The sequence below is a fragment of the Pinus tabuliformis genome, chromosome 6 (genome assembly GCF_031772625.1).
Source record: "Pinus tabuliformis cultivar Carrire ecotype Pingquan chromosome 6, CPIR1, whole genome shotgun sequence".
Lineage (NCBI taxonomy): Eukaryota > Viridiplantae > Streptophyta > Pinopsida > Pinales > Pinaceae > Pinus > Pinus tabuliformis.
Genome location: NC_142292.1, coordinates 1615637310 through 1615709398, shown reverse-complemented (window position 1 = coordinate 1615709398; position 72089 = coordinate 1615637310). Strand labels below are relative to the sequence as shown.

General features: G+C 37.7%; 2 protein-coding genes across 2 annotated transcripts; one reads left to right on the top strand and one right to left on the bottom strand.

The window, feature by feature from the left end:
* The first annotated feature begins 4069 nt into the window (after positions 1–4069).
* On the top strand, positions 4070–6712 carry LOC149265083 (uncharacterized). Its single transcript, XM_089391449.1, has 2 exons — positions 4070–4645; positions 5071–6712. Exons 1-2 carry the CDS (start codon positions 4552–4554, stop codon positions 6441–6443), a joined length of 1467 nt encoding a protein of 488 aa, XP_089247575.1. The 5' UTR covers positions 4070–4551; the 3' UTR covers positions 6444–6712.
* A 9741-nt stretch (positions 6713–16453) lies between these two features.
* Positions 16454–39653, bottom strand: LOC149265082 (uncharacterized). Its single transcript, XM_089401727.1, has 2 exons — positions 39324–39653; positions 16454–19363 (listed from the first exon to the last, which is right to left on the bottom strand). The coding sequence occupies exons 1-2, from the start codon at positions 39651–39653 to the stop codon at positions 16454–16456; spliced, it is 3240 nt and encodes a 1079-aa protein (XP_089257853.1).
* Between the last annotated feature and the right edge of the window lie 32436 nt (positions 39654–72089).

Genomic DNA, 72089 nt, shown 5'->3' with positions numbered 1-72089 from the left:
GCAATGAAATAGATATATCAATAAGCTAGTCACTGACATAACAACTTTACAATGCTTGATAGTAGAGTAGTGGATCTTTTTTTGCACAATGATTAAATAATTCTTTCAGCTGATATAACAACTTTAATTCACCTTTCAGAGGTACCATGGTGAACTCTTATGGTACAAGTCACAAGCTTTCCTTTATTCAGGATGATATTTTGCAAGACTTGGCTATGTATTTGACCAAGTAAGGGCCCATAAATAAAAGCAAAAGGCTTGAGATATTGAATTGTCTCACTTGATCAAAAGCTTACATACTTTTACCACTTGCTCTTAAGGTGATTAGATTTGTCTTTGCTTGTCCTTGCTCAACTTCTTTAGAGCATTTTGAGTAGTTGGTGACATGGGAGGTTTATTCATTTTTTTTTTTCCAAAATGACAAATTCAAAATTTACCATTGGATGAAGTAGTTTAAAGTAGAGCAATGAAATAGATATATCAATAAGATAGTTATTGACATAACAACTTTACAAAGTTTGATAGGAGAGAAGTGGATCTTTTGTTGCACATTGATTAAATAATTCTTTTAGCTGATATAACAACTTTAATTCACCATTCAAGGTACCATGGTGAACTCTTATAGTAGAAGCTACACACTTTCCTTTATTCCCGATGATATTTTGCGAGACCTGGCTATGTATTTGACCAAGTAAAGGCCCATCAATAAAAGCAAAAGGCCTTTTATGCCTCAAAACAGAGACTCTATTCCCAAAAGGTGGACGAAGGGTATGAAGTGAGCATTTGATGCTAAGATTGTTTCCTTCCACACAGGGTTCATGCATATTTATTTATCCTCTCCTTGCATATTTATTTCTCCTCTCCTTGTTGTTTCTCACCATTTTTCAATATCGAAATGTCTCACTTGATCAAAAACTTGCAATCTTTGACATTCTACTTGCACATAATCTGATTCCAAATGTGTTAATTTCTACGTTATTGTATGTTAAGATCCAATGGAAAAAAAATATTTGTGTAATACATAAATCTCATAACTACCGTTAAGTTATTTGAACAGAATATCTGATACATAAACAAATAAAATAAAAAACAAAACTCTACATGTGTATTTTTGTACCTTCTCCACTAAATCAGTTGTTGAATGGAGATTTTTTTTTAATAGGAGACTCGAGCCATGACTAGTAATCGAGTTGGGCACTAATAAACCTAGAAAGACCATAAAATTGCCCAAGGCAGATGAGCGCTCAATGTTAAGAACAGTGAAACATTTGTGAACCAATATGCACCAAAGTGTTGGGTTGACCACCGAGTGAATTGCAATTGTGATAACCAGCTGCATGGAAATCAGACATGAGTGTAGGTGATGGAAATTGATGAATGGTAGAGCTGCTAACCAGTAGCCATGACACAATGAGCATATTTTAATATGTACGCCCAAAAGTTAGTGTTCTCAACTTTATAAACCATATGTCAACTTGGGCTCAAAATCTAGTTTCCAGCCACCGAAACACGGACAAGCCGCAGAAAATGGGTCACGCTAATCCGTGCAAAATCCTGAAAGGAAAGGTAACCATAATTAAAAGCCCGATTTTCAAGAAAGAAACTCTGGCTTTCGTGTCTAGCTTGTGGAAATCACACTGAAATTAAGGTCGGAAACATTAGTGTCATAAATGATACGAGAAGTTGCAATAGAATTAGAAAAATAATAACTAAGGGAAGAAATCGTGTTACCGTATCGCCAAAGCATTGAACCTAGCACCATTCTGGCCATAAGCCACACCAGGTCTGCCATAACATCGATTCAAAACGCTGGACAAGAAACCAGAATGGCGCGGTCAGAAATGGGAAACCTTGAGGACAAAGCTGAAGCTATGCAAATAACAAAGAAACGTCCACACCATTCCAGCCTTGTAGACTTGTAAGGAGTGTGCAAAATCAAGGTATTTAACAAGGAAATAAATAAGGATCGAGCACAGCGGCCCCCTCGGATAATAATCCCATAAGTAATAGACAAAGGCTAGCCTTGGGCGTACTTCGATGGCTCGGCCCAACCAGAGTGCTGCGGAGGAGTTGTCCCACACCTAAACGAGTCTGTGAGCTTCAAAATGAAAGTGGGACTAGGGAGAGGCACTAACAACTTCGTGAAACTAAACAGTTCCAGACACCTCCTTCTCTTTGCCAAGTAAAAACACTGCCACAACATTCAAATTTTTGGAGACTCTCAACTCATCATAAACTGGATAAATGGGATCTATAATTGTCACTTGCACACAATCAAAGGCTTGGTGAAAAAAGCCATTGATTTGAAATCATAGTTTGAGTCTTTTGTCTGCTCTCTCATATCTACAGAAAAAAGAATGAAGTCGTTGATCTTCTTTCCAAAGAGGCCGCGCAGCTGACCAGAGGACAGTGGATAATTCAGGAGTATAGGGATGGAGACTTTTTCCAAATCTACCACAGGGCTTTCATCTAAGAGGCAGTTCACCACATGACTGATCAATATGATCATCCTAGTTTTTGCTTCTGTTTATTTTTGCTCTAGAGTCTTTAACATTGCAAATACAGTCATGGTTTTTTTAACCTTTCAAATTTAATGAAAAAATATGTAAATATAATGTTCATAACATCTGGACTAACTTACCTACTGATAGTAGTGAAAGCATTGCTCTAATGTTGACATACAATTTGTAATTTTCTTAAAAATATTAATGAAAATTAGGCCATTTTCCTTGGAAAAAAAGAAATAGGTCTCACACAAAACATAAATCTTATTATTTTCATGCAAAAAAAAGGTGGCTTACCCTCGAATTAATGGTAAAGCGGAGCAACCCTCTGAATGTACCCATATTTGCAATCCTATAAGTCTTACCACTGAAACTGAAAGCGAGCAGGACGACTAAGAGGAGCCACTCTCTGCAGTTAGCTATTCACGCCTGAGAAAGGAAGGGCGGTATAGGCGGTTGTATACAGTTTATCGTCCTAAGTATTACTATTTCTACGTGCCAGTTTAATTTTTGTTTTAACTACTAACTAACTACTAACTAATAATCCTAGGGCTTTAAAAACTCTCTATCTTTTAACATTAGATGTAGTGGTGCACAGTACCAGCTTAATTAGAAAAAAATTATTTTAAATTTGTTAAATTTATATAATTCAATTTTTAAAAAAAATTGCAAACATATTTTTAATTAAATTTTAAATAAAAAATTGTCCAAAAAAACCCTGGAAAAAAATATAATTTCAATCATTTTCATCCAATATAAAATCATTAAATTTCAACCTTGGAAAATTAAAAAGTTGCTTAATTAAACTGCCTCGTAAATTGATTTCCAATAAACAAATAAAATTCGGAAAGAATTTTTCTAAATCTAAATTATAGCGGTCAAATCTCAATTATAGCGGTCAAATCTCAATATTTTGAGTGTGTTACACATTTTTAATAGTAATGAGTACATTTCCACGATCAAAAATATGATTAAAAATTGTCACTATAATATTTTTTTTTTAAAAACTTCATTAACCGGAATCAACGAGAAACCAATGGAACTTTTCCTATCTTCAACGTACGGGCGCCACGTGTATTAAGCAGCTTTTGACTAGCCCGTAATTTCATGGATCATCAGAAATCAGATGTATGCGAATCAAAAATCGGGTATGGTTGTGGAAATTCCGTTCACGATTTTGGCTACTTCCTCAAGGGCGGCGAAAAGCGGTTGAAATTTCATGTGTGGTGGGTATGCTCATAGCTATGACAGGGTTCTGTAATGGATGTGTATGTGGGGCATGTAAGCTCATAGCAATGAGGCGGTGGGTGGATCCGTCGTTTCATGGTTCTGAAAAGGACGTCTGGTGGGGCATGTATGTTCATAGCAATGAGGGGAGTCCAATTTCCATCTGTAATGGATGTGTGGGCCCGGGGGCATGCATGCATGGCTCAGTCAATTCATCTGTCAGGGTGTGTGAGGGTGGCATGGATGTACATAGCAATGAGGAGATGCGTTAATCAATTCATCTGTAACAAATGTGTGTGTGAGGCACATACGCTGATAGCAATGAGGGGATGGATAAGTGAATTCTTGGGAGATGGTGTTACATTATCAGAGCCCAGGAGGAAATGTATGAGAATGGGTATATATGAGATTTTATAATGGATGTACGTGTGCCGTCTATGCTTATAGCAAAATGACAGGGTTCTGTAATGGATCCATGAATTCATTTGAACACCTAACAAAAGTGCTGGGCAATTTCCAAACACTAGTGTGCCCATTCCATCATGTATCCGCGTTTTGGAAATTTCTCAGTGATAGCATACCGCGTAGTCCAAGAAAAGGCAAGCAAGCGTGACCTTCGCGGAACCTGGTGGTGGGTCGTCCCACTACGCTTTAGCACCACCATCAAATGACATACATGTATAAATGATGCTTAGGCCTAAATTTCCCACATCGTCTTGCAAATCTGAAAACGTTTCGCTTGCTATTTCGACAACGGGAGGGTTTTCTGCATTGCGCCATCAACCGACTCTGCTGATCCAGCTCACTTCACATAATCTAAATGGGCATTGTCTTCAACAAGGTGGACAGGAGGGATCTTAGAGCTGGCGACCATGTTTACTCATGGAGAACAGGTTACACATATGCTCACCACGGTACATTTCCTCGCATTAATATGACCTTTATAATATTCAATATAGTTACAGAGAACTCATTATATTCCTCTGTATTTTAATGCATTTGTTTTTAATTGGATACCCCAATCGGTTCGCTGGCTTTAGTTCACTTCAACATTATCCTATATCTATAAAATTAGGTTGGAGACACTACCAGGTGTTTCCTCCAAATGTTTGATTTATGGTTTGCTGCCAATTATCGTTATGCTTTTTATCTGCAATATTTGTCATTTCTGTTTCGGCATCTAACTGATCTGGATGCAGAGTTTGATTCCGTGTAGTTTATTGTTCTCGTCTACCATAATGACTTTGCTTAGCTGTCCTGCAATAAAATGTAATTGGTTTTTGCATGATTTCCCATTTAAGTTCATCTCACGTCTTATGCTCCCTGGGATCCTACACAGGGATTTTTGTTGGGGATGATGACGTTGTCCATTTTACAAGAGGGTCGGGTCAAGCAATTGGAGCAGGGGTCAGTTTAATTAATTTGTTTGCCTCTACTTCAATACCAAAACAACATCTGAGTTGCCCAAGATCTCCTGACAGCTGCGGCCTCCAATATGGAAATAGTGGAGTGATCCGGTCTTGTCTAGATTGTTTTCTTGACGGAGGAGCTGTGCATCGATTTGAGTATGGTGTTAGTAAAGCTGTATTTTTGGCACAAGTCCGTGGAGGAACATGTACACTTGCACAGTCGGATCCCCCAGACGAAGTCATTGACCGTGCAATGTATTTGCATAAACATGGTTTTGGAAACTACGATCTATTTTGTAACAACTGTGAGGATTTTGCAATATACTGCAGGACTGGATACATTGTTAAAAGAAAGGCCTCAGGAAAAAGTGAGCTAGTAGCAGCTATGGATGGCATTCGTTCTGCTTTTATGCCGGTTGAAACTTACTTTTTAAAGGGATATGCAGCAGATATTCGTGTTCGTGCTGATAAAACTAAGGTGCCAGTGGAAAATTTGGCTACATTTCTTGATTTTTCAACTCGTATTGGCCTTGATAAAACTAAGGTACCAGTGCAAGATTCGTCTGTATATCGTGCTTCCTCAACAGACAGTAGCGTAGATAAAGCTAAGTCAAGAGGGGAAGACGTGGCTGTATTTCTTGATTCTTTTACTGTTAAGAAGCTTCAAGAGTTGGGAGATTTGGCTGTATCTCCCAACTCTTCAATTGGTATTAGCGTTGATAAAAGTAAGGTACAAATAGAAAATTCGGCTGTAAACCTTGAATCAGCTGGTATTAGTGTTGATAAAATGAAGGCACCAGTGGCTTCTTCAACTGGTAAGAAGCCTCCAGCGGAAGATTTGGCTGCATATTTTGATTCTTCAACTGCTATTTTTGTTGATAAAAGTAAGGTACCAGTGGAAGGTGAGGCTTTATTTCTTGATTCGTCAACCGTCAAGAAACCTTCAGCGGATGAAAGCTCCACATCGCAGGCAATAAACAGAAAGAGAAGCTCCAAGAAGCAGAAAAAGAAGCTCCGTCAACAACAGAGAAGAAACTGTGAATTAATGCAAGAAGTTGAAGATGTGCCTCAATTTCCTGATTCCTCAACTGGTAAGAAGCCTCCAGCGGAAGATGTGGCCATTTCTCTTGTTTCTTCTACTGCTGAGAAGCCTCCAGTGGCTGAAAATTCCTCATCTCCGGCAATAAGCAGAAACAGAAGCTCCAGAAAGCAGAAAAAGAAACTCCGTCAACAGCAAAGAAGGAACTGTCAACCAGTGGAATGCCCGAATGGGAGTGGACCCTGCATTCGCCAAGGGAATTGATTTTCTTTCGTGCGAGACGAGGATTAAGTGTGTCCGTCATAATGACGATTATGACATGGCAATGGTGAAAGAAATTAAAATGTTGTATGTGCCATGAGTTTGTGTGCGATGATCTATGTATGTGCCATGAGTTTGTGTCTTATCTTGCGAGATATAGCGATGGTGTCAGGCGATAGATTCTCCGAAGCGTATAGGACTGAATTTGTATATTTGGAAGAGTTGTAATTTCCTGTTTAAAAAAATAAAATTAAATATATGTATTTGTAAATTCAATGAATACCTATGATTTTTAAGCGTTAATCTTGTATATATGAAAAAGTTTTAGATGGCTAAGTGTATGTATGGAAAAGTTTTAGACGAGTAAATTAATTTATAAAGAAAAGGGAAGAGTATGCGAAGAATAAGAATTAAAGGAGAATTGGCATTGATATAAAAAGAAATCGACATTGATTAAAATAGATTATATTGGAATTGTCATGATAAAAGAAATAATATTATAATATAAAAATTGGTAAAGGTCTATATTGCATTATTCACTTCAGGAGAATGGAAACGCCAATATGGAGGCCCCTGTTGTAGACGACGTGGATCCTCTGGAGATATGGGAGCCACTGTCGACATACACTGTAGGTTTATAAGGGAAAACATTGGATGTCTTCCTTCCCCAAAGTCCATTTTCATAACTGATATAGAAATATGATTACGGTTTGATCGCTAAAGCTTTTTCTAATATTTGTTTAATTCACTGTCAGCTAAAACTCCAGATTGTCAAAACTGTGACTCGTTCTGAGCTTTTTGTAATCTTTGTTTGATTCACTGTCAGCGAAAATTTCAGATTGTGAAAACTGTGACTCGATGTTGTTGAAATATTAATTTCAACCGCATTTACTGCAGCGTGGTTTGGCAAAACCACCCAGACTTCCCCACACCACCATTCACAAAAGGTTGTTTTCGTCAGAGGGCCTCCGACACAATCCGTTGCTGCCACGCGTCCAGTGTACAACTCCGAAACCACCAACTCCCCGGACGTTAAAAGTCGTTTGGCTTCTGCGAGTGTTGACTTTGCAACTTGAAAAGCACACGGGATGAAGGAGAGTTTCAGCTTCAACAAATAAAAAACCAGGAGAGCACAGCATTGCGAACAAAAATTGTAAAGCATATGCATTGAAATGATATGTATGGTGCGCGCAAATGTAATTTTTTTAATTGAATATGTAATGTGAATGATCAGCCGGTTGAATGTAATAAAAATTTCACACAGGGGTGAATGTGAAGGATTTCTTTTACAGCAGTAAATCCATGTAAATTTATTCTACAGCAGTAAATGTAAAAGCTCCTTTTACAGCAGTAAATGTGTATGAAGATTTTACACAGCAGTGTAAAAATCATTTGTAAAGGAGAGACAGAGTATTTTGTTTTGGTGAAAGTTCTTGTGTAAATCCCTCTGAGAAAGAGGAAGAAAATTGTATCAGGCCTTTTTATGAATTAATACAAGTTTATTATGAGTGTGAAAAATCTCTGTTCTCAGAAATTTTAATTGAAGCTTCTTTGTGTTAAAGATCCTGTGGCACACAAATAGAGTATTTCCTCTGTTCAATATTTGTTTGAAATTACCAGAAATTTCCAACATGGTATCAGAGCAGGCTTAGGCTCTTTGAAGGTGTTCAAGAAGCTGAAGGGAGGAGTCTTTTGTTGCAGCAGCAAATCTTCTCCAGCAAAGTGAAGTCTCAGGCAAAAGATTCAGGTATTCCTCAAAGTTTTTTTTGAGTTATTGTTGAAGAAACAGTGAGTGTTTTAAAATACACAGTCAAGAAATTGAAGCATAGTTGAGGATGCAAGGAATGGCTAGCACAAGCACTAGCATGGGTATGTTTAACACCCAGTTCCCACAGTTTAATGGGAAGAACTATGACTACTGGTCAATAACCATGAGAGCTTTATTTGTCTCACAAGATCTATGGGAGCTTGTTGAATCTGGGTTTGAAGAACCAGCAGATGAAAATCAATTTAACAACTTAACTCAGGTAGAGAGAGATCTGCTGAAGAGCAATAGGAAGAAAGATGCAAAAGCCATTGTATTGTTATATCAAGCAGTGGACCAGAGTGTGTTTCCAAAGATAGCAGCAGCTAAGACATCCAATGAAGCATGGCAAACCCTCAAAACAGCCTATCAAGGCATGGAGAAAGTGAAGACAGCAAAACTACAATTGCTGATGAAAGATTTTGAAAATCTGAGCATGAAGGAGTCAGACACCATTGACTCATTTTTCACACATGTAATTGGTTTGGTCACACAGATGAGGACTCATGGAGAAACCCTTGAAGAAAGGAGGATTGTGGAGAAACTGTTGAGGGTCCTACCCTCAAAGTTTGATGTGATTGTCACCACCATAGAAGAGACAAAGGATCTCTCAAACTTTTCAGTTGATGAGCTTCATGCATCACTGATAACACATGAGCAGAGGTTGAGTAGAAATGAAAACTCATCTCTAGAGCAAGCCTTTAAGACCCAGATGTCTTTTGGAAGAGGAAGAGGTCAAGGCAGAGGAAACAAGAGAGGAAGAGGCAGAAGCCAGAACAGAGGTGGAAGGAACAGTCCATCAAATGCTCAAGGAAGAGGCAGCAATCCAAATCAAAACCAAGGCCAAGGCAGCAGCCAACAAAGAGGACAACATCATGCTCAAGGACAAAGGTATGAAAAATCCAATGTCCAATGCTATTATTGTAAAAAATATGGGCATTATGCCAGTGAATGTAGGAAGAAGCAACATGATATGAGTAATAGACAAAATGCAAATGTCACTAGAGAAAACATCAGCCAAGATAATGTGTTGTTAGCTTGTAACATGGCTGAAACAAACAGTGAGGACATATGGTTTTTAGACTCAGGTTGCAGCAACCATATGACAGGAAACATATCCCTCTTTTCTGCCCTAGATAAAAATATGAAATCAGAAGTCACACTAGGAACTGATAGCAAAATTTCTGTTATGGGAAAAGGAGAGGTAAAAATATTTACAAAGCAAGGAGAAAGGAAAACCATAGCAGATGTCTACTATGTCCCTGGAATGAGATGTAACCTCTTGAGTATTGGACAACTTGTTCAAAAGGGTTATAATGTTTTCTTTGTGAATGATGTGTGCACCATCATGGATATAGCACCCAGCAAACGATGCATTGCTGAAGTGAAGATGACAAGGAACAGGATGTTCCCTCTTAGAATAAGGGCAGATTTGAAAAACAAAGGAGAAATTGCAGCAGTCACCCAAGAGGCTTTCCAAAGCGTGCCAAAGGATGAAAATTGGTTGTGGCACTTGAGATTTGGACATCTCAACTTTGGAGGTCTAAACTTGTTAAGAAGAAAAGGAATGGTAAGAGGATTACCATTGATAGAGAAACCGGACAGCCTTTGTGAAGGTTGCATTTTGGGGAAACAACACAGAGAAAGTTTTCCATCAGGAAAAAGCATAAGGGCAAAGGCACCCTTAGAGATTGTCCACTCAGACTTATGTGGACCAATGCAAAATCCATCATTAGCAGGTAGCCAATATTTTCTAACATTCATTGATGATTTTACAAGAAAAACTTGGGTATATTTTCTTAAAAACAAAAGTGAAGTGTTTGAAAAATTCTGAAATTTCAAAGCACTTGTGTATAACCAAAGCGGGCTGCATATAAAAGTTTTGAGAACTGACAGAGGAGGTGAGTATATCTCCAAGAAGTTCCTACGGTTTTGTAGAGAAAATGGAATTCATAAACAGTTTACAGCTAGGTACACCCCACAGCAAAATAGAGTTGCTGAAAGGAAGAATAGGACCATCATGGATATGGCGAGGAGCATGCTGAAGGCAAAGCATTTGCCAAATGATTATTGGGCTGAAGCTGTAAATTGTGCAGTGTATATTTTGAACAGGTATCCTACAAAAGCAGTGTTGAACAAAGTGCCGGAAGAAGCATGGAGTGGGAGAAAGCAAGGTGTCACCCACTTGAAAGTTTTTGGATATGTGGCCTATGCACACATTCCGGATCAGCTTAGGAGGAAATTGGACAGCAAAGGGGAGAAATGTATTTTCATTGGATACAGTGAGGAAGCCAAAGCCTACAGGTTGTATATCCCATCCACCAAGAAGTTTTTTGTCAGCAGAGATGTTCAGTTCATTGAGGAGGAAGCTTGGGATGGAAGCATAGAGAAAACAGTGAATGTTAAAAGCTGTTTGTCTCATGATGAAGATGAGGAGGAGGTGGCTGAAATACATCCCCAAACAACAGCGCCAATACAAGGACAGCAAGGAACACCATTGAGGATAAATGAAAGTACTTCTCCAAGCACACCAGAAGGTGGAAATTCAAGTGCATCTTCAAGCACTTGCACACCAAGTGAAAGAGGTAAGAAATTTAGAAATCTACGTGACATTTATGATGAAGGAATGAATTCCTTATTTGCCTTTTATTGTCATGTTGATGATCCTATTCATTTCGAAGATGCAATTAAAGATAAGAAATGGATAGAAGCTATGGATGAGGAGATGAATGCCATAGAGAGAAACAAAACATGGGATTTGGTAGAGCTACCAAAAGGTAAAGAGGTCATAGAAGTTAAATGGGTTTACAAGACCAAGAGCAATGCTGAAGGTAAAATAGAAAGACATAAGGCAAGGCTGGTTGTCAAAGGGTACAAGCAGCAATATGGGAGAGACTATGAGGACACTTTCGCACCGGTTGCAAGAATGGAAACCGTGAGAGCAGTGCTGTCCATAACAGCACAAAACAAATGGAAAGTCTACCAAATGGACGTGAAGTCAGCGTTCCTAAATGGAGTGTTAAAGGAAGAGGTTTATGTTGAACAACCTCTAGGCTATGAGAAGAAAGGTGAAGAGCACAAAGTGTGCAAATTGAAGAAAGCTCTTTATGGGCTGAAACAAGCGCCAAGAGCATGGTACAGCAGGATAGATTCCTATCTATTGGATAATGAATTTGACAAGTGTGAAGGAGAACCCATCGTCTACATCAAAGGAAAAGATGGTAAAATTTTAATTGTTGTCTTATATGTTGATGATGTTATTTTCACAAGTAATGATGATCAGCTCATTGAGAATTTTAAATCAGTCATGAAAAAGGAATTTGAAATGACTGACATGGGTTTCTTGAGATACTTCTTAGGCATAGAAGTAGATCAAAATGAAAAAGGAATTTTTATCTCACAAGCTAGATATGTAAATCAAGTGTTGGGCAGATTTAACATGCAAGAATGCAAAGCAGCGATCACTCCCACAGTAATGTGATTAAAACTCAGCAGAGAGGACAGCAGTAAGGATTTTGATCATAGTTTGTACAAGAGTATTGTTGGCAGTCTTATGTATTTAACAGCTACTAGGCCTGACATTATGTTTGCTGTTAGTTTAATTTCCAGATTCATGGAAAGGCCAAAGGAAGCACATTGGCAGGCAGCAAAAGGAATTTTAAGGTATGTCAAAGGTACCAAAATGTTTGGCATATTATATAGTGTCTCAGAAAGTTCAGATTTAATTGGATACACTGATAGTGATTGGGCTGGAAGTGTAGATGATCGGAAAAGCACTTCCTGTTATGTTTTTCATATGGGTTCAGGAGCCATTTCATGGGCTTCTAAGAAGCAGTCCATTGTAGCATTGTCTACAGCAGAGGCTGAATATGTGGCAGCTACAGCAGCAGCATGTCAAGCAGTTTGGATGAGAAGAATGTTGAGGAGTTTAGGCCAAGAGCAGGGAAAAGCAACAGTGATTTTTTGTGACAATAGCCAAGCTATTGCATTGTTAAAGAATTCAGTGTTTCATAAGAGAACGAAACACATTGATACAAGGTTTCACTACATCAGAGAATTGGTGAACAATGGAGAAATTATCTTAGAACATTGCAGGACTCAAGAACAGGTAGCAGACATTTTGACAAAGCCATTGGATCAGAAAAGCTTTGAATTTTTGAGGAAATGTTTGGGTATGACTGATAACCCAGCAGTTGAAATTAAAGGGGAGTGTTGAAATATTAATTTCAACCGCATTTACTGCAGCGTGGTTTGGCAAAACCACCCAGACTTCCCCGCACCACCATTCGCAAAAGGTTGTTTTCGTCAGAGGGCCTCCGACACAATCCGTTGCTGCCACGCGTCCAGTGTACAACTCCGAAACCACCAACTCCCCGGACGTTAAAAGTCGTTTGGCTTGTGTGAGTGTTGAATTTGCAACTTGAAAAGCACACGGGGATGAAGGAGAGTTTCAGCTTCAACAAATAAAAAACCAGGAGAGCACAACAGTGCGAACAAAAATTGTAAAGCATATGCATTGAAATGATATGTATGGTGCTAACGCAAATGTAATTTTTTTTAATTGAATACGTAATGTGAATGATCAGCCGCTTGAATATAATGAAAATTTCACACAGGGGTGAATGTGGAGGATTTCTTTTACAGCAGTAAATCCATGTAAATTTATTCTACAACAGTAAATGTAAAAGCTCCTTTTACAACAGTAAATGTGTATGAAAATTTTATACAGCAGTGTAAAAATCATTTGTAAAGGAGAGACAGAGTATTTTGTTTTAGTGAAAGTTCTTGTGTAAATCTCTCTGAAAAAGAGGAAGAAAATTGTATCAGGCCTTTTTATGAATTAATACAAGTTTATTATGAGTGTGAAAAATCTCTGTTCTCAGAAATTTTAATTGAAGCTTCCCTGTGTTAAAGATCCTGTGGCACAGAAACAGAGTATTTCCTCTGTTCAATATTTGTTTGAAATTACCAGAAATTTCCAACAGATGTGAGCTGTTATCTCAGGAAGTTTTTTTTTTCAACAGGAAAATCTCTCAGAAGTTATAGAGCCGGAATTTCTTCAATCGTTTATAAAAATATCAACTTTAAGTATTTGTTTCTTTAATAATATTTGAGTGTAAATTATGGATGGATTCATGGATAGAATTAAATTTCTTCAATCGTTTATAAAAATCTTAGATTCCTTAAGTATTTGGTGCTTTAATAATATTTAGTGTAAATTATGGATAGATTCAGGGATAGAATTTAACAGCCAAATTGTCCTAGTGATTTGTTAGACAAATACAATTTAAACATTTACAAAACCAAAATTGTAAAGAGAAATATAAAAATATAAAAACTGTCAAATCACTGGATAGGCCGATTTTGAAATTCCAATCCGGGATAGATTGAATACCTTTACTAGCAATGCAATACTTAGCATGGCTGGTGGGAAACATGATGTCCAGTGAAATGAGGCAACGCTTGTCTTCCCATAGCAAGTGAAGTTTCTAATACACTGCGAATACACTGCCAGATTGGTTGTCTACGATGCATGGTCTTTTGCATCCATTTGAATAAATAACTGAGTTTGAATTTGAAAAAAAAAAATTGAAATATTAATTTTATTTGCTAAAATATTAAAAAATAAAATTTATTAAAATTTTTAATATTGATATTGATAATTTATGACAGCGCAACAAAAATTATTTACACAGTTTTACAATTGTATGTTTAATTTATATAATAATCTATTTTAATAATAATAAAGTTATAATTTGGTTTGTTTTATGATTTTTTTTTGTTTTTTTAACAATATAATAAAGTAAGTGTTTTAATATTGGTAATGGATTAAGTAATATTTACTTTTGATGTAGTTATGTTTTTTTTGCTATTTTAATTAAATTTATTTATTTTAAAAAAATGTTATATAAATAAATAAGTGTGATATGAATTGAAGTGACTTTTTTGACTTGTGATATTAATAAACTATGTTATTGGTCCATGGTATTGTAACAAAACCTATTTACATGTTAAAAATCTCCATGATAAAATGTGGGTGAATCTACAAAGTTAAAGACATTTAGGCCTTACAACCTTTCTTTTTGGTGAATCTAATGTTAGACTATTGAAAATTCTTCTACAGTTAAATCTCACTGCTTTAACTCTCAACTAAATCTTGATTTGTGATTTGTGCAACCATTCAACCCGTTCATATTTATCATAACCCATAAATATATTACAGATTGCAATCAATGCTACCATTAGTATAGAACTTTGTAATCGCAAATATTGCAATGACCATGTGTTTTGTTGGTTGCTTTGATAAAAGCCCTGGATGATTACATTGTGATCAAGGTTTTTATTTTAATGAATTTTCATTGGTTGCTAAAGAATTTTAACATTTTTTTTTTGTAAGCTACAGTAAAAATGCTATTAATAAAAACTGTGTACATTTACATATGATCACCCGCCCAATAGGGAAACCAGGTGATTTTCTAATAGTATATGATCGTCATGACAGAGAAATAGAGAAATAGTGTATCAAAACCAGAGAAAATATCCCACTAATCTATCTAAAAACAGTCAATGCACCAGTAGAGATATATCCATATTGTTCAAAACTACCAGTATACTGCTATGAACTACTATTGTCTGAAAAAAGCACAAAAAAAAACTCCTTGTAAAAACCTGTGATTGTGTTGAAACTACTGTGGCTACAGATGCATGGCCTCATTCCTCACTGCATTTTCATCATCTTCTGTCTTCACAGCTATTCCAGTATCTTTCAACAGCTTGATGAGCTGATCCATTTTCCTGTCCTGCATTAGAAGAGTCATTTGTATATTTTTCAATTCTCGTTTGAACAATGGAGGACCCTGTGCGAGCTCCACCATCTCTGCTGCCACCTGTTCCAGGGCCTTAGCCAGCAAACGCTTCATTCCCCAGTATACGTGCAGTGACTGCTTATAGAGGGACATCCGTCCCCTTGTATGTCCAGGATCAAGTAATAAACTCTCCCAATCAGCCATCTCTGGATCAGATTGATCTTGCAAAGCCTCTTCCTCTAGCTTATCTATTATCTTACGGATTTTAAAATTTGTTTCCTTGGTGTAAGCCGCCTCTGCGTCCTGTAATTTCTGGCGCATATCCTTCTTAGCCCGACCGCGAACAGCACGGCCAGAACCATCTTCGAATCCGCGGTGATCCTCTCGGCCGACATGCCTCCCTCTGCCCGTAACACCTCCTCGGCCTCTTCTTCCACGCCCGCGCCTGCTCCTTGCTGCACCTGCCTCGTCTTCATCCTCAGAATCAATATCAGTATCTTCTTTGCCCTCCTCCGGAACTGAACGCCTCATCCACCTACCCACTTTCCCACCAGAGGAGGGACGAGGAATATCCTCCTCAAGAAAATCGCGACTGTCATATTCCAGCTCATCAGAGTCCTCTGGGATATCTAAATAAACGGGAGGGAGGGACTCTTCCACCACTTGCTTCCCTTTCTCTGCCATCGTCGCACCCTGACTGCGAGTTCTCCTTCCTTCGAAGCGAGATTGATTAGTGTCCATATTATTCGCTTGCTTATTCCTCTGCAAACTACTTCCGATACAGTCTGGGGTCCGCAAGAAAACAATTGGACACAAACCCGTAATCTCCCACCACCTCCTCAATACCTGCACCTCCCTTACCCACTCTGAGCCTGTACAGAGGATAAATGAGACCCCGTCTTTCGCTCTCCCAACAACAGGTAAGAAATTTGTGTCGCTGCAACTAATATCATTCCATCGTCGGAGAAGAGCATGCAGTATAAGGACCTTGCTCGGCCACCTTCCCACGTTGTGAGCAATTATTCTCCAAACCATCGCATTAGTACACGTTGCGTAGCCCAAATCCTGATGGGATGCTCGCGCTGCCCTCCTGACGCCACCACTCTCCCAACGCAGTACCTGCCCTGCCGTCAGCCTTGGGATGAGCAGGCCTTCGCATGCATAGATATAAGGATGCCGCCCATTTAACCTTTCGATACATGTAATCCGTAAACCGCTGCTGTCGTCATAAATGCTGGTATCATATTCAGTCAGAGGCATGAGGAGAAGGCCGGTAAGCAATCCTATCCTCCCCTGTCGCCTCATAATTGCTTTTAGATTTTCAATATAACTATAACTAAAGCCTCGTATGTCTCCATACATACAGATGTCCGCTGCATTTGAAATCATCAGGGAACGGTGTTTTAGGCGGTCCGATCCTCCCCCCTCGCCTCATTATTATCCTGGCGCAATATGACTGCCAGGTCATTCCACCTCATGTCCTCCTGTAAGGCCACCCAACTGGCATCCAATAGACACTGTGAACCGCCACACGCCCAGTTTGCCAAATAATCGATGACTGTAATATAGTCGATCCTCCTCATTTGATGTTCAATATCCTGAATTATCGCGGCCGTCCGCCAGCTCTTGGCTACATGGTCCCAAGCTTTGCCTCGCTGTAATTTCCTCAACATTTCAATGACAATTTGGGAGTCCCCTTCAATAGCAAGGTTACGATAACCATTCCTCGCAGCAATCCGAACACCATGAAAAATTCCCCATAGTTCGGCTTCATTATTGGTCATGTCACCACCCCATTCTGCATATACCCACCGCGAGAGACCACCACTATCCCGGAAGATACCACCCCACCCTGCATCGCCGGGATTTCCTTTTGATGCACCGTCAAAGGATAATTTAATGCAATCATCTATTGGGAATCTAAAACGAGTTGGACTCTGGATAGTAACTCGATTACGCCTATCTTTATTAGGATACAACATTGTATATTCTAGGTTCAATTGGCATAAAATTCTTTGCTCATCCAAGTTTAATTGCCAATCCTCCTCTCGCCAAGGTTCAGACAAGATCGTTTCTTTAATGGAACGGCAAATGACATCCCATATAATGGCGCCATGGCAGCTTCGGTCCTTAAAAATCCGTCGATTACGTTCCTTCCAGACCTCCCAGATTACGAATCCCAGTGTCAAACTCCATATCCTCCTCAGTAACTTGCTATGGAAACGACCTGTACCCCATTGTAAAATGGTATTTCGTAGACTATGAGGATCCCTAACATTCTGCCCGAAGAGAACCCTCACCTCTTCCCACAAAGTTTGTGTATACAAACAACGATTTAACAAATGCTCCTGATTCTCAACATCATTATTACAAAGATAACATCTTGATGGACCAATCATCCCGCGTTTCTGCATTTGGTCCCATGTCAAGATCCGTTGTCGACACACTAACCATGCAAACATAGTTACTTTGGGCCACCATTTACAGTCCCACAATTTTTTCCAATCCACTTGGTCCGCCGGTCGATCCTCTCTGGTTAGCCTATAATAAGCTTCTTTAACTGTGAACATACCTTGCATGGTCTTACCCCAACGAAGAATATCACCATCTGAACGGATCTTGATTTTCCTGGAGTCCAATTCTCTGATAAATAAAAGCTGAGTCTCAGGGTTGATTCTCTGCTGCCATTCCATCGGTTGTTTCCATATCCGCCACTGCTCATTCGGATTAGGCAATCTCCAGTAATCCTGAACATATTCAAGTCCTGCCTGTTGCGCACCTTCTTGAAGGTCCTGGAAATGTGGATTACGTTGCAACTTCTCACGTTGTTGCCATCCATCCGTCCAAAACCTTGCTAGATTTCCTTCCCTAATTTCCCAGAACGCAAATTCGCGGACGATATCTTTGTTCCTTCGTGCAAGTTCCCAGATTTGGGATCCTCTTGGAGTATCATGTACCCGGAGTCGACCGTCCACCGAACCTGGCATGTTATATTTTTGATTCCAGATACGTTTCCATATATCAGTACCCCCTTGCACCCATCTCCACCATAGCTTCGCCCCTAAAGCCTTATTTACAATTTCCAAATCACGAATTCCTAAGCCCCCTTCCTCTTTCCGGCGGATGACCTGCTCCCATGAAACTAAAGTCCATTTTCTTTGCTGGGTTGGGCCTCCCCAAAGAAATTTACCCAAGATTTGTCTTAATTTACAGAACACACCCTTAGGGGCAGACATGATTGACAATGGGTATATTGGAATGGATAGTAGCACAAATTTTAAGAGAACCACTCTACTTGCAATATTCAACACTCTAAACGACCAATTATGTAATTTGTGCTGTATCTTCTCAATCAAATTTTGCCAAGTATTAATACGCCTAGAATTACTATCTAACTGAATACCTAGGTATTTTGTCGGCAAAGCACCCTGTCTAAAACCTAACACCCGAGTTAAATGGGCTTTTACAACTGCAGGAGAATTGAAAATAAAAGTACAGGATTTGTCATTGTTAACTGCCATACCTGAAGCTGTCATAAAAACTTCTAAGATGTGTTTGAATCCCCTTACCTCTCGAAGTGAAGCCTCACCAAACAACATCAAGTCATCGACAAACTGTTGATGCGTAATGATTAAGTTTGACCCCCATAATCTCAGTCCTTTGAGTCTACGGTCCCGGACCTGCTGCTTAATTTTCTTGCTCAAGCCTTCCATCGCTAAAATGAACAGGAATGGTGAAATTGGATCCCCTTGCCTGATACCCCTAGTAGCATTGAACGTATCAGTAGGTATCCCATTGAGCAATATTGAGAAGTTCGGAGTAGAAACCAAACTACTTATCCAGGCAATCCACCTACTGTCGAAACCGAAAGCGTGAAGAACAGCGCGGAGATAATCCCAATTCAAGCGATCATATGCCTTGGATAAATCAAGCTTCATAAGCATACCCTTCTTCTTCTGCTGTTTTAAGGAATGTATAACCTCCTGTGATACCACAATACCATCTAGGATCTGCCTACCTTCCACAAAACCCGTCTGTTCAGGCGCAATTAAATTTGGTAAGAGAGGTTTCAGCCGTTTTGCAATTACTGACGAGATTATCTTATAGATTACGTTGCAGAGGGCAATGGGTCTGAAACCCTGTGGGTCTTCAGAAGCATTATTCTTAGGAATCAACGTGAAGAAAGTTGAGTTAATACCCGGCCAGACTTGCTGTCTGAACCGCGATTCCTCCACTGCATCCACTATGTCTTGCCCTAGAAAGTGCCAGGTCGCCTGAAAGAATTCAATCGTATAACCATCCGGACCTAGAGCCTTAAAGAATTTTAACATTGAAGATAAAGATTCAGTATCATTTAATAGAAAATTTCAAGTCATGTTTTTCTTTGAAGTGGATTCAACTATTTCCTACTTGATACACAAATTCACAGTTTGCTAACTGCTATATTTCTGCATTTCTCCTAGATGCATGGAAATCTGCCGAATCAAGTGGGGAGAAGGGGGTTTCTTCAACATTAACCCTATCGCATTGTAATGTTTAAAGTTACTATATGCAACTGACATCATTATTCAATTCTGTAAGCCGCATTGGAGCCCTGAGATATGATGATGTCAGTTTCTAGATTCGAATGAATTTTGCTTCTGGGTATGTAGTGAAAATATGATGATGTCAGTTTTCTAGATTTGAATGAATTTTGCTGGAAATTATTCTAAGATAAAATCTGGTATTTCTCCATGCCATGAACACGATTTGATTTCAATGCTTTCTGTAAATTGTAACAGAAAAACGATGAATGAAATATCTCCTTAAAATTCTAAATCAACAGTAGTCATTGGTTTCTTATGATGAGCCAAGTTCAAGTTTCTGAACCAAGTGGACAACACATAGATTAATCCTACCCTGATACCCTCTGAATCAGTCAGCAGCGAGGATGGGTAATGCATACTCCTCAACATCCAAGAATACAATTATTCGACCAGCTGGTCTACTCTCTAAACTAGTCGCTGAAGGCCGAGGTACTTTTCAAAGTGGTGAGTTATTTGTAGAGCATGTGATTATGGAAAATCCTGGATTTATTGATTTTTACATGTTTCTCCTCAAACAAGAAATTTGTATATATAAATTGGGTTTTTTTTTTTTAAATATGAAAAATCACTTATTTTATTTTTTGAAAAAAATTGCTACACCCGAAATTCTGGTTGAGAAATTTATAATTTAATTTAGTTGAAAGAAAAGAAATATTTTACATTCTATGGTTATATTTTTCTTTTTTTAACACAAAATATTTCTAATAACTTTTGCATTATTCTTTTTTTGCATTATTTTTTAATTATTTCCAATAACTTTTGCAACGAGTATTGGTGCTTTCAGTGTCTCATGGTATGGTCATAATTTTGAATCTACACTGGTCACAGTATGTATTAAAACTAGTATATGACGTTTCATATGTTATTCATTCATTTCCCGTCATCAATTTCGAGGAACTTAGATTTTTCATTTTTATTAAAGACATCTAGAGGATTCATACATGCACATGCTATTGCACTAAACTAACATAAACACTATATTTGAGATTGTATCATCTAATAAATACTAACTAAATTTAATAAAATAATACATCCTTTCCTAATTGACTAACTAGCAAACACAAGATTTGTCTATTATATGATTTATTACATGATGTTATGGTCAAGGGATTGAGGTGACAATTCTTACAAGTAGTCAACAACTTAAGAAAATTAGTACATAATTTTATTATAAATATGGATGTTTGATCTGTGGTGTTTAGAGATTTAGTATAGTTGAGACTAGAATAAGAAAGTTGTGATTTCCTTAAAAACTGGAAAAATAAACCATATTTGTTTTTTCTAATTTTGAAATTTACATCTATACTATGAAATAGATTTTTTGTTTTTCCCCAGCCAATTTGCAAATAAGAGATGAGAGGGAAAAAGTTGTGATTTCTTAAAAAATTGGAAAAAATAAATCACATTTGTTTAAAAAAAATTGAAATTCATATAATCTATATTATGAAATTTCCTATACAAAAGAGAAAATATTTATTTATTGTTGTAAGTTGATATTTTATTTTAATAGAAAAAAATGAAATATTTTGTTTTTTTATTTTATTTTTTAATGAAAAATTTAGAAAAAATAAATCACTTTTGTTTTTGAAAAAACTGAAATTCATATCTCCTCCAACATGAAATTGATTTTTTGTTTTTCCCAAGCCAAATATATATCTCCTGCAACATGAAATAGATTTTTTGTTTTTCCAAGCCAACTTGCAAAGAAGAGACGTGAATAAAAAAGTTGCAAAAATTAAATCACATTTATTTAAAAAAACATGAAATTCAGCATGGAATTGATCTTTTGCTTTTCCCAAGCCAATCTGCAAACAAAAGATGAGAATAAAACAGTTATGATTTCTTAAAAGAATGGAAAAAATGGATCACATTTTCTTTGTGAAAAATTGAAATTCATATTACTTACACTATACAATTTACCATAGAAAAGCCAAAATATAAGTTCATATCTTATTTTAACAAGAAAAAATGAAATGTTTTTTGTTTTTCAATTCTTGCTTTTTAAATTTTTTTAATGAAATTTTTGGAGAAAATAAATCACATTTTTTTTCCAAAAAATTGAAATTCATATTCCCTGCAACATGAAATTGATTTTATTTTTTTATGGAGCAAACTTGGAAACAACAGATATGAATAAAAAATTGTGTGATTTCTAAAAAAAAATTGGAAAAAATAAATCACATTTGTTTTTGAAAAACTTGAAATTCATATAACCTATATGAAGTTTCCTATAGAAAAGGGGGAATGTTGTCCAGTTATTGTCAAGTTCAATTTTAGGGAGTTGGCACTAAAGGAATGCAATGTAAATGAAGATGAATAAGAAGAAGTCATTTGGATCAATTCTAAGTGAAGATGAACAAGAACTCATTTGGATCAATTTTAAGAAGGAAAATTTTGTTTCTTTGTGGTAGGGAGTAGTTCATTATAATTTTCTGGTTCAAAGACTATTGTAATATCTTTTTTATGTATTGTTTTAATAGTGTTTTTTTAACTTAAAAAGAAAATGAAAAAGAAAGGAAGAAACTATAATATGATTTGCATTTTGTTTTTTTTTTTTTTTTTAACTTCTTTGTGGAGTAGTTCAGAGAACAAATTAGTTGTAGAGATTTTAGAATATTTTGGAAATCCTATAGACATGAGGTAAGTTAATTAATTGCAAAATGTATGTTGTTGATGTATTAAATTATGTGTCAAAAAATTATTTAGTTTTTAGTTTTAAATGTGCTTGAGATGTTATACTAATTATTTAGATTGTCCAATTATAATGCTTAGTTTATCTTAAAGATTTATTTAATACATAAATATGTAAGATTGTGTATAACAACAAGGGTTACATAGTAGCTAGTACCTGCAGGTTAGTTTAAATATAGTTTAATTAAACTAAAAATAAAAAAGATAAATATTTCATCACAAAAATAAAACAAATTAAAAAAAACAAATAAAATATTAACATATATACACTTTAATATATATATGTTTTTAATATAATAATAAGTGATCTTAAATTGAAAATATAAAGAAAAACTATAATTCCTGAAAGAAATAAAAAATTATATAAAAAAGAAATAAATCTAAAAATAAAAATTAGTAACTAATAGAAATAGAAGTTACTAAAAATCCCATAACAAGACCTCAACCAATCACCTTACAAATAAATAATTTAAATAATAATAAAAAATAGCAAAAATTGAATTCCCAATGTTAAACTATGGTTAAAGAGGGGAAATTTTTGGTCAAAATTGAATGCATAATAACATGCCATGATGCCGATAGGTATACTAATATACATAAATTAATTTGTAGAAAACATAGTTTTAAGGCACGTGTTAGCTACACAATTGCATCTAGCTTTTTGTATTACAAGGTTACATTCCTAAGTTGGTACAACATAAATAATAGCTACTAAAAAATCAAAAACTATCACTAATTAAAGTTATAAAACTTCATTACAACCGAGCCTTACTCCAGCCAATAAAATAAATCACATTTGTTTATGGAAAAATTGAAATTCATATAATTTGCAGCATTAAATTTATTTTTTGTTTTTCCCAAGCCAATCTCCAAACAAGAGATGAGAACCAAAAAAGTTGTCATTTCTTAAAAAGGTTGGAAAAAATAAATCACATTTGTTTTTGAAAAAATTGAAATTCATATCACCTGCAGCATGAAATTTCCTTATAGAAAAAGGGAACTATTTTTGTGTTGTTGTAAGTTCCTATTTTGTTTTAATAGGAAAAAATGAAATAATTTGTATTCTTTAATTCTATCTTTTTTCATTTTTTTAATGAAAAAATTAGAAAAAATAAATCACATTTGTTTTTGATAAAATTGAAATTCATATCACTTGCAACATGAAATTGATTTTTTGTTTTTCCTCAAGCCAATCTCCAAACAAGAGATAATAATAAAAAAGCTGAAGACATAAGAATAAAAAAGTTGTGATTTCTTAAAAAATTGGAAAAAATAAATCACATTTGTTTTGAAAAAATTGAAATTCATATCACCTTAAGCATGAAAATCGAAAATGCTTTCGAGTTAATATCAAGTTCAATTTTTTGAAGTGGGTACGAAAGGAATGCAATGTAGATGAAGATGAACAAGAAGAACTCATTTAGGTCAATTCCAAGAAGAAAGATTTTGTTTGTCTATGGTAGGGTGTAGTTCATTATAATTTTATGGTTCAATGACTCTTATAATATTTTTTTGTGTATTGTTTTAATAATTTTCTTTTATATTCCCCCGATCGGGGTGCGAGCTGGCCCCATTGGGCTTGTCTTGGCCCAACGATTGATTCAGATCTAGCATATCATTTCAGTCGCCCTTCACATGCATGCAACACTTGGAGAGGTTATGGTGTGCATGCGGTGTTTAATGCCTTAACTCGATGTTGGGAAAGGTATCAGGACAGTTGGAACAGTGAGAATTCCCTCTGACTTATTGAGCAAGTTAGTTTGTGAACTTACGTTCTTGTGGATTTGGCTTGAGAGGGTGATTCATGACAACTGGTGGTCGACGTCCTAGGTTCTAGCAGCATTCACTGGTATGTTTTTTGTCTTAACTTAGCACCTTTTGTTTGTATGGAGCAGTCTATTCAACCTTTCACTGATGAGATGCATGGGTTTGTGTTTTGGGGGAAAGTGATATAGAATTGTCAGAGGCATGGCCTTGCTGGATTTCCGATTGGGGTTGATTCCATCTTTCTATATGTCCCAGTGTTTGTTGAGTATGGAATTTGGTTGTCTTGCATGGGTGGTTGTATGGTCGAGGTGGTAAAGGTTTTTGGATGTGGAGGTCCCCCATGCTCAGGTAAGAAAATGTTGGAAGGGGTTTGATTCTGTGAATAATTTCACTTGGTTCTAGGGTATTTAGACATTGGAAGAGCTCAATTTCGAGTTGTGGGTGCATGTAACTCTATCTATGCCCTTTGTTTGCATAGGAGCGAAGGTAGAAGAACCCTAGTGGTCTGCTTCTGGGTCAGTCTGGTCCTGTGGAACAAAGTCTATCGAGTTGGGAATTCATGTTTAGCTAGGGGTCAATTCTAGTTTTGGAGTTTCTTATGGCTTGATGTCTGTCACCATAAGCCAACTTCTGAGCATGGGGGTTTTATTTTTGTGGCCTAGGTTCTCTGTAAGGAGTCTTGTTAGAAGGGGTTTGGTGGGTTGCAGGCTCAGTGTATATGATGGCTCGAATTTATTTTTAATTCCCTGTATAATGTTTGGTTGGTAAAGTGGATAAGCTCTGGGACATGCCGATATGATTCTGAGGTCCCGAACATTAATGGCATGGCCAATCCATTCATGCCCCACAAAGGGCAAAGGAAGAGGAATGAAAATAGTGGCACCCTTATCATGTGTTGGCAGGCAGTCGATAACAAAATTTGGAGTGGGTTCCTTGCTTTGCTAGTTTCGTTTGAATTTGATTTAACAGGTTTGTAGTGCGTGTGCGACACTTAACAACGTCGGGAACCCATGTTGCAACCATGTTCTAGTTGGTACCCAGAGTTGGGAAAAGAGAAGCTTTTGGCAGGTAGCACGAAAAGCATGGCCTAGGCAGCTGGTACATGAAAGAATGGTAGTGGGCACCGAGGTCAGGGAAAATAGAGGAAGGCCTCTTCATCACCAAAAATCCAACCAAGCTCTGCTGGTGGGGCTTCTGGAACGAGTTGTGGGCGCAAGCCTGCCTCTTCTATAATTCAGGGCACAACTCAAGTATACCATGTTAGTAGCTCCAACCTAGTCAGGCAATTTATTATAGATTGGGAAGTTGAGATCTGACAAACTAAGGAGGATTTCAAATAGGATATGGATGAGTGGTAAGAAGTGATCTTGTACCCAAGCCACACTCGTGGAAGATCATCTCAATACAAGAAAACAACCCTTCTATTCTAGATGATCAAGATAATTATGGCAAAAGCTCTAGAGAAGTTTCCTCCTGACATGCATGTAGCCCCTCGGGGTCATTCGGACTATACTAAAGAATTTCAAAAAATTTAGTTTCAATTACAGTAGCAGAGTGGTCGACTAAGCTGAATTAAGTAGCATATCCCTTGCATACCCCACATGAAGTTGTCAGGTTCCACTGTGAAGGATCCTTCTTCAATGGATTCAGCTAATGATAAGTAGTGACGGTGCATCCTTGTTTTTATTTTTGCATGATTCATACCCAAAGTTTTAGGCTTATTAGCAATTATGTCTATATTTATTTAGAAAATAGGAAGTACATAGACTCTCAGGTTTACATAGCGTGGTTGGTTAGACTTATCTATTTTTGTTTGTGGATGGCATAGTTGGTTAGGTGGCCAATAGATACGATTTCTCCTCTAGGCAGGTTGAGGCCACTTAACTCTCAGACATATGAATGTAACCTACTTTATTTATGAAAATTAATGGAAAGGTACCACCAAGACTACAAAAAAAAATGTTCTTTTAAATTAAAAAAAAAAAAAAAGTAGTGAGTTGTAATATGATATGCATTTTGTTTTTTATTTTTAACTTCTTCGTGGAGTAGTTCAGAGAATGAATTAGTTGTAGAGCTTTTATAATATTTTGGAAATCCTATAGAAATGAGCTAAGTTAATTAATTCCAAAATGTATGATGATGTATTAAATTATGTGTCAAAAAATTATTTATTTTTTAGTTTCAAATGTGATTGAGATGTTATATCAATTATTTAGATTGTCCAACTAGAGTGCTTAATCTATCTTAAATCTTTATTTAATACATAAATATGTAAGATTGTGTATAACAATAATATACATAAAATATTTTGTAGAAAACATAGCTTTAAGGCACTTGCTACCTACACAATTACATCTAGCTTTTTGTATTGCTAGTTTACATTCCTAAGTTGGTACAACGTAAACAATAGCTACTAAAAGATAGATTTATAGACTGAAAGGTATTAGTAATTAAAGTTATAAAGCTTCATTACAATGCCAGTCTAGATTCCAATTTACATATATTTAAACTAAGTGGCAATTACTAGCTACTAAGGTTGACATTATTATGAAAGCCTAACTACACACCTACAACAATGAAAATAAACATCCACCTCACTCCATATAGGTAACTGAATAATCTTCAACAAGGACATGAACATGATTATAGACAAAGTGTACTCACATGACATGAATATAGACAATATGTACTCACATGTGAGCTCCATACGATACAAAGTATAACATAGGTCAAGTTATCATATATTTATTATTCACTTTTCTCACACATGTTTAAATATAGCTAATTTGAAGTAAAAAATAATAAAGAACTAAAATTGCAACAACAAGTCAATTGCACATATCCATCTTGCAACAAGAACACAACTCCATTTAGGCAAAGAAATATGATATTACTATATGTAATAGGGACAAACTATAAAAAGAATGTATACAAATGAGACAAATGAATTTATTTAATCTTTGATTTTTTGGGGTTGGTTAGGAGATGAGAGTTGTTGTGGGTTTTAGATCAAGAAACGTCTTTAGAATACACCCAGTCACCATTTAGTCAAAAACTTGTGTGCAAGTCTCCCTCTTGTATAATTTAGGACATGACTCAAGCATACCATGCTAGCAGCTCCAACCCGATCAAGCAATAGCTAAGATCCAACAAACCAAGGAGGATTTCGAATTGGATATGGATTAGTGGTAAGCAGTGATCACGAACCCAAACAACACTCGTGGTATATCATCTCAATACAGGCATACAATCCATCTGTTCTAGATGATGAAGAGTATTTCAGCGAAAGCTCTAGAGCAGTTTCCTCCTAACATGCATGTAGTCGCTCACGGTCATTCAGACTATACTAAATAATTTCAAAAAAATTTAGTTTCAATTAGAGCAGCAGAGTGGTTAGTTGAGCTGAATTAAGGATAATATCCCTTGCATACCCCACACGGAGCTGTCAGGTTCCACTGTGAAGGATCCTGCTCCATTGGATTTAGCGGATGATGAGTAGCGACATTGCATCCTTGTTTTTCTTTTTGCATGGTTCAGACCCAAAGTTTAGGATTATTAGTAGTTATGTTTATAGTTATTGATAAAATAGGAAGTACAAGGACTCTCATGTTTACATAGCATGGATGGTTAGACCTATCAGTTTTTGTTTGTGGATGACATATTTTGCAGTTAGGTGGCCAACAAACCTGGTTTCCCTCTAGGCAAGTTGAGGCCACCTGACTCTTAGACATATGGATGTAACTTGTTTTATTTATGAAAATTAATGGAAAGGTACCACCAAGCTTACAAAAAAAAAAAATGTTCTTTTAAATTAAAAAGAAAATGAAAAAAAAGCAGTGAGTTGTAATATGATATGCATTTTGTTTTTTTATTTTTTAACTTCTTTGTGGAGTAGTTCATAGAACAAATTGGTTGTAAATATTTTAGAATATTTTGGAAATCCTATAGATATGAGCTAAGTTAATTAATTGCAAAATGTATGTTGTTGATGCACTAAATTATGTGTGAAGAAATTATGTATTTTTTAGTTTCAAATGTGATTGAGATGTTATATCAATTATTTAGATTGTCCAACTATAATGCTTAATTTATCTTAACGATTTATTCAGTACATAAATATGTAAGATTATGTATAACAATTATATACATAAAATAATTTGTAGAAAACATAGCTTTAAAGCCATTGCTAGCTACACAATTGCATCTAGTTTTTTGTATTTCTAGTTTACATTCCTAAGTTGGTACAACATAGATAATATATACTAAAAAATAGATTTCTAGACTAAAAGGTATCAGTAATTAATGTTATAAAGCTTCATTGCAATGCCAGTCTAGACTCCAATTTTCCTATATTTGAACTAAGCGACATTTACTAGCTACTAAGGTTGACATTATTATGAAAACCCAACTAACACGCCTACAACAATGAAAATAAACATCCACCTCACTCCATATAGGGAACCGAATAATCTTCAACAATGACATGAACATGATTATAGATAAAATGTACTCACATGACATGATTATAGACAATATGTACTCACATGTGAGCTCCATATGATACAAAGTATAACATATATCAAGTTATCATATATTTACTATTCACGTTTCTCACACATGTTTAAATATAGCTAACTTAAAGTAAAAAATAATAAAGAACTAAAATGGTAACAACAAGGCAATTTCATTTAGGCAAAGAAATATAATATTACTAGATGTAAGGTACAAACTATAAAAATAATGTATGAAAATGAGATAGATAAATTTATTTAATCTTTTGATTTTTTTGGGGTTAGTTAGGAGATGGAAGTAGTTGTGGGTTTTAGATCAATAAACATCTTTAGAATACACCTAGTCACCATTTAGTCAAAAACTCCTTGAATTTATTTAATTAATTTTTTAGCATCAATAATGTTTTTACCAAAAGAAAGAGAAATAATAAATGATTGAAATAACTTAAAAGAATTGCAATATCACTGAGAGGCCTGTAAAGTTGTGGCAGTGACAGTGAAAATGACAGTTAATGGTCAAGGTATTTGGTAAAGCATAAGAGAAGGAAACTAATGTTATAAAAATTATTGATTCTCATGCAAGCCAAACTAAGTCATTGCCTTGTTCCAAGACCATAATAAATAATAATTTATATATATATATATATATATATATATATATATATATATATATATATATATCATGATGAGAGTTTCCCTTCTTCCAAGTTAGTAGTTAGTAATAATTGATCAATAGTCCATGCTTAGGGTTTCCCTTCATCCAAGACCATAACCATTTATAAATATTTTGTCTCAATTTTATATATAAATCATTGCAATCTCTTTGAGGAGAAAACTTTGACATAAATTTAAACATAGAAAAAAAATTGAAATTACATTTTAGAAATATTTAAATTAATATATTAATATTAATATAACATAAATTAATATTTATGTTATATATATAAAAATTTAGTGTTATCTTAAAAAAATTACAGATTTATTACTTAATTGTAGTGGTGTCATAAACTAGAAATTGACACTAATTGATGCAAGTGTTGTAAGGCAATAGCATATAACACTAATTAATGCTTCTTTGACAACTGTTGAAAGATAATAAAAAAATATCAAGAAAAGACAAGCACCATGATACAATGAAATCTTACAGCAATATTGCTTCCTTGAGCCTTACAAATCACGAGGCTTATGTTGAAATTAAAGACCTTATTTTATTATGCCAGCATGAATACCTTGTAAATAAAGAAATAGATCATGAATTGTTACCTTCGAAAGCAAAGGTTGTTTTGGTACAATTCCTCCATACTCCTTCTTGATCACTTCATCCTTCTATAGACAACCTTGATCAGTACAAAGTAATTTCTTTATATTTTGAAACATGTGTCTACAAAGGACAATAAAAATTTGTAAATAAATTTTAAATTTCTACGTGAATTAAGATCTACCCTTGAAAAAAATGCACATATCTCCAATCTAGAAATTGAACCAAAAAATAGCATCAACTACAACTCTTCTTGATCAAATTTCCTGTGCTTATCTTGTAACATCCCTAGCCCTTTTCTTTAATTATGGATCAGATTATAGACTAGAATAGACTATCTCTTAAGAAGGATATGTAATATCTATTGGATGGAGGGAAAGTTTACAAAAAACTCCTCAAGGTTGTCTCAAATTACTCTATGTGTGTTGTAAATACTCAGTTCTATAACATTTTTCATATAGCTGCTCACTTGCTTAGAGGAAAAATCGAACAAGCTATGTAGACTTTAAACCATTTAGATGTCCAGGTTCTATTGTTTTATTTCCTTGTTTATTGTCAATCCTCATCTTTTAAAGTTTTAAAACAACTTTCATAAAACTACTTGTTTAGAAGCCAAACTCAACGTGCTATATAAACTATTTAATTTCGTGTCCTTCCTGATACACAATACATCACAACATCACATGCACTTCATCATCAATTTCTCCTTGCCTAAAAAGGAAGCATAGAATTTTCTTACTTTATATATTTTTATCTCCTTGTTTCCATTGCTAGGTGATGAAATAAGTATTTACAACACACATATAGTAAGTTGAAACAACCTTGAGCCAACGTACCTTTTTAGCTTCAAAATGTTTTAAGAAATATTTATATAAATTGTCACATTGCAAAAAAAATTTAGCTTCAAACTGTTATAAGAAATATTTCTATATTATGCATACTTTGATCTACTATTTGTTTGATTTTATGATGTATAAATATATGGGTTTGACTTTAGAGCTAATGACTTGTACTTGAGAAAGCACAACCAATTTTTCTTGGACGAGCATCAATGGATGCCATAAAATAATTTAGACTTGCCAATGACTAAATTCTCATGGGACCATAAATGTCACTATGTGCAATTTCCACATGCATGTTTTTCTTCGTCAAGCTTTTTTTGTTAGATTTATGCCTATGTTTCTTGTCTAAAATGAAAAATTCACAATAACTCTTTCGTGTTTTTACCAGTCAGATAGACGAGTAGGTTATATAAATTTTGAGGCCATTATTTTAAGACCCAAGGTGAATCTTTTGATGTAAAAGCACGTATTTTCAATAGGGTGCTCATGGACCACACTTGCTTGATTTTCAAGATAAAATGGTTTAAATGTTGTTGAATGATCTCTACATTATTTTTAACTACATGACATGGGTTAGACTTTCTTAAGCATAATCTCTTGGATTAAAATAAGAACATGGAAGACACCAAGGAGATTAGTGGTAAAGAGAAATGTGATATTTTGAATAGTTTCAAGGATCACAAATGAAATAATAAAGAGGTGACTCCACAGTTAGAAGAGAAACATAGACAATTTTCTCAAAAAGAGGTGTAGTTAATGTTATTCATGGGTTCAATTTCCAGATTGCAAATATATGTGGTTCTATTCAAGGGTAGAAATTAATTCACATAGAAATTAAAGATTTACTTACAAAATTGTTATAGTCCTTTGTAGACACATGTTTCAAATTATAAAAAAAATCTTTGTACTGATTAAGGTTGTCTATAGTATGAGGAAGTGATCGAGAAGAAATATGGAGGAACTGTACAAAAACAACCTCTGATTTTGAAGGTAGAAAATCAAGATCTATTTCTTTGTTTACGAGGCATTCATATTGGTATAATTAGATAAGGCCTTTAACATCAACATATGCCTCATGATCTTTAAGGCTCAAGGAAGCAGTATTACAGTGATATTTCATTATTGATGGGTGTCATAAAATAGTTTGGACTTTCCAATGACTAAATTTTCATGGGACCACAAAGGTCACTGTGTGCAATTTCCACATGCATGTTTTTTCTTCATCCAACATTTTTTGTCAAATTTATCCCTATGTTTCTTGTCTATAATGAAAATTTCACAATAACTCTTTCATACTTTTACCAGTTAGATAGACAAGTAGGTTATATAATTTTGTGTCCATTATTTTAAAACCAAGGTGAGATGTGGTGTTTTGTTGTAAAAAAGAAGTATTGTCATTGTGGTGCTTATGAAACACACCTTCGTGATTTTCAAGATAAAATGGTTTAAATGTTGTTGAATGATATCTACATTATTTTCAACTACATGACATGGGTTAGATTTACTTAAGAAAAATCTCTTGGATTAAAACAAGAACATGGTAGACACTAAGGAGATCAGAAGTAAAGAGCAATGTGATATTTTGAATAATTTCAAGGATCATGAAGGAAATAATACAGAGGTGAGTCAACATTCAAAAGAAAAGAATAGGAAATTTTCTCAAGAAGAGATGTAGTTGACATTATTCTTGGGTTCAATTTCCAGATTGGATATATGTGCAATTTTATTCAAGGGTAGATCTTAATTCACATAGAAATTCAAAATTTATTTACAAAATTGTTATAGTCCTTTGTAGACACATGTTTCAAACTATAAAAAAAATGGTTTATATTGATTAAGGTTGTCTATAATAGGAGGAAGTGATCAAGATGAAATATGGAGGAATTGTATCAAAACGACCTCTGATTTTGAAGGTAGAAAATCACGATCTATTTATTTATTTATGAGTTATTCATATTGGCATAATTATACAAGGTCCTTAACTTCAACGTAGGCCTCATGATTTGTAAGCCTCAAAGAAGAAGTATTGCAGTAAGATTTTGTAGCATGGTCCTTGCCTTTTCTTCATATTTTTTTTCTTTCAATAATTTTCAAAGAAGCATTAATTAGTGCTATATGCTATTGTCTTATTGAGTTTCCTTTGCAACATTTGATGCAATTGCTAGTGTTACATGTTTTTTTTAAATGTATATATGTTTAACTTATATACTAGCACAACTACATTAATAAAATGTGGTTGATATACGTCGATGGGTGTATTCTCTTTAAATCATTAGATTAACAGTTAGAAAATCTTAAGTGGATTCCTCAGCATTATTGGAACTTGAACATCTAAAATTATTAATTTTTAAAAATTAATTGAAATAACGTTTATCATCACAACCATTCTTTTAAATTTCATTAACATTTATCATTATAACCCCTTTTTTTTAACTTTGATTAAAATAATTAAAACCAATTAGAAAATGATTCAAAAGTCGTATCAACACATATCAAAGGTATAAATTAGAAGCTAACAAACTAATACAATGTGATTAAGAAAATATTGATCCTAATTTACTTTGAAATTTTGTTTATTGGAATACATGGTGAGGACGAGCATGGAAACTCCATGTCTCTTTGGTTCTACACTTAGATGCCTACATTTTTGGATTATTGTTATTAGTGATAGAAATGGTTGTATTACTTTTTTGGATTATTGTTTTTAGTGATAGAAATGGTCGTGTTTGCAGTATTGAATTGATGAGATTCAGGATGTGACAATGCGGGTGATGTCTTGGAGTGATGTCTTGGAGTGCCTTCCTCTTGCGAGGAATTGATAAGGAAGGAACAATGAAGAAGAGAAGAAAGGAGGAATGGTGTCTTTGTTGTTGCTATTTTCATCTTCTGTAGAGAAATGACTACCTACAAACTAATATCCACCTTTATATCAAAATTCCAAGTCACAATTCAGAGCGGATATGCAATGGCAAAGATTAGGAGAGTTTGGGGGATTGGAGTGCATATAATGAATTGATCCCTCCTCCACCATTCCAAGCACACAACACCTAAAAATATTTTGGTTATCTTTGTGGATTAAAGCAGCAACCAACCACGTGGGAAAAGGAATAGATGAAGCGATTCAATTTCAATTTAATTATTAAATTAAACATGTTTATGTAATGCACAAGAGAAAAGGACTTTGTGAAATCAGATTCGTCGAAGGCTCTATCAGATGAAAATAGGTAGATCCACCGTTAGTTTAAAATAGGTACTCCTATTGGCGTAATTAATTCTTTTTATCATTAAAAATAATAAATATTATTATAAATAAAGTTAATTCTTAGGTATTTTAATTTTAGTAACTTGAGATATATGATGAAGTAATTGTTTTAATGTTTATTATGGATTGATGCTTATCAACATTACTACCCATTTAAGTTATATAGCTACACTAGTTTTACATACAATCAACATAGATCCATCTTAATTCTCGATTTATAAAATAACAAGAGGATCAAATCTCTCAAGATGTAAGCATTTTTTTATAGTCTAAAACATGAAGAAAGGGTTTCACCTTAAAATATTTGATTCTTTTTGGCACTTACTAGATTCAGAGTTAAGATAAATCTATGTTTATTCTTAATAATATCTTTTTTTGTAGTTCAAAAAATTTCATTAGATTTTCAGGAAAGCGTAGCTTACAAAATCAGTCTCAACAGTCCCCTTTCTCTCATTATGACCAAAATTGTTGAGATTAGGGCTTGGAGGATTCCATAGAAGACACTTTACAAATTTTATTTCTCGGAGGCATTGTAGCCATAACATGCTAGGAGAAAACAAAAAAGAGACCAAAACTGACAATAATATATCAAGGAGGGTGGTGGGGCGGTCTTATAGGGGAAACTGAGAAATAACCAACATGATCATGCATATGGAAATCAATGTGTTCCACCCGTGCTTCCAAGATGTGAAGGTGGTCATTTGTACAACGGTGGCTGCAGCGAAGGCTATCAAAACGTTCCATAATTTAATTTTGGCTATATTAGATATCATTGAGATAAGGCACAATTTCATTACGGCCTTCATACTTGTGGTCCCTAAGATTATCCCTATTGATTTGGATATTTTGATGTTTCTCTACAATGGACTCCATGGAAGCACAAGCGACTATGTGACCTAGAGAGTGAGATGGAGAGACAACTACAGTATCCTTAGTTTCCCAACTGGTCGAGTCTTCAGAGGACGGGCTATGGTCTAGTTTGGGACATGCTACATGGAATTGTTGACCCCATCCGAGGCGAGGCCGGCTCCGTTGGCAGGGCATAACGTGTTTGGCAAAAGGTGACAAACGATTAATAAGTAAGGCTGAGGGAAATCCTTCACGGAACCTGCAAGAGGAGTTGCGATAATAAATACCAAGAAACTGATACCCCGAATGGGTATAAACGAGAACCCAAAACCCACAAACTTTGAAACAAGAAGGGAAAGCATTTTCCCACACTGAAGAGTTGCCTTGGACAGACACCACCCACTAATCAATTGACCCACTGAAATAAACAACACGACCCCAAGTGAGTAGAAAAAGTAATTCAATAACACTGACCCTGAATGGGAACCCAAACAACCAATAATACTGATTAGAGACCGACGTAGCACCCCCACACGAATATAAACAAGAGGTAACTTCCACCTAAGAACTGAGAAAAGAGCAACAAAAAACGAGCAATGATAGATCCCTCCAACTATAATGACATGTATAATAAATTATGAACACTGATACCTTACCCCACACAACAGAGGGGAGATCCATGAGCTTCCGCTTTCATTTTAAAGGCTTGTAGCAGGATGTCCAAAAAATGGCGTGGAGTCATCTCGATACCCCATCTGCTATAGTGACAGGATCCTAAGAGTAGGCCAGAAGGCTGAATCCAACCCAAACCGAAACAAAAAGGGCTTCCACTTCATTGCTCAACCAAGGTCACAACCCCAGTGAGCCTCCATGGAGCCTGTCTCATGCACCTTTATTCTCCTCCCCATCCAAATTCATCATCGAAACTTCCAGAGTAGAGAAGAGCACTCGCACACCCTGGAATTTAACTATTAAATGTGCTAAAGAGATCATCGCTCGAGTGGATTGAATGCGGGGACGGCGCAAGAGTGTTGTTTTAATGACCACGTGGAGGAGGGGCTAACCTCGAGGACCTATCATGTGCCAAGTGTGTGCACGATTGATCACCCCATCGAGAGGTTGTTTCTTAATAATATAATTATAATACTATAATTTGAATGATTTTATTTTGATATTTCCTTCTATATATTCGAATAATTTTTTTTATCTAAAATATAAAATATTTTTCTTTTGTTTCTTTATAATTTTCACTTTATTCTTTAATTTTTAATTTTAATATTTTATTACACTACAATATATAATTACCATTTTTCTATCATTTATAATTAGTTAATTGATTACTTCATTAGATTTTTCTCTAATTAAAATTAGTTAATTTATTGCATTATAATTTATTAATTGAAAATTATTATTTAAAAGCCTACGGGGCATAGAATAGCAGTCATGGGGTGTAGTTAATGGAAATTCCGTAGGCAAAAATCCAATCATGTTAAGGATTGGTGTGGCCGAGGTTGGGTGTGATCCTCGGGTGATTTTAATGGCTTACATAATTTCTCAATCCACAGGTCAAGCCTTAAGTAATCTGTGATGAACTCAAATCAATCCACAAACAAACAAACAAACAAAAATTATTTTAAAATAATACATATTGTAAAGTTATTATTTGATTTCAAATTGTTTAATTTTAAATATTTTTTTTAAATTATTATTTTTTAAAATTATTCTTATTATTAATTTAAAATTATTATTTATTGTTAATTAAAGTCATTATTGTAATTTAAAATTATTATTAGTTAAAAAAATATATTTTATTTGATATTGCTATTTTAAATTATTATTTAAAATGTTTATTATAAATAATTATCATCATTATAAATTATTACTTATTATTATTAATAAAAATTATCATAAATTATCACTAATTATCATTATAGATTATTATAAACTATTAGTATTATCATTAATTCAAAAAAGATAAAAATAAATCCAATCAACCCCTAGAATAATCTCATTTATATTCAAATTAATAAATAATCCCATCTATTATAATATTAATATTTATTATAACATAACATAATATTTATTAGTTATTATTAATATTTATTATTTATAAATAACTATAAATAATAATAATCCATAACAATTATAATACTAATAATTTATGATTAGTATTGTTATTATTCTTATAAATTATCATAAATTACTATTATCATTTATTTTATTATATTAATTTATTTATTTATAAGAAATTGTTATTATAAATTATTTCAAATTATTATATATAAAAATTATTATTTATTATGAGAAAATTATTAATTATTAAGAGAAAATATATTACTAAGAAATTCCACCTTTACTATTTATTATTAGTATTAATCTATCATCAGAAATTAAATATTATATGATTAGAATTAAAATAAACCTAATTTAATTAAATATTTGATAATATTAATTATTAAGTAGCCGACCTTCATTTTTCCTTTAATCAAAACAGCCGACCTTCTTTAATCAAAACAACTTACCTCATAACTATTTATATCTCGCAATTGAGCTCTTCTACTATCAACATTCAATAATAGTCCTGATGATGGATCCCTGTTGGGATTTGAAACGTTGACAGAAAAATGGTTTTTACTGTGGGTTCTCCGGTTACAAAGTTAAAATCAATATCTCAACTTTACTGCTATTATATATTTTATTATTATTATTATTATTTAATTAAAAATTCTATTATTAATATTTTATTTATTTATTTTTTTCTGTTATTTATTTAAGCCTTTGATAATTAACCACACTAATTGATTCAAAAGGAAATGCTTTGACCAATCTTTTATTAATAAATTACTTAACAGCACATTTTTTAATTCACCTATATAACTGATAGTAGTTTACCATAATTGTTTTTAAATTATTACGTTCCGTTAGCTGACATGGGTAAGCGACATTTAGCAGGTCACCAATTTCACTTTCAATTAACTTAAAATTATTTTTAATTTGAACGCTCCGCGCTCAGACGAAGCATATTCAAACATATTCACTTCACATTTAATGCCGGCCATCAATTGAACAAAAAAATATGAACCAGACTTCTTCTGTCCATCCCATCGAAATATATAAGCCTATCAACGAATAAGTGAGTTCGAAATATATAAGCCTATCAACGAATAAGTGAGTTTTGAATTCGTTATTATATTCTCGAGCGTAAGAAACCATATCTACTAATATATCACAGTATAATAATAAAACCGTGAGGCCAGAGTTAACAGATATATAATAATAAAACCGTGAGGCCAGAGTTAACAGATATGTTTATTACACGTAGATATAATTTCAATCTTGGATTGTATGGATTTTAGGATTCCTTCGAAAATAGAATTAATATATTCATTTTCAAAATTAAATAATAAAAAAACGATATAACTAATAAAATTGTTAAAATAATCGGATTTGATTCCAAATTCCAATCCTATAACTGAGTGTCGGATCCACCATTTCTTTAAATTATCGTACGTGTCCACCAAGTCTAGAAAAAGCTTTGTTTGATTCATTACTTTTTCGAATTGTTGTTATTTTTGTTAACGCTTAAAGGAAAAGGTTAAAGTTCGAAATGACATAAAAATTATTCTCGTCAAAATAAAATGTTGAGTAAAATATACTTTTGTAGTGTGATATTTGGTGATATTTTCTGGAGTCATGTATTCATGTGTTTTTGGAATCTGGAAATCAATATTTTGAATTAACCACTGTGGTCCATCATCAGGATTACATGAGTGAATAAGTCAGAACCTCAAGCGATCAATAAATAGAGGAGAGAGCTAGGAAGTGAGTGAAAAGAGTAGACAAGTTTATTAATGATATGATTCAGATTATTAATTAGTTAATGGTTTTCAGCTTTTAGATTTCTTATAATATTATTTTGACAATTATATTTTAGATTTCTTTTCATTTTTAATTTCTTTTAATAGTAATATATTTTTAGCTTTCATTTTTAATTTCTTTTAATAGTTATATATTTTTTGTTTTTAAAAATTAATTGATAATTGAAAAATAATAATAGATAATGATCCTAAACTAATCTAATCTCCCTTTTTTTTGGGTTAATTTTGGCAGAGCTGCTATCTATATTTCAGAATCAAAATTTACATCCATCCATCATATGTCTCAGGTGGTTAACCTGCCCGAAGGAAACCAGGCAACCACCTGTCAGCATTAAATCCAACCCAAAATTTGAAAATGTTCATCTTTATGTTTCAAACATGTCTGCTCTTCTGAGCTCTACTCATTATTCTAGCTTTTATTCTAAGATAATACATCAAATTTCAGTTTTTTGCATCAAAAAAACACTAACAGACTTGACATACTTCTGTAGTCCTCATCTGAGGAGATTATAGGGGAAGGGGTTTGATCTAGGGGTCTCGTTTCTCTGTTCCATTATCCATTTCATCTCCCTCAACATCTGTTCCATTCTCCCCAGGATGAGATTGTTGCGAGAGGCCTGAATCTGTACCTCTACAATTTCCTTAAGAAGCACTGACTTCATGTTTTCCAATTCTTCCTGATTCTGGTTCCGTAACTGCTCGTTCTGCTGCCTCATTTCCTCCTCTTCTTCCTCTCGGACAACCCAATTCATTTCCATGGCTCTGGCTACCACATGCTTCATTATCCAGTAATGTTGGATCGTTTTATTGAAGAGTGAGTTACGGCTGCGCAAATTACCTGGGTCCGGCACCATGGCCTCCCAATCTCCCCTGGGGACCTCCTGGTTCGAGCTGATTGATCTCAGCTCTCTCTCCCAACCGTTTATCTGCTCCCAAATTTCGGGTGGGTTCCCCGCCATGTAAGCATTTATAATGTTCATCATATGCTCGGCCTCCGATTTCCTTCCTCTCCTTTTCAGATTTTTACTGGTTCCCTCTTCCTATTTTGGAGCCTTTTTAGCTTTTTGCGGGGCCATGTTCTTTCTTGACTGAATGATGTGCTTTACTGAATCTTTCTTACCTAGCAAGACATGATACCATAAATCAGTAACACGATTTAAAATTTGAGTTTTAATCCATTTACTTACCACCCTTTCCTTGCCAGAATTCTGGTTTCCCAGGGTTTGAAAATGGTGTGACGGCGCAGAACGCACCGAGGGCTGGCCTGTAATTCGGCCCATTTCATTTCCTCCACTCAAAATGGCCATGAAAACCCCTCATTTCCCTTGTTGCTGGCTTTCTGAGGGTTTGTGCAGGTCATCTCTTCTCTCCGGCTGTCGAAGGGGATAGCTTTCTCTCCTTTTTTCCAGGGATTTCCTACTCTTTATCCTTCTGGTCTTTTCTACAGGAATGAAAGGTGCAAGGGTTCGGCTGCTTACAGGGTTATCTCGCCTTCCAGAGATTCCTCCCTTCCCCACCCTGAGAGCTATCCTGGGTTTGGGTTTTCCTTTCCTCAGGAGGCCTTGATTCATTTTCCCCGGATGACCAGCAGATCTCCTCGGAGCTAGGGCTTTCTGGCTTGCTCCTCTGGTCCAGTAAGGACACTGCTTCCTGGGTCTGAGGTTTCCTACAGACAGGCTATGTCTACCTTCTGATTTCAGCCTCATGGTTTCCTCAGGAAAATTACTTAGACTCCTACTTCTAGCTACAACGTAAAAGACCGAACAGGAGAATGAGTCTACATACCACCTTTCCCCACTGTTGTCGTAGCCTTTGTCTAATCGCTACTCCTGTCTACCACCTTTCTTCGTTCCCTCCTACTTCGTGCTCTGCTGCATGCAAATTCCTAATGCCACCTTAGGCCCTCTTTGGTTTATTCCTATCCTTCTGTCCCTTCTAACCTCCACCTGTCTTGTTTCTTTCCTGGCACTCTTTCCCGAGTCCTTTTCTCGGGATGTGCCTTGACCGTTCTGTCCGCCTTTACTCCTCATAACTCCTATGTCCTCCCGGCTGCTCCTGCCGTATACTTCTGTCCTTCTGCTGCCACTTGCCATCCCTTCTCTGACCCTTTGCCCAGCTCCACACCTGCCCTCCACCATCTCATACCTTGATTGCGCCTCCGCTAACTTCTCGGGACGCGATCCGTCCCTGCCCTGCTCCGTGAGCTACCCTTTTTGCCATTTACTCCATTCATTTCTCATGTGTGTCCTATCTGTTGTCACTGGCTATGTACTTGCTCCGCGTCTGCCACTTGTTGCTTTTTCCTAAACATTCCTCTCTAAATCACTATGGCCACCGTTATCGACGTCTAGGAGTTTTTGCAACTGCGCCTTCTCCTCCGGGTGAGGGAGCTCTGTTCCTCTGATGTCCATCGACCTTCCCCTGTTTCGGCTTCCCCAATTTGCTAACCAGTCTGCCGGTCTGTTGCCTGTTTGCCTTATGTGTGTGGGAATCAGATAGTCTATTCTATTTATCAATTTCCCTATTTCACTAGTTAACCATGCTGTTCTCCAGCTCCTGCTAATCTTTTCTGCCGGTGTCTTGTTTTGCAGTTGTTTTACCATGTCAACTACCAGTTTTGAATCACCTTCAATTTGAAGGTTCTGGTGCTTTTCCCGAATGGCAATTTCGAGTCCTCGTTTCAACGCGTGTAACTCCGCTTCATTATTCGTTGCTTCTCCACAATCCATCGCAAAAATTCTCAGAGTTTTTCCTCCGTCGTTCTTGAATAGCCCCCCTATTCCTACTTCTCCCGGGTTGCCTTTTGCTGCCCCGTCAAAGTTTAGCTTGATAAAGCCTTGCTGTGGATGCTTGTAAGTGGTTATCTCTTCAACCTCTTTGTGTTGATTTTTACTTTGGGTTTTGTCTATCATGCTTTGGTTTAATTGTAACCGCTGCAAAATTCTCTCCTCTGTTTGGTTAATCTTCCAGTCTTCATCATTCCACCTTTCTGTTAAAATTGTTTCTCTGATATTTTGGATTGTTTGTTTCCATATTTCGGCCAGGGTTCTCTTTTCTTCTTTAAATATCACGATGTTTCTTTCCTTCTAGATGTTCCAAAGCATGAATCCTATGGATAGCATCCACACGCGGTTTAAGACCTATTTCTGGTACGGTTTTCTTGGCCAATTTTTCGAAGTATTTTTTATATTATGGTAGTTTCTGTGACAATGTTCAAACAGTTGTTGGTGACTACTCCACAGGTTGTTGTTGACGGTGTAGCTATTTGTTAGGTGCTCCATCGTCTCCTCCTGTTCATGGCATAGTGTGCATCGTGAGGGTCCCTGCATGCCTTTTTTCTGAATTTGATCCCAGGTTAGTGCCCATCCATGGTGTAAAATCCATAGAAAGAAGGTTACTTTAGGCCAAGTCTTGATTTTCCAGATGTTTTTCCATTTTTTTATTATGTCTGTCGATTATGCCCTGCCTTTAAATAATAACCTTCTGCTATAGAGAACGTGCCTTTTATTCGAGTTCCCCATCGGAGTATATCATGCCCTGTTTTTATTGCAACTGTCCTGGATGCCATTTCTTTGTTGTAAACACCCCAGCTTGTTGTCTCTAGGGCTACTACCCAGTTATCATTTTTCTTCCAATTTCACCAGTATTCCCCTATGCTTGGTTTCTAGAAGTTTTTGACCGATTCCCCCTCTGTTCGGGAGGTTAATTCATGGCTTTCTTGGAGGGCTTCTTTATGGAGAAGTTTTTCTCGTTGTTGCCAGGATTCCTCCCAAAACTTGGCTATGTCCCCCTCTCTTATCTCCCAAAAGCTGTAGTCTCTTATCAAATATTTATTGTTCCTAGCCAATCTCCATATTGCTAATCCTTTTTCCTCTGTTTGGTTTCTCATCCTATCTTCTGGTTTCTCTGCTGCGTTATATTTCTTCTCCCAAATTTTCTCCCATAGGTCCTATCCGCCCTATGTCCACCTCCACCATAGTTTCATGCCCATCACTTGGTTGAGTATATAAGGGTCACGCAGACCTAAGCCTCCATCTTTGACTGGTTTGCTGAGACATTCCCAAGAGATCAATGCCTATTTTCGTGTTTTACTTGTTCCTTGCCATAAAAATTTCTTAAACATGGCTACTAATTTTTTACAAATAGATTTAGGAACAACTTGGCTAGACATCTGGTATATTGGGATGGATTGCAATACTGCTCTTAGTAGGATTATTCGGCTAGGGGTATTTAGAGACCGGAGTGTCCAATTGTCTATCTTTTTTCCTATCTTGCCTATGAGATGTCCCCAATTCGCTACTCTGTACTGATATTCATTGATCATTATGCCAAGATACTTTGCTGGGAAGTTTCCTACTTGGAATCCCATTGTTCTAGCTAAGAATCTTTGGGATGCTACCTTAGTGTTAAAGAAGAATATTTCTGATTTATCATTGTTAATCTTTGTCCCTAAGGCTTTTGTGAAGTTTGAGAGAATTTTTAGGATCTGTTGGGCTTCCTTAAGGGAGGCTTGTCCGTAGATTATTACATCATCTACGAATTGCTGGTGTATTATAGGAATTTCATTACCCAAAATTCGCAATCCCTTTATTTGTTCATTGGCGAGGCGCGCTTTCACCAGCCTACCTAGACCTTCTATTGCCAGAATGAAAAGAAATGGGGAGAGCGGATCTCAATATCTAAGCCCTCTCGTGGGGGTAAAGGCTTCCGAAGGGATTCCATTTAGCATAACTGACATCACCGGGGTGCTTACCATTGACATTATCCATTTCACCCATCTCTCGTCAAAGCCATGAGCCTTTAGGATACCTCCTAGATAATCCCAACTAAGACGATCATAGGCCTTTGCCAGATCCAGTTTTATTAGCATGCCTTTTGTTCTGGAGTTTTTCAGTGAGTGTATTACCTCTTGAGCAACTACTATACCATCCGTTATCTATCTTCCTTTAACAAAACCAGTTTGCTCCTGAGCTATGAGGTCAGGCAAGATTAGTTTAAGTTTGTTTACCATTATTGTAGCCAGTATTTTGTATACTACATTACATAGAGATATTTTTCTGAAGCCCTGGAGTTCTTCCCAGTTCTCTGTTTTCGGAATTAGAGCAAGGAAGATGGCATTTAGGGCCGGATGCATGCGCTTCGTACATCTTGATTCTTGCACAAGACCCTGGCTCATGAAACTCCAAGAGGCTTGGTAAAATTCTATAGTAAATCCATCAGACCTCGGGGCCTTGCTCTTCGCCATTTTTTTACCATTTCCTCCACTTCTTCTTTCGTGATCACCCTGAGTAGAGCCAAATTTTGATCTCTGGTCACTTTTTTAGGAATATATTGGCACACATTAGTAATTTCCTCCTCCCTTCGTATATTAGGTTCTGTTAAGATCCCTTTGAAGTAATCTACCAGTAACTTCTCCATTTCTTCTTGTTGAAGTACCCTGTTCCCTTGACTATCCTTGAGTGAAAAGATTCTATTATGCTGTCTGTGGTTCAACATTGCTTTGTGAAAGAATTTTGATTTTTTCTCCCCTTCTTTCAACCATTGGACTCATGATTTTTGTTTCCATAGAATTTCTTCTTGCTTTCTTCTTTCCTCTATTTGGTTAATCACCCTCCCTTCCTCCTCTGCCAGCTCATTGCTTCTTCTTCCCTCTATGATTTGTTGTTGAATTCCCTCCATTCTTATCTGTAGTTTTTCTTTCTCTTTTTGAATGTTACCAAATTCATTTCTGTTCCATTTCTTGATTTTTCCTTTTAGGTCTTTTAGTCTAATTTGAAATATATGCATTTTGTTTCTACCTTCCATGCTAGTTTTACTCTCCTGCCACCAAGTTTTCATTTTGTCTATGAATTCTGGATCTCTTAGCCAAAAGGCCTCGAACCGAAATGGCCTTTTTTAATTCTGAGGGTTCATAGCAATCTCCAGTCTAATAGGCCAGTGGTCTGACCCTATAGATGGGAGAATGGAAGCTTCATAGAAGATGTCCTTTTCTATTAATTGTTCAGAGGCTAGAAAGTTGTCTAGTCTTGACGCTATCTATTTGTTCCCGCCTCTTCTGTTATTCCATGGAAATTTTCCATTTATAGTTGGAATTTCCACCAACCTTAATTCCATTTGCAAATCTCGGAATCTCTCCATCTCTAGGTCTTCCCTTTGTATTCCTCCTTTCTTCTCTTCTTTGGATGTTGTCATATTGAAGTCTCTTGCAATGATCCACATTTGTTCCTGATGCATATTCCCAAGCTTTTACATATGAGTGAGGAATAAGTCTCGATCTACTTGGATATGGGGCCATATGCTACTGAAACTAAAAACCATTCACTTTTCCCTATGAGTCTAAACTTTCCTGTAAGGATTCTAGGCATTCCTATCCACCAATCTGTTATGACTTTTGCTGGATTCCAAATGACTGCTATCCCTCCCGCACTTCCTTTAGCATCTATGGTTACTTGCTCATATCTAGGTTTAATTTTATTTAAAATTTCCTCCATCTTCTATCCTGAGATTTTGGTTTCCTAGAGCATCATAATCTGTGGTTTGTCTTTTCTCAGCCGTTCCACTAGATGTCTCTGCTTCCCTTTACTATTCAGACCTCTTATATTCCATTATGTCATTATCATTGAGGGGTTTGATTGAGGTTTTGGAACACCACCGAAAGCAGAACAACTTTCCGTGTGTTCACTAACATTTCCCCCATTAGTTGGATGGAATATTTAACGTTTTTCTGTCCTCATTTTTTTCCCTCCTCTTACTTGTCCTTGCTAGTCTGATCGACTGTCCTTTTGATTCTCTTGATGTTCTTCAGTCACTGTTTTACCTTTTCCTTGTTTGGCTTGATATTGCTGGAATGTTTCCGCATAGAGTCTTTTTTGATCCTTAGGGATAAATCGCTCATCCAAGTTTCTCCATTCATTTAATAACTTTCTCAGGACTTCTTCTTCTATACTTAGGTCTTCCCCCCTGTTTATCTCCATTTCTGTCTCCATGTTTTCTGTCTGTTCTTCCTGTTCTTTGCCTTTTTCTGGAATATCACTCAGTGCTTTTCTCTTAGTATGGGTCCTTTCGCTACTAGAGCTGGTGTCTTTCTCTTTGTCTTCTTGGTATTCCATGGTTTGATCCTCATCTTTCCCTTCTTCTTGGAGGATTTCAAAGCTATTTGATTTTCCTGGGTTTGTTTGTTGTACCTTTTTTCCTTCGTTTGAGATTTCTTTTGTTGGTCTTCTTCTACTCTTCACCTCCTGGAATCCTTCCTGATCTATTTGTTTTTTTTTCTGCTGCTTACTTTTTCTCTCGTCTTCTTCCGTTGTTATGGGACACTCTTTGACCAGGTGTCCATATTCATGACATCTGCGGCATCTAAAAGGTATATGTTCATAGTCCAGGGTTTGCTGCCAAACTTCTTCGTGGTACTCTAACTCCACTGTATCTGGGATCGGGTTAGCAATGTTCATGTATACACATATCCTAGCATACGAAGTATACCTTCCTTTTTTTGTAGTTTCCGCTATTTTCACAAAACTCCCTATCGTGTTTCCTATCCCTTCCAAAATTTCCGGGTCCCAGAAGTCCATTGGTAAACCAAATAATCTAACCCATACCGGTGCTGCTAAATTTTTTTCCTTATCAGGGTTATAGCATTCTTCCCAATATCTCATGAATAGACCAGCATTATAGTAAAAATAAGGGCCATTCTCAAACACTCTTTCTTTGTCTTGCAGGTTAGAGAAGATTACCGTAAAGAAGCCTTTTTCTCCCAGCTTCAGCTCGATGTGTCCTAGGGGCTGCCATTTTTGTTGAATCCATCTGGTGAGGTCTTTTTCGGACGGCCAGACTCCAACGAACTTGCAGATCATGGCGTGATCCTTCATGTAGCTTTTGTACCTTTCCAATTTATTTGGCGAGATTATGAACCGTGGTTTCTCCTTCGCACATGGCAAACATTTTCCCCTTCTGCTTGCCTGCCAGGTCGCACCTAGGACAGGGCCTGCGTTCTGCTTCTCTACTGTTGGCTGACTGTTTTGTCCTTCTCCTGCCGCGACGTCTCGGTAGGAGGGGATCTCTCCCCTCCTGACCTCTTCCGTCATGACCGTTGCTCTCGGTTTCCTCGCTTGTCTTTTGCTGTTACTCTCTGGTTTTTGCACCGTTAACTATCTTGGTTTCTCCCCGCCGTTTTACCTCATGGTCACCATTAGGTTTTAGTTGTAGAGCTAGCACACTCTTTCATTGCTCTTTTTCTATTGAACTAACCTAATCTTAAAGCATTACAAATTAATTATTATTTTTCTTGTTAATATTTCAAAGTATTCGAGATGTTTCTTTGATTGAGAACTTAACATTTATTAATGCTTATAAATTAACTAAATTTATTATGTATTATTAATTGATTTTTCATTAATTTCAAATTGAATCAAATTATTAATAATAATTATGTTAGCATGAAAAATTTTCTTATATATAATTATTAAGTATTATGTTAATGATTTTCGTAAGTTTTTATGTTTGTAAATTATTAATTGTTAATTAATAATTTATAGAGTTTAAGGTAAAAATGAGTTTAAAGTTGAAATAAAAATAATTCGTTTTATTTTATTGTTTTCAATCAAATTATTAATCTTAATTATTTTAGAATTTATGAAAAATATATAATATTCTTATTAATAATTATTAAATATTATGTTAATGTTGTTCCTAAGTTTTCATGTTTATAAACAATTATATATTTGTTAATTATTAAATTAGACAAATAAAGAGAATAGAGTAGCTAGGAGAAGGCAGAATCCATAGTTAGAGTTGGAATCCAATTATCACTAATTTTTTGGGTGTTTTCCTATTTCGATAGCTTCTCTAAATTTCCTATGGTGATAATGATCAATTTTGGCCACAACAGAAGAGTTTCTATATAGATGTGTTGTTTGGTTTTACTAGAGTGCTCTGCGAGGGCTGAGGTTTTGGATCAGTTGAGGTTTTGGATCAGTTATGTTTAATGTCAGCGCATGCTCTTGAATCCTAGTTGATATAAATCGATGGGTTTCACCAATGTAGGGTTTGCCACAAGAACAAGGAACCAAATAAACGCCTTTGTAGTATTTAGGATCAATGGGATCTTTCACTGATTTTAGACATTTACTAATGGTATTTATGGGTTTGAAGATGGTTTTCATATTTTTTTTCTTTAAAAGGTAAGAAATCTTATCAGTAGTGCCCAATATGTAGAGAAGATAAATCTTACTAGCACAATCATCCAATAGTTGTTTGTTTCTAGAATTCTCCGTTTTTTTGAACGCTTTGATTCCTTGGTATCTAAAAGATCCATTCTATGTTATCAAGTAAATCCTTGAGCCCACAATATGTCTCCCTTGAGTATGGTATGATGGGAAATAGCGAAATTCAAGCCTCTTTCAAGGAGACCGAAAGTGACTAGATTGATCCCTTGAGTATGGTATGATGGGAAATAGCGAAATTCAAGCCTCTTTCAAGGAGACCGAAAGTGACTTGGTCAATCTAGGTGCCAGAGAGATTCATGATATGGTTGTTAACTTTCTCAGCAACTGTTATCATTCCATTTTCAACAACGCCTTCGACTTTATCCTCAATTTCTGTGGTTGTCCAATTGCCCACCGCATTATTGGCTACGCCTTTGTTAGAGGCAGCATCCTATTTTTCGTTGTTTAATGGAGTTCCCTTATACCTGCTATTAAACACTGGACGTGGCCTTGTTCTTTGTGTGATTGACGCAGTTGTATTAATTTCTGTCGACATAGTGGATCTCTTCGTGTCAGTGTTGGTTAATTTCTGCGATGCATTCTGTGGGGGATACATGGTAAGTTCAGTGCTTACGTTGGAGGTTCTATCGTCCGAAGCAATCCCTTTCTGCGATGTTGCATTCTGTTGGGGATCCACGGTAAGTTCAGTGCTTATGTTCGAGCGTTTATCGTTCGAAGCAATCCTCATAGACCCGCTACCCATTGTCGACTGTTCGTTATGTATCTCTGTCCTTGAAGACGTAGCAGCCAACGTATTTATGGTTTTATCATTTTGAAGGAGCTGCCCCATTCCTCGTAGACTCGTTGTCTGTTGTCTACTGTTCGCTTTCTTTCCCAGATATTGAAGATGTAGCAGCGAGCGTTTTTGTTTCAGAAACAACGATAGTTACCTGAGTGGGGGCTTTCACCTCGTTGTGCCTTGACCGTGGTCTGATTTCATCCAGATTTAGCGAATTCAGAAAGGAGATCTGCGCAGTGTTTATCTTGGATAGAGACCGAGGTGGGGACTTTGTTGCCATAAAGTTAAAATTAAAATATTCTTCATAGAATAGTTACTTTTCCTATGGCGTACCAAATGATGAAATTCTTCTCCTTAACAAAATCAAATTTTTGGTGGGGACTATGTTGCCCCAGGGTTATAATTAAAATATTCATCACATAATAGTTAGTTTCCATATGGTAGTAACCGGAGATCTGATTCCCAGAGTTGAGTCTAGTCAGAGAAGTAGCGGGGTAAGTGTTTCTGACACATTAGTGAACAAATTGTTTACCCAAAGTCCTAACAGACCCGTTTGTAAGGCACTCCGAACTATCCTTTGCATTGATCATGGTGGAATTTGAAATTTGTTTATTATTAAGCTAATCAAATAAATATGGTGGAACCTGAAGTTTGGTTACTATTAAGCCATCAAATAAATATTGTAAATTTTTTTGGTTGTTATCCACATTCAAATTTATTTATTAATTTTTTATTAAATATGATTATAATTTTTTATAATTATTAAAAAATATATTTGTAAAAAGTAAATAATAAAAATTATTTAAATTTATAAATTATTTTATTTTATAAATTTTATAAAAAGTCCTTTTCTTACATAATTTCCAAAATTACAACCAAATACCAATAAAATGTGGTTTGTTGTATGGTAAACCATGCTTAGTGTCTATTTAGAAAAGTGTATTGGATCTAATGTTGATTTGATTTTTATAAATACAATTACAACATTGATTTTTATAAATACAATTATTATTAAACATTAAAAGTGAACTCAATTAATCCCAACGCATTATTTTGGATGCCCAAATGTTCAAAAAGTTCGGATAATTTTCTCAATTTCAAAGCACAATTACATCTCAATAATAACTATCGCTATTATAATTTTTTAAAAAGATTTCACTATTATTATAATTACATTTCATTTAAGGTGTGAATAAATGTTTTTAGTTGAGATCAAGGTCAAAAGTTAGCGAATCTATGAGTTTTTATAGTGGATTAAAATTATGATGTTAATTTTATGATTATGTGTAATGAAAATTGATGACTTAATATATATATATATATATATATATATAATAATATATTATTTATCAAAAATTTGTTTGAAAAATAAATAGAGAATCGAGATCATGATATTAGGAAGAGAAATGGGGTGCATAGAAGATATGCTTTAACACTTGTTCTTTGAAATACAACTTTTCTTTCTCATGTTTCCTTACTCATCCACTTTGTACTTAGGTGGTATTTTGAACATTTCTTCATACTTACTTAGGAAGGGGGTACTTGACTCATCCAAACTCTAGAGGAAAAACTATTATTCACCCTCATTCATAGATCATTATTAAACTCCTAAATAAAGACTAAAATAACTCATCTCCCATTAACATTCTCCATCCTCCCATTTTGAATGTTCTCTCTCTTTTTTCATAAAGGAACTTGTGTGAAACCATTGTGGTTATCCATGTCATTGAAAAGAGAACCCCATGGAATTATGGTTATGAAAAGCCTCTAGATTGTTGGGGCATTGACACTAAGAAACATGAGGAAATGGGATGGTTTTTAGGGAAAAAACATGGTTGAAATGCTCATAAGAGTTGAAACGAACACCAGTAAACCCTGTAACTTTGCTTGAGCCAATTGGCCTCCTCCGAATCATTCCAAAATAGAATAATGGAGATCTTTCACTCTTTTTGCTTGCACTATAAGGGAAGAGGGTCATTGAGGAATTATGGGGTAGAGGAAGGAATGTCTTCCTTCTATTATTGAGGAGAAGAGAGCTCCATATTCAGTGATGGTAAGATGTTGGGATACTTCTTAGGGTTGTAATTAGGGGGGGAAAGGGCCTACTAGAGTAGTAATGGATAGTTATGATGATCGTTCAATGTAAAGTGGATTAGACCCATTAAGGATGTTAAAAAAAAAATGTCCACTAGTTAGTTAGGATGGAATAAATGTAATGCAGCCTCATAAAAAAGTTATATTAAATAGTTAGTAGTTATGACTAGGGTTCATTACTTAGCTATATTGTAGGATGGAGTCTTCCTTATGGATGGGTATTGGAGTATTTTGTATTTGAGTTCAACTCACTGAGAGGCCACCATACCTAAACAAGAAAGCGAGCAATAATAAATTTCTTCCATAAAGGATCATTATAGAATGTTGTTGCTAGGATCACAAAACACTGAGATAAGTGGTGTTTTCTAAAGACATTGTTGCATGTGATCCCATTGTTCACTGGGAAAACTTTACCTGGAGTCTTTCCACATTTAAATAGGCTATATTAGAGAAGAATACTATAAGAAAAAAACATGGGTTTTCATAAATCTGGAGCTCAAAAATATCCAGTAACTTGACAAAATCAAGTTTACCCGATCCACCCTAATAATCCCCCCTTTAAACTTGACTCAGTGTAACTCCTCCTCCCACATTTACCCACTTTTACAAGCTCTTTGAGGTAAACATGAGATGAGTGTCACTACGATATGACCTGACCTCCAAGTTCCAATTATGGAAGTGGGGTCGACTAACTCACAACTTATAACCATCTTGCAGGGACTATAGACCACTCAAGAATCTGGAAACCACCCTAGGTGATTAATCCTTGAGCTGAAACTCTTTTTTCACAAGGACGACTCTCCAACCGCACCCATAACACTACATGAATGCAGTTGGGAGGCTATAACCGCACTCATATGCCTGGCTCCTAACAGTAATGATAGCAATTCCTTAGTTCAGTATATATGGTCGGAAGATCTATGCCACTTTTTTAGGACAACCTCTAGACCATTACCCAAAAGTGTCTACAACTTTCCATAATCATGACAATAAGGATCACAATGCTAAAGAAACATAACTTGAGCCAAACCTTGACCAGTACATGCCTAATGCAAGATATACATTGCGTCAAACACATGACAAACATGTAAGCTACAGGTCATGAATGCATATCTGATCATAAAATTCTAAAATTCATCTGAGAATAACTAAGAAGGCTTAATGCCCTCTCAAGCTCACTACAATAACACTTGTTATTTCATGCATTCATTAACCATTCAATAACCTATCAAATAATGAGAGATATCCATAGCTAGAGCACATCATAAAGCCATGCATATAACCAACATATAACCAGAATAGAAACTATGACAAATCAACCTTAAGATCACTATAATAATCTATACAAGGGTTCATAGATCACAATAGGAAAATAGATCATATTAACTGATGAGCCCCAATTTTGGTACAATTTGGGCTCATTTTTGGCCTATTTTGCTTGCTCAAACCATTCATTTTTATTGTTTATGCATACACTTCTTAGTTTATTCATGTTGTTTGTAGGAGAAAGGATAGGCACTTTATCTACGTAGCTAATGCATTGTGATTCCAGGTTTTGGCATTAAAAGGGAGCAAAAGACAACGAAAAGGTGGCAAGGAGACAACGAGTTGGCATTACTGACGTAAGGAGAGGTTGTCCACGGTCTTGGGGGACATTCCTCGTGATCCTCACCAAGAACTCCGAGCCCCACTCCATCCTCCCTCCGAGCTTAATACACGGCCAGCTGTTCTACAGGAACAGCAGTTCAAAATTGCTCTACAGGAAACAACATTTATGATCATCCTACAGGATCAGCAGTTAAACTATAGATTGAACAGCCGAGCTCCTAGAATCATGGATACTTGTTGGAGCATCGTTTTGTATAAGTATAGAGGCCTTAGCCTTGGTTAGGTTGTTGAAACTCTCGTATTACTATTGTAATTTTGGAGCACAGCTCAAGTTTCGTTCTCTTTTGTAAGCCAATTTGGCATGTTATCAGATCATGAATAAAGAAGGCCACTTTTGAGATAGTTCTGAGTTTTCTCAAGGAGCTATAGCTCTCAGGTTAGGGCCCAACCTGAGAGCCATAGACCTCCTCAGTGTTGTAATGCATTTACCATTAGTTCCAGCACTTGAGTTTGTTTAGTTTCCTATGCAATTCGGATTTCCAGCTTGTTAGTTTAATTGTTTTCATTAGCATAGATAGGACTGGTATGATGCTTTGCTTTCAGTATTCAAGTTTGATAGGTTGGTAGAATAAATCTCTTGGAGCTCCAACAAAAACAGGTTGTAAAGGTTCACTGCCATCTCACTGTTTGGGATTGGGGTGTAGACCATGATCAGCCACCAAAAGGAACAACAGTCGTTTCATCTCCACGCAAGCTGCCACATGAATGTTTGTATTGAAGATCCATTCATACATTCTCGACATTGATCCATACTGCACTCTCACGCATTAGTTTCATTTCTTGTTTTCCATTTCGGATTTATAGGTTTCATGGCATAATAGGTTAATGAATTTCTTGTTTTGATGCACAGGTCATTTGTTTCATTTACATTGCTCTTTCTCAAGCCACTTCCTTCGTCGTTTTCTCCATCCACCTGCAAGTTCTATTCACCTTCTATCTCACTCACTTGCCCTCCAACTCTCTCATTTCACGTACAGCTCCATCTCCTGCACTCTCGTTGATTCCACCTTTCCAAAACATCAACCCATTGCACGCACCCTTCCTTCGTCTGACTTTCCATTTCCTGAGACATCATCAGGTCCATCTCCATCTCCCTTAGCCTCCCACACCATTCCATTTCTCCTCCATCACTCCAACCACTCACAATAGGACATCCTGTAGCCATTTGTAGACATCCTGTAGAAAACAGAGTATCCTGTAGGATCCCCTGCAGCCTTCATGTAGGAGGCCATTCACTTCGTTGCCGAGCTTCTGAACGTGAGGGACCTCTGTGGATGGGTGCTAAGGATCCTTAGGAACCTCTCCTAGCCTCCCCAACCTGTCCCACACTTTCCTTCCTTCTCCATCCCACCTGCACAATCAAACCCTAATTAGGCCAAGTTCACACTCATTCCACACACCTAAGGGAAAAACACAAAAACACATTTCTCATGATGCAAGTAGCTTAGACCCATGCATTTACACTTGTTAGAGGTAATGACAGCATTCATAAGAGTTGCATCCACATTCTTTGCATTATAGAGGATAGACTAGTTAAATTAGGGTTTCATAGATTTACATGCTTTAAATTGCTTTTGATTCAGTTTGTCAAGTAGAGTAGCCTTCCTTTGAGTTAGCTTTCGTCCATCATTGATAAAGCTTCTTTTGTGAGCCTATAAAAGTTGGCTTAAGCCCTAGCGGACTTGTGCCAGCTGACCAAGTGACAGCTGCGACAAGGGCTAGTACTTGTGCATACAGCACCGTCGCTTCCAAGTTTGTACGAACTACCGGGTTGATAAAATTAAGAGACAGGAAGCCCCAGGAGTTGTAGCATTATTGCTACAATACTGGAGCTCACCATCTTTTTGGCGCCGTTGCCGGGGAAGCGTCAGAGTATTAGTAATTGTTGCTTTTCTTCTACTTTCGTACTCTTACTTCTGCTAAGTAGTTTGCTTCATTTCCATTCTGCAAAAGTAGCATAGACTTTCCTGCTTTCCTAGACTAATTTTTCCTGCTTTCTTAGATTAGTATTTCCTGCTTTCCTAGATTAATCTTTCCTGCTTTCCTAGATTAATCTTTCCTGCTTTCCTAGATTAATATTTCCAATTCCGCAAATTTCATTTGAGTAATCTAGTTAGTTGTAGATCACTTTGTTTCAGTTTTGCAGGTACAAGAAAAAAAAAACAAAAGCACTAAAAACAGAGAAGAGTCCTTTCCCTTTCATGCCTCGTAGGAACCGAGATAGATCAGGCAAATTCCTACCAAACACCCCCACCACATCACTTAGTCACCCTTCACTCTTCGGTGGTGACAGTGATTCAGAGGAAACTATAGGTGAACATTCCAAGACATACCGAAATCCTATAGAAGAAGAAGAGTTAGAGACCACTCCACCTAAAGCTATGGCTAACAATAGAGAGGATGAGAGGATAGAAGGAGCTTTCCCCATCCGAGAGACCAATGGTGAGATGAAAATGAAAAACATTAGCCCCTCTGCTTTGCCTCACTTCCATGGAATGACCATTGAGGATCCTGATACCTTCTTATTTGAGTTTGCTGTCCTCTGTAGGACCTATGACTATACTGAGGATGAACAAAAGCTAAAACTTTTCCCTTCTACTCTCAAGGATGCAGCACTACGCTGGTTCATGGGTTTGCCTGGGAATAGTATCACCACATGGGCTCAGATGCAGCAAGCCTTCAACACCAAGTACCGGGATTATTGTAGGTCCAAGGAAACAAAGGGGGAAATCTTTCGGATGACCATGGGAAACGATGAATATTTAGAGGACTATGAGGAAAGGTTCCAACTTAGTTACAAGCGGGCCAGGTGCACACTTGACCCTGAATCCCTTAAGTTGGTTCTGCTCCGAGGAGTACCTGAAGATCTCTTAGATACCCTTCACATGTTAGCTGGGGGGGACATTTACCAACTGCCTTATGAGGACATCAAAACTGTGTTTAGAAATCATTCTAGGGCAGCTAGGAAACGAGGTAGAGGAAACCTCCTCTCCACTGGTGTCCCTTTCTCCAAACATGAGTTTACAAACCAATTAGAAGACCTTAAGAGTGAGGTGAGACATACCATCGCCATGCAGCTGGACACATTCAGGATCCAGCAAAAGAAAGAAGAAGCTGAGAGAGCCCTGGCTGTCTTCTGCCCTAGGTGCACAAGAAGACATCTTAAGAACGAATGCCCATTGCATTCGGTTGAAGTGTGTTTTGTTTGTGAGGAGGACCATCCTACCAATCAGTGTCCTACCTTACCTGGGTTTAAAGCCATGTACCAAGGGACTGAAGCCCCCACTGAACCTCTCTACTTCATCAACCAAAGGAGGCCACAAGGATCTAGACCCTATCAGCAAGGAATGCAAGGGGCACCACAAGCCTATTACAACCCCAACCAATCGATTCCTATGCCTTCCTGGGGTCCCCCTGCTCATCCTCCTTGGTCCATGCCTCCGCCATGGTCTTATCCACCGCAGTATCCTACTCAACCCACTACTCATTCATATCACTCACATGCCCAGTCACAGCCTCAGTGGAGTGCACCTCAGTCGGGGTGGAGGCCTCAATACAACAATCCTCCCGCCATTCTGCCTCCACCTCCAGTTCAGCCACAACCATTACCTCCTGCTCCTCCAAGGCAACCTCAAATGCCTGCTCAACCGAACCCGAACCCCAACAATAGACAGGCTCAGCAGGTATATACTGGGGAGACCTCATGCCCTACCTATGCTGTGGAGATCCAGGAGATCAATCTTAGATCTGGAAAGACTCTTCCAGATCGCCAACCTCCTCCCCCAGAGGAAGAGGAAGACCATCAGGAAAGTGAACCAAAACCTATTCCACCCTTTCCTGAGAGACTTACAGCCACCACACAACCCAACCCGGAGGAAGATGAGCTTCTGGGAGAGCTCAAGCAGTTGTGTGTGAAGATACCCCTTCTCCAGGCCATCAAGGATGTGCCAATCTATAACAAGCTGGTTAAGGAGAAGTGTTTCAAACATCCAGGCAGACGGAAGAAAGATGCTTCAACTATCAATGTCATAGGACAACTGTCTGACCTTATGCTAGGACAAGTCATCTGCCCAAAGTACTTAGATCCTGGAAGTCCTGTAGTAGATGTCCACATCAATGACACCATCATACCCCACACCCTGATTGATCTGGGGGCTGCCATTAATGTAATGACCAGGGATACCATGTGCAAGCTCAATCTTCAAGGTTCCTTGAGGAAGACCTCGACAGTACTGCAATTAGCAGATCGCTCCACTGTGACTCCCGAAGGAATTGTGGAGGATGTCTTGGTCTCTATTGACTCTTGGGAGTATCCTGCAGACTTCCTCGTTCTGCAACCAAAGGCAAAGCTTACTGGATATCCCCTCATTTTGGGAAGGCCTTGGTTAGCCACTGCAAATGCCTATATCAGTTGTCGTGCCAGAAATATGACCATCAAAAATGGTCCTATGTCCAAGCAACTTGTCCTATACCCTCCTGCCCAACCCTCTTTAGAGCATGACTTACCACTCTGGTTGGAAGAAGGAGAAGAAGACGAGGTGTATTCAGCACCTCTATGTACCATAGAAACCAATAGAAGAAATCCCCCAACCGAGGATGATTTGATCGAGAACTTGATCCAAAACCCACCTACCAGTGCACTACCTTTAGAAAAATTGGTGGAGGATGCCCAAGCCAGCACCTTAGTGGATCTTTGTACAACCAACCCTGTCACTCCCAGAGTTAAGAATGTGGAATTCGGCCCTGAGAGAGCATTGAAAATCAGCTCCTCCCTATCTCCTTCTCAGGAAAAGGAGCTGTGCAACCTGTTGGCCAGCCACTTAGATGCTTTTGCTTGGAGCTATAAGGAGATGAAAGGAGTCCATCCCTCGGTCTGTACTCATCATATATACATCAAAGAGGACTGTAAACCGGTTAGGCAACCGTAGAGGAGAATGAATCCAGCCCTTAAAGACATTGTCAAGGAAGAATTGCAAAAACTGTTAGATGCCGGATTCATCTACCCCATCTCAGATAGTGAATGGGTGTCCCCTCTAGTGTTGGTTCCCAAGAAGAATGGGAAGTGGAGGATCTGTGTAGATTACCGGGAGCTGAACAAAGCTACCAAGAAAGACCATTTCCCTCTACCTTTCATAGATCAAGTGTTGGATGGACTGGCAGGAAAGAAGTTCTTCTCTTTCCTGGATGGGTTTAGCGGGTACAATCAAATCCAAATCAGCCCAGAAGACCAAGATAAGACCACCTTCACTTGCCCTTGGGGTACCTTTGCCTACCGAGTCCTTCCCTTTGGGCTATGCAATGCTCCTGCTACTTTCCAGAGAGCTGTCCTAAGCATCTTCTCGGAGCTGGTCCATGATACAGTGGAAATCTATATGGATGACTTTACTCCTTATGGGGCCAACTTCCAGGAAGCATTGTCCAATTTGGGAAAAGTCCTCACCAAATGCATTGAGATGAACCTGTCCCTCAGTCCCGAAAAATGTGAATTCCTGATGACTGAAGGGACCGTGCTAGGCCACACCATCTCTATCCAAGGATTACAGGTGGATCCTAACAAAATTGCTCTAATCAAGAAGGTTCCACCTCCACAAAAGGTAAGGGATGTTAGGAGTCTTTTGGGATTAGCGGGATACTACAGGAGATTCATTAAGGACTTCAACAAGCTCACCTCGCCATTGTTTGGCTTGTTGGCAAAAGATGTGGAGTTTAAGTGGACTGACGCTTGTCAGAAGAGTTTGAATGAGTTAAAGGACAAGTTGGTGTCAGCACCAATCTTGAGAGGTCCAAACTGGGCCCTACCTTTCCACATCCACACTGATGCCTCAAACAAAGCCATAGGGGCAGCTTTAGGACAAATTGAGGAAAAACTTCCATATGCCATTTACTTCGTTAGTAAGAACTTGTCCAAAGCTGAGCTGAATTACACTGTAACCGAGAAAGAGTTCTTAGCTGTAGTCCATGCACTAAACAAGTTCCGTCATTACATTACCGGATATCAAACATTTGTACATACTGACCATGCTGCTATTAGATATTTGATGAATAAACCAGATGTGAATGCTCATATTATTAGATGGTTACTTTTATTGCAGCAGTTTGATCTAACCATTGTTGATAAACCAGGAAAAGAAAATGTTGTTGCTGACTTCTTGTCTAGATTGGATTTGTCTGCAGATGAAGATGGGACGGTGGATGACCAGATGCCTGATGAGCATCTGTTTGCTATCTCAGTACTCTCTCCATGGTTTGCTGATATAGCAAACTACCTTGTTTCAGCTCAGTTTCCTCCGCACCTCTCTTCAAAAGAGAAGAGCAAAATCATCAGAAAGAGTGCCTCATTTACATGGATTGGGGGCAACCTGTTCAAGCTTGGCCCCGATCAGATCTTAAGGCGTTGTGTAAGGGAGGAGGAAGTCTTTGACATTCTCCTCACCTGTCATGATGGGCCTTGTGGAGGACATTTTGCAGCAAAGAGAACTGCCTTAAAGATCCTGTAGGCAGGCTACTATTGGCCCACACTTCATCAAGATGTCAGGAGATATGTTAGCCAGTGTGACCAATGCCAAAGAATGGGGAAACCGACCCAAAGGGATGAGATGCCTCTCCAACCTCAAGTGATTCTCGAGCCATTTGAGAAGTGGGGCATGGACTTTGTGGGCCCAATCAATCCCTCTTCGAGGCAGAGATCCTACATCATAGTGTGTACTGACTACTTGACAAAGTGGGCAGAGACTAAAGCAATCAAAGCAGCAACTGAAGAAAAGGTGGTCGAGTTCTTAAGAGAGAACATCTTCTACAAGTTTGGCTACCCAAGAGAGCTGGTGACCGATCAAGGGAGCCAGTTCACATCCAACTTGGTTGAAGATCTACTAGCTCATCACAAGATCAAGCATAGGACTTCCACCCCCTATCATCCTCAAGCAAATGGGCAGGTGGAAGTCACCAATAGAGCATTAGAAGGGATCTTGACCAAAGTGGTGAGCAGCAGCAGAAAAGACTGGGCAGATCGCCTAGTTGAGGCCACATGGGCTTACAACACCACTTGGAAGACCACCACCGGCTTCACACCTTATGAGCTGGTCTATGGGAAGAAAGCTTTGTTGTCCATTGAGTTTGAGTATAACACTTTGAGGTTGGCAGCTCAGCTGGACCTAGATCTCAGCCATGCACAGCAAGAAAGGTTATTGCAACTGAATGGACTGGATGAGCACCGCATGCAGGCCCTCCTTCACTCAGAAGTGGTTCAACTTCAGAGGAAGGTGTGGCATGACCAACATCTCCATGACAAGCAATTTTAGCCGGGAGATTGGGCCTTGTTGTATGACTCCAGATTCAAAGATTTCAAGGGGAAGTTGAGAACCAGATGGCTAGGACCTTATGTGGTGGAACAGTGCCATGACAATGGATCTGTCCTCATTCGAACCATTGATGAGGAATCCATTCCCATGCTTGTCAATGGGCACCGATTGAAGATCTATAGAAGACCTCTCTCAAGACAAGAGTTTATCAGCACTATGGAGAAATCTGTTTTGGTCATAGAGAAGGGTTCTGCCTCCACTTTGGGCATACCCTGAAGGATCTAAAACACAAAAAAAAAAAAAAAAAAAAAAAAAAAAAAGAAGAAAGAGAAAAATAAAGATCCTTGGGTGAAAACCTCTCTGAGGCGCCCAAGGCAGGCAGTAGGGGTGAAAACCTCATTGAGGCGCTCCTATTGTCTTTCGAAAAAGAAAAGAGAGAAAAATAAAGATCCTTGGGTGAAAACCTCTCTGAGGCGCCCAAGGCAGGCAGTAGGGGCGAAAACCTCATTGAGGCGCTCCTATTGTCTTTCTAAAAAAAAAAAGAGGAAAAAGAAAAAAAAAGGAAAAAGCAATCAGCACCATAAAAGGTTTGCATGCAGATGTTCTATGGAGGAGAAGAAGCCTCTCCACTCCAAGCCAGGGGCCTTCATCATGCTAGCAAAGGATGTCATCAGCACCACCTCCAAGAACAGCAATGTTTTTTAAGGTATGTGCAATTATTATCATGCTTTGGATTTTCTACAGGAGGATACAGTTTTTCTACAGGAACAGATAGTCTTCCTACAGGAAGACGCGGATCTTCTACAGGAAAGTGCCAATTTTCTACAGGAAGCTCTGTGTTCTACAGGAAACTTCCTGTAGAAGGTTACGATGGCCGAAATGTGTTTCAAATGAAGATCTAGCGACTGAGGAGTGGATTGAATGCATGCATGCCAATGATGGCACCCCTGAACATTGCCATTATCGTCCTCCACCATCCTCGTCACCATGCAACCAAGATCCCTGCAGCAACACAATAAAGTAATCAGTTCTCGTGAGAAAGCATCTGTCAAAGAAAAACTAGGCACCGAGAACAATACCACATCCACGTTGATACATCAGAAGCGCTGGGATCGTGATCGAGAAGCCAGAACCGCCAGCATGTAGCATACACCCGAGGAGAAAGAACGGTGACAAGACCCCTCGCGGGGATCCTGTAACAGTTCAACCTGCTCAAGTGAAGACCGTTCACAGCACCGCCATCTGAGATCAAACACGGGCGCATGAATGCAGAACCATTCACTCCATCGCCAGCATCCTGTAACCACGAGCCTACAGGAATGTGCAGCCACATGCGGCAGGTAGATCCATCGCTCAAAAAACTGGAAATCATGTGCAGCCGTGCGCAGGTAAGTGTTCTAATCCTTCTCTCCATCAAACTGCATGATTATTACTTCGATTTGTTTTGCATGGCATAAAGGTGAATGGTTGAGCGGCCTAAAGGCCAGTGATTGGCCACGTCGGTTAGTAAAGGGATAGTCAGAGGACGAGGTGGCAGCCACGACGAAAGAAACACGCAGCAAGCACGTGAAGATCAGTCCCGTCAACCGAGAAGTGAAGTTTAACCGAAAAGGGCGGCGACAGATCTGTGGGAATGAATGCGGCAACAAACAAATGTGCAGGCGGATGATGGGTGACGTCACCCAACGGTCCGGCGGGGACAACTCACTCCCGCGCCACGAGCTGCGCCGATTCAAAATCTAATCGGCTCGATTAAGCGTGTATCTCCATCAACCTCACTTCAAAACTCGAGTATATCCTCTGCTTACCTCTGCATATTGATACGCCGAGCTCTCGGCTACCTGAACGCTGGTAAAGCACCTCTCGACCGCCAGCCAACTAAAGCTCTTCCCGAAGCCTGCGCACTGCTCCTACAGGAACAGTTTCTACAGGAACGCCGTCCTACAAGAAGAAGTTTCTACAGGAACGCGGCTCTACAGGAAGGTGAAGTCTTCACGTAAAAAAAGGTGGCAGAAAGGAGGTAACCCTGCAACTCCTTCCGCAATTGTTTTTTAAAGGTGGCAAGGCCTTTAGTCACAGCGTGGTCATAAAAAATTGGATTGCCGTGCCTATACTATCGCTCCTACAGGATAGCTGTATAATCAACTGTGGTCTGAAAATTCATTGCATGTTCTGTCTTTAGACCGAATTTCCTGTGTATCCACCACCTCTGGTATAAACCACTGTGTTCATCATGCCTGGCGGGTTTATCAGGCGAGAGCCCACTAATTCAAATGCATTAAGGAGAAACCCGGCAGTGGTTGAGCTCTTCACTAGAGCGCAATGGATGCCTTTCTGTGATAAACTACAGGGCTACGATGATGAAGTAGCCGAGGAATTTTTGCAGGCTCTACAGCCTAAATCACAGACATTGGCCACGGTAACCTTTAGAGGTCTCAGCCTCGAACTCACCCCAGAGCATATCAGTCGGATTACAGAGCTGCCCATGGGTATGCCGTGGGACAAAGAAGAGCGGAAGATGAGCCAGCAAGCAAAGAAGGAGTTTTTCCCACCGGAAGAGTCATTCACCGAAGATAAAAATGGGGTAAGAAGGATGAGCCTAACACCACCGTGGAATGAAGTCAGTTTGCAAATAATGAAGTATATTACGTGTGAAGGCCGGTTCAGTATAGTATATGCATATCATTTCCGGCTCCTCACTGAGTTAAGGCACGGAATTGACGATCCTGTAGACCAAAAACTAAGCATCCCTTATTATCTTCTACAGTCCCTCATGGAGTGTGCTACCAAACTAAGACAGGGCATCCCTGATCAGATAGCCCATCATGGGTTAATAAAATTGCTTGTGGAAGATGCCTTGCACTCATATAAAGTTCCCCTCTCCTGGGAGTCGTTTAGGAATCTGACACGAGATGGAGACATTAAAATGCTGATCGAAGAGAGTGGCTCCTCCAGCACTGAAGACAAGGAAGAAGTGGCTGAGGAAGAAGAGGCTAAAGAAAAAGCTGACTCCCCCATCCTGTCAGCAAGAGAAATAAGGTCAAAAAGCAGAAGAGACAGAGTCGGGGAAAGCCACATCAGCCCAATTACCTCTCCAGCACTCGCAAGCAAACAAAAGGATCAAACCACCGTAGAAAAAAAAGAAAAAGGGAAGACACCTACCGCTACAGGAAAGGAAAAGCAGGCTTCTATAGGAAGCCCAAAAGCAAAGACCAAGGCTTCTACAGGAAGCCCAAAAGCAAAGACCAAGGCTTCTACAGGAAGCCCGACACCAGCGTCTACAAGAAGCACAAGGGTGCAAGAACAGGCTTCTACAGGAAGCCATGCACAACCAAAATCTGAGAAGCAGAAGGTGGATGTTTTAGCCAGAGAGGCAGCGGCCGTATTAGCTGGCCTCAGTACGCCACCTAAGCCAAAGAGAAAAAGGAAGAGGGACCCTCCTCTCTACTTCAAAGCACGGAGGAGTGTTCGGATAAAAACAGGGAAACCACAGCAGCAGTCCAGCAGCCCAATTGTCATTGAGGACACCCCTGTTTCTCCCAAAGACAAATCTCCCTCAAAGGTCACAGTTACCTATGAAAAGGGCAGCCCGAAGAAGAGCACATGGCAAGACCGAGTGGACCTGTTGGACGAGAAAACCAGGCTACAGGAAGCTGAGAACGTCCTACAGGATACCTTAGCTCGACTACAGGAAACAGAACAGAAAGAAGAAGGAGGACCTTCATCACCCAGGGTGGATGAGGCAGAACCCCCTCAAGAAACAGCAAGAGAGCATATACCTGAACCTAGTCCTTCACCCAATCTGAATTCATATTACACTTTCTTGGAGGCAGGCAAGATCATCCCACAAAAATTCACCGTACCTCTATTCTTCGAATTGGAGAAAGAAAGAGTCCGCTCCCATACCTGGATGCAAATTGCCAAATCAAAGGGGGTGGGGGACATAGGCCCTCTACAAGATCAGCTCAGGGAGGTCAGAAGTGAGTTCACTATGGCTAAACATGTGGCTAGCTGCCAGCAGGCACTTCTACGGGAAGAAAACCAAAAGCTACGGTTGCAGCTGCAAGAACTCCAGGTAAAGGCAGGACTATCCTCCAAGGGCATCACATCTGAACAAGAAGGCAAGAAGGAGCTGACCACCAATATTGAAGGACCAAAAATAGTTCTACAGGAAGAAGAACAGCAGTTAAGAATTGAGGTGCAAGCCTTAAAGGAGCAGCTGCAACAAAAGGGGACGCAATTGGCTTGCATGGCTAGTTGGGCCATGGAAGCCTTGCAGTGCAGACATCCTGCAAAGTCCTATGGGCTGTACTTAAAGGATCAGTGGCTACAATTCCAGATCAACACCCTAGCACAAAGAGGTATTGAGCAAATTCATGACCCACAGCAGTTTACTGAAGTATGCAACACTAGCTCAGCAGAGAATAAAGCTAAGCTAGCAGAATTTTATATCCACAATCTAATTCTGCCCAATGAGGTCTCTTGGGATCCCAATATCGCCTTGGGCGATATGCAACTAATGGCTTTTGCATCATGGCTGAATCATGAGGATCAGAGAGCCACTGAAGAGAAATCGGTCATGAACCGGGAAGTGAGTGAACCACTGTATATTCGGGCAGAACTAGAAGATCCGGTTGCCCTCACCTCAGCCCGCCAACAGTTATCCAATGATCCTGCAGCTTCCTTGAGATTTATAGACCAACAAGCCCAAGCAATAGCCCATTTTGAAGACATGGAAAGACTCTTGGGAGAAACTGCTGGCCATGCTTGTGCACGTAGATGGCATGCTTTGGCACATAGCTTGAAAATCAGGGAATACCATACCCCGACCAGAATGAGGGAAGCATTTGCAAGGGTGGACCTGTACAAGAAATCAGTGCAAAGACTTCAGGCCAGCTGGATTGGCCTCAAACTCAGCCCTCCATTGTTGCTAGGATTGGCTGAAGGAGGTACAGGAAAGGAAGAAAGGGCACAATGGGAAAAAGTGGAAAATACAGCAGGGTTTCATATCAACCATGAAGACATCACCACAGAAGCTTGGGATGTAAGGGGAGCAGTAAAGGCCATGAAGGATGAGGATCTTGACTAAGTTGCTCAAGGATGAGCAAATGGTTCAGCTGGGGGGTGATGATGAGCCCCAATTTTGGTACAATTTGGGCTCATTTTTGGCCTATTTTGCTTGCTCAAACCATTCATTTTTATTGTTTATGCATACACTTCTTAGTTTATTCATGTTGTTTGTAGGAGAAAGGATAGGCACTTTATCTACGTAGCTAATGCATTGTGATTCCAGGTTTTGGCATTAAAAGGGAGCAAAAGACAACGAAAAGGTGGCAAGGAGACAACGAGTTGGCATTGCTGACGTAAGGAGAGGTTGTCCACGGTCTTGGGGGACATTCCTCGTGATCCTCACCAAGAACTCCGAGCCCCACTCCATCCTCCCTCCGAGCTTAATACACGGCCAGCTGTTCTACAGGAACAGCAGTTCAAAACTGCTCTACAGGAAACAGCATTTATGATCATCCTACAGGATCAGCAGTTAAACTATAGATTGAACAGCCGAGCTCCTAGAATCATGGATACTTGTTGGAGCATCGTTTTGTATAAGTATAGAGGCCTTAGCCTTGGTTAGGTTGTTGAAACTCTCGTATTACTATTGTAATTTTGGAGCACAGCTCAAGTTTCGTTCTCTTTTGTAAGCCAATTTGGCATGTTATCAGATCATGAATAAAGAAGGCCACTTTTGAGTTAGTTCTGAGTTTTCTCAAGGAGCTATAGCTCTCAGGTTAGGGCCCAACCTGAGAGCCATAGACCTCCTCAGTGTTGTAATGCATTTACCATTAGTTCCAGCACTTGAGTTTGTTTAGTTTCCTATGCAATTCGGATTTCCAGCTTGTTAGTTTAATTGTTTTCATTAGCATAGATAAGACTGGTATGATGCTTTGCTTTCAGTATTCAAGTTTGATAGGTTGGTAGAATAAATCTCTTGGAGCTCCAACAAAAACAGGTTGTAAAGGTTCACTGCCATCTCACTGTTTGGGATTGGGGTGTAGACCATGATCAGCCACCAAGAAGAACAGCAGTCGTTTCATCTCCACGCAAGCTGCCACATGAACGTTTGTATTGAAGATCCATTCATACATTCTCGACATTGATCCATACTGCACTCTCACGCATTAGTTTCATTTCTTGTTTTCCATTTCGGATTTATAGGTTTCATGGCATAATAGGTTAATGAATTTCTTGTTTTGATGCACAGGTCATTTGTTTCATTTACATTGCTCTTTCTCAAGCCACTTCCTTCGTCGTTTTCTCCATCCACCTGCAAGTTCTATTCACCTTCTATCTCACTCACTTGCCCTCCAACTCTCTCATTTCATGTACAGCTCCATCTCCTGCACTCTCGTTGATTCCACCTTTCCAAAACATCAACCCATTGCATGCACCCTTCCTTCGTCTAACTTTCCATTTCCTGAGACATCATCAGGTCCATCTCCATCTCCCTTAGCCTCCCACACCATTCCATTTCTCCTCCATCACTCCAACCACTCACAGTAGGACATCCTGTAGCCATTTGTAGACATCCTGTAGAAAACAGAGTATCCTGTAGGATCCCCTGCAGCCTTCCTGTAGGAGGCCATTCACTTTGTTGCCGAGCTTCTGAACGTGAGGGACCTCTGTGGATGGGTGCTAAGGATCCTTAGGAACCTCTCCTAGCCTCCCCAACCTGTCCCACACTTTCCTTCCTTCTCCATCCCACCTGCACAATCAAACCCTAATTAGGCCAAGTTCACACTCATTCCACACACCTAAGGGAAAAACACAAAAACACATTTCTCATGATGCAAGTAGCTTAGACCCATGCATTTACACTTGTTAGAGGTAATGACAGCATTCATAAGAGTTGCATCCACATTCTTTGCATTATAGAGGATAGACTAGTTAAATTAGGGTTTCATAGATTTACATGCTTTAAATTGCTTTTGATTCAGTTTGTCAAGTAGAGTAGCCTTCCTTTGAGTTAGCTTTCGTCCATCATTGATAAAGCTTCTTCTGTGAGCCTATAGAAGTTGGCTTAAGCCCTAGCGGACTTGTGCCAGCTGACCAAGTGACAGCTGCGACAAGGGCTAGTACTTGTGCATACAGCACCGTCGCTTCCAAGTTTGTACGAACTACCGGGTTGATAAAATTAAGAGACAGGAAGCCCCAGGAGTTGTAGCATTATTGCTACAATACTGGAGCTCACCATTAACATACGTAAATTCCAACCAAGTCAAGGAGTTCCATGTACCACCTGACCATATTTTGGGCTGAACCAAATATCTTTTTCATCCAATCACCCTCACGTCGTATTCCAAGCATGAATGTGGGATAATAAAGGTTAAAACAAAATAAAACCAACCATGGCTTCCAGAGGCCAACCCACCTCAACCCTCAAGAATAATGATCTCACCTATATGGTGCATAAATCACTAACATCAACCATATTGGTCTCTACCCATGTTTTCTAGGGCTCCAGCAACTAGTAACTCAACCCATAGCCTCCACGGAACTTGAGTTATTTCAGGGCTTGAGAGTATTTGTCCCAACCCATAGGCTCAAGGAACTAGAAAATCAACCCATAGCCTCCAAGGAACCCAAGTTGTTTCAGGGCTACAGATAATTTGTTCCAACCCACAACCATAGGAAACCGAAGAACCAATTAGAAAACCAAATGGGGAACCTACACCATGGCTATCCAGGGAATGGAAAGGAAAGGCTGAAACCACTATCATTCCAGGAAAATATCCATGTCAATAACAAAACATAACCAAGGAACCACATGCATATACTATGCATCCAAAAACCAGTGAGGAGATCACACATGCAACCTGTTACTTTCGAAGTAAGTATGTTGTAGCTATTGATCCAACTGTCTCCTTGTGCTTCCTTTATTTTCTTTACTTTCTTTCTCCAATCCAAGTGAGTTGTAGAGTGCTCCAAGAATGATCTAAGTGTGCAAGAGTATGAGATAATGAGAGTATGAAAGGAGAGAGCCAAACTGAACTAAAAGAAATTGTGAACTTTCTCTTATGCCTTTTTATCATTGATGCCTCTATTCTTCTTCATTTTCCTCTAATTTACCTTACATGGAATTTTTTGTCTCCTCACCTTCCATTCTCATATTTTCCTTTATTTTCATAATTAAATTTCATGTATTGCCTCTTTTCTTTTTCCAATGCCTTTTCCAATTTCCATAGTCATTAATTAACCACAAGTGATGCCCAGTATAATGTTTTCCCACCATTTCGCTTGGAATATTTGTCCCATGACCTTGGTCTTATTTTATTTACATGGAAAATCAACCAGGGACTGTTACAAACCCATCCCCCTTAGGGGAACACCATCCTTGGTGTTCTATGACACTTACAAACAACAAAACATACTACTTATGGAGCTTTATAACACAGCTCGATGCAATATTTTCAACATACCAAATTGCTGAAAACATGACCATTATACTGCTTATTGGAGCTTTATAACACAACTCGATGTAATATTCACAACATACTGCTTATTGGAGCTTTATAACAAAACTCATTGCAATATTTACAGTACACATATACATATATATAAGCCAAAACAAATAAACCAAACACATATGCTCAACTAGAAAGTAAGGAAGGATACATAGCCCGCATCTAATCAACCATCTCCCATGTAGCTTCATTGAGCTCAAAGTGCTCCCACTGCACTTTAACCTGCTCTATTTCTAGGTTCCAGAGCATGAGTTGTTTCTGCTGCAAAATGCATTGAGGTTATGGCTGGAATTCTTCCTCTGGTTCCACATGCAATATAGACCAATCAATCACATGATCAACATCCTAGACATATCTTTCAAGTAATGAAACATAGAAAACATCATGTACTTTCACTGTTGGTGGAAGTGCAATTTGGTAGGCCACTAGTCCAATCCTCTCAAGTATCTCAAAAGGCTAACAATATCGAGTTTCAAACTTGGCACATGATCCAATCCTCAGGAAGCTACTCTTGGGTTTGATGTGCAAGTACAAATGTTCCTCTACCTAAAACTCCTTTAATGCTCTATATTGATTTGCATACATATTTTGCCTATCTTGCGCTGTCTTTAAATTATTTTTAATAATTTGCATCTCCTAGTCCATCTCAGTCAACATATTCTGTCGAATCAACATCTTGTTCACCGGATCACTCCAATTAAGAAGGGTATTATAACTCCACCCATAAAGAGCCTCAAATGGACTCATCTTTAAGGACTCATGATACCCATTGTTATATGCAAACTCCACTAGTGGAAGATACTCCTCCAACTTCCTTTGTTGATGAATGACATGCATCCTCAACATATCCTCATGAATCTTGTTTACCCTCTTTGTCTTTCCATCTATCTATGAATGATAGGATGTATTGAAATCTAACTTGTCCCCAAGCTTGCAAACAAATCCTTCCCAAACTTAGAAGTGAACTTGGAATATCTATCTGATATGATCTTTTTTGGAACACCATGCAATATCACTATCTCCCTTATCAAGATCTGAGCTACCTCACTAGCTAAATTAGTAGACTTCACTGCAATGAAGTGATCTACCTTGCTCAACCTGTTAGCCACAACCATGATGGAATCATGTTGTCTAGATGTCCTTGGCAAACCTGTAATGAAGTCCATGGAATTGACCTCTCATTTCCATTATGGAATCGGAATAGGATGCAACAAACTAGTTGGATGCTTACATTCAGCTTTCACCTGCTAACAGACTAAACATCTTGCAAAAAATTCAACCACCTCTTTCTTCAAGTTTTGCTAATAATACAAATTCTTCATAGTTGTCAAAGTCTTATGATATCCTAGGTGACCTGAATACGACTTGACATGTAACTCCCTCAAGGTAAGCTTCTTGAGATCACTGTTATCTGGCACATAAATCTTGTTCTTGAATCTAAACAAGTCATCTACCGTGAAGCGATATGCCTCATCTATATCACCTTCACCTCGTTGTTACATTCTCTGCTTCAATTGTTGGTACTTGTCATCATACCTCCCTGCATGCAAGATTTGCTCCTCCAAGTCTACCCCATAAGAGCTCACAACTAAAATGTGATTCACTTGTACTCTCCTACTGAGAGCATATGCAACCCTATTTAGTAGGGGAAGTTTGAAGTCTAAAATGAGCCTCCTAAGGAAATTATAAAATAATAGTGGAAATAATAAAAGAATATTAGATTACATCATCAAATTTTAAAAGGAAAAAAGAAAAAAACTATTTTTTCAACTCATATTTTCAACTTATCTCCCTATGGGTTTACTCAAATTTTGAGCGGAAACACTCATTGGATGCAAAATTTGATTCCTTATCCAAGGAGTACCCATGATCCATAATTTTGATGGACCCTACTATATGAAAAATGAGAAATACATGAAAAACATGATTGCAATATTTTTTTCATGTATTTCTCATTTTTCATGTAGCGGGGTCCATCAAAAGTATGAAACATGGGTACTCCTTTGATGAGGAATTGAATTTTTCATCCAACAAATACTCCCACATGAAATTTGAGTAAAACCTTAGAGAGATAAGTTGAAAATACGAGTTGGAAAAGTAGTTTTATTATTTTATTTTTTTTAATGTTTTTACTTTTTTACTCCAAAAATGGTGAATCATCCCCCATGGTTGACATCATCATCTTGAATCCTACTAGTTCTTATAAATTTTATTTTGGTTGTACATTTTTCTAAGGAGGCCCATTTTATACTTTAGAATTCCCCTAATGCTCCTTGCCTTTGAAGTACCTAATCTCAAAATCAATCTCATGAAGAGTGGCCAACCATCTAGCTTACTTAGCATTCAGATTGTGTTGGTCAAACAAGTACCTCAACCCACTGTGATCACTCATCAAGATGAACCTCCTTCCAAGAATATAACGTCTCCACTTATTTAATGCATGAATGACAGTTATCTAAGTCTTTTGATATCCTAGGTGACCTAAATAGGACTTGACATGAAATTCCCTCAAGATAAGCTTCTTGAGCTCACTGTTATCTGGCACATAAATCTTGTTCTTGAATCTGACCAAGCCATCTGCCATGAAGCAATACTCCTCATCTCTATCACCTCCACCCCATTGTTGCAATCTCTGCTTCAATTGTTGGTACTTGTCATCATACTTCCCTGCATGAAAGATCTATTCCTGCAAATCTATCCCATAAACACTCACAGCTAAAATTTGATTCACTTGCACTCTCCTACTGAGAGAATCTGCAAACCTATGGCTCCTTGTATTTGATGTACCTAATCTAAAAATCAATCTCACTAAGAGTAGTCAACCATCTAGCTTTCTTAGCATTCAAATTGGGTTGGTCAAGCAAGTACCTCAATCCACTGTGATCACTCATCAATATGAACCTCCTTCCAAGAAGATAATGTCAACACTTCTTCAATGCATGAATGATAGTTGTCAAAGTCTAATGATATCTTAGGTGACCTGAATATGACTTGACATGAAATTCCCTCAAGATAAGATTCTTGAGCTCACTGTTATATGCCACATAAATATTGTTCCTGAATCTAACCAATCCATCGGCCATGAAGCGATACTCCTCATCTCCATCACATTCACAGTGTTATTGCAATATCTACTTCAATTGTTGGTACTTGTCATCATACCGCCCTGCATGCAAGATCTGATCCTGCAAATCTACCCTATAAGAGCTCACAGCTAAAATTTGATTCACTTGTACTCTCCTACTGAGAGCATATGCAACCCTATTCATAAGGATAATTTTGAGGTCTAAAATAGGCCTCCTAAGGAAATTATAAAATAATAGTGGAAATAATAAAATAAGATTAGATTACATCATCAAATTTTAGAAGGAAAAAAGGAAAAACTATTTTTCAACTCATATTCTCAACTTATCTCTCTATGGGTTTACTCAAATTTTAAGCGGAAATGCTCATTGGATGAAAAATTTGATTCCTTATCCAAGGAGTACCCATGTTTCATACTTTAGATGGACCATACTATAACAAAAATGAGAAATACATGAAAAACGTGATTGCAATTACGTTTTTTCATTTATTTCTCATTTTTCATGTAGCAGGGTCCATCGAAAGTATGCAACATGGGTACGCCTTAGATGAGGAATTAAATTTTGCATCCAACAAGTACTCCCGCTCGAAACGTGAGTAAAACATTAGGGAGATAAGTTGAAAATACAAGTTGTAAAATTAGTTTTATTATTTTATTATTTTTTAATCTTTTTACTTTTTTACTCCAAAAATGGTGAATCATCCCCCATGGTTGACATCATCATCTTGA

What these genes read in the sequence shown, in the direction of transcription:
- LOC149265082 (XM_089401727.1), bottom strand. Translation starts at nt 39,653, where the DNA reads ATGGCGGGGAACCCACCCGAAATTTGGGAGCAGATAAACGGTTGGGAG. An exon ending in TTCTTAAGGAAATTGTAGAG is followed by an intron (nt 19,364 to 39,323) that starts GTACAGATTCAG and finishes AAATTCTTTAAG; the next exon opens with GCTCTAGGTCCGGATGGTTA.
- LOC149265083 (XM_089391449.1), top strand. Translation starts at nt 4,552, where the DNA reads ATGGGCATTGTCTTCAACAAGGTGGACAGGAGGGATCTTAGAGCTGGC. An exon ending in TTACACATATGCTCACCACG is followed by an intron (nt 4,646 to 5,070) that starts GTACATTTCCTC and finishes GATCCTACACAG; the next exon opens with GGATTTTTGTTGGGGATGAT.